The sequence below is a fragment of the Homalodisca vitripennis genome, chromosome 1 (genome assembly GCF_021130785.1).
Source record: "Homalodisca vitripennis isolate AUS2020 chromosome 1, UT_GWSS_2.1, whole genome shotgun sequence".
Classification (NCBI taxonomy): Eukaryota; Metazoa; Arthropoda; class Insecta; order Hemiptera; family Cicadellidae; genus Homalodisca; species Homalodisca vitripennis.
Genome location: NC_060207.1, coordinates 116,935,037 through 117,007,125, shown reverse-complemented (window position 1 = coordinate 117,007,125; position 72,089 = coordinate 116,935,037). Strand labels below are relative to the sequence as shown.

Below are 72,089 nucleotides of genomic sequence, written 5' to 3'. Positions count from 1 at the left end.
AATAGATCAGGCAAATCATATATATTGATTAAAAAAAGTGGGGAGTTTAGGATGAAGCGGAGCCAAGTAAAATACCCCACTCCACAACAGCTTCTTTCGACCATTTACCATTACTATAAACCAATTACTTGTGGTTATTGAGATACAATTTAAAGAAATTTAGATTAGGCCCAGAAAATCCATATTTTAATTTTGAAATAAGAATTTTACTATCAACACAATCACAGGTCCTGTTCAGGTCACAGAAGTAGACTGAACATAGCTTTTGTCCTCAAAAGTCGGAGTGAATTAGTCTAATCAGTTGACCTTATGTATTTAAAGTTGATTTATCCTTTCTTAACCCAAATTTTGAAGGATATAAAAGGTTATTAATTTCCCAGAAAGAGAGAATTTGCTTACAAACTAATGGTTCAATTAATTTACCTAGTACAGGAATTACAGAAATTGGGAGCTTTGAGATTGCTGTTTAGGGCCCCTTTTAAAAATTGGACGTACTCGTGAGATTGATCTCAGGGAACATACCATTATGAAGCAGATGATTAATCATTAATGATGTCACAGGTTCAGCCATATTACTAATAATACTTTTCAGTGAACTGTTAGACATACTGTATATGTCCAGACTATCAGAACCACTCATTCTCTTGACAGCATTTAGAACATTATTTGTAGTTACCATTGACCACTTCAATTGTACTAAACCATCATTAGAGCTTAAATCTATAGAATCATCAAAAGTAAAAGTAAAATTGGGATTAATAACCTTATTTTTTATTTCTTTTGATGATTCAAGAAAAAAAATGTATTAAACACATCAGGCTCAATGTTACAAATATCTGATGCTATTTACATGTTGTAAGAGACTTCTTGAGTCAACAGATGTATCCTTTTGAAACATATTAACAAGTACACCTCATGGTATGAACAAGGAAATGGTTAAGTAATTACAGAAGAAACACAAATTTTGATTTAAAAAATAGTATCAAGGTAATTTTTCCTCTAGTTACATTTTTATTTAAAGGGAAAAAGTTAAACTATCTTAAAACAGAAAGAAAATATTTTGCTGTTTTGGTATTTTTTGTAATATCAAACTTGACATTGAAATCGTCCCCTATTATAATATTGTAGATGTCCAAACAATAATAACAATTAAAAATATTCTAGTGCAAATAAACATAAGTCAAGAAATGTGTTGTTCAGCCACTACCCACCATTTGTTATTTTTATTAAAAATTAATCTTTATAAATAGTAAAGCTACAATTACCAAACTTTGCACATAAGTAGTAATACATAATCAAAAAATAGTGGTTGTGATTTTGTTTAATATTAACAAAATGTGCACCTGTTGAAAGCTTTTAACGCCAAATAACATAACAACCAGTATAGTTATAAAAATATACAAGATACCACATATTTAGTAATTTTTATAACAATTCAAACTATACCTTTTTCAGCGAAATCTGTCACCTCCTAAGTGAGCATGACTACATTAAATATATACTTGCACAACCCGGGATCAACAAATTGCTGACACCTCTCAACTGTGATATGTTTGTTGCTCACGGCTAGTGAAAGCGGAGAGCAAAGTTGTCCTTGCCTTTAAGGTGGTCATGCTCTATTATGCGTTCATGGTTTTCGTTGAAAAAAGTATCATTAGAATTGTTATAAAAATTGCAAAATAGTTAGCGCTTGACATTTTTTTTTATAGCTTGTGCAAAACAGCTGATACCTTTTTTGCTCCTTGCTTGTGCAAATATAACTGTAAAGTGATCGTGCTCTCTTATGTGTTGACGGATTTCGTTGTAACAAGTACCACTGAGTTGTTATAAAAATTACAAAATATTATCTTTTATATATTTTTTTAACTACCTATACTAGATTGTCTTTGTTAGTTGACCTTAAAAATGTTCAACAGACGCCATTTTGTTAATATAAAAGCAAATAATACCAATATTTAAAAAAATGTTTTCTTAATTACTTCTACCTACGTGAAAATTTTGGTATCTGTAGTTTTACTAGTTCTAGAGTTATTAATTTTTTTAATAGAAATTACAAAATGGTGGCTAGCAGCTAAACAACACATTTTTGACCTATGTTTATAGGACTTTTTTGTCTGGAACGATGAATATTATCAGTCATAGTAGTTTGTGACATGTTTTAGTGAATACTCTACGTATATATATATATTCTCTAATAAACTTCTTAATATGCTAATTTCCCATAGCAAAATAACAACATAAGTGTTTTTCAGCAAAATATACTCCAAAACCTTACTGTTTCTGCTACACTTTGTACAAGGACAACCACATTATCTATATGAGAAATTGGTGCACAATCAGGTCTTCCAGGAGAGTATTCACGCCTAACATAGATTCACTTTTGTGAAGAGGTGCTTCAGATTCAATTATTACAGCTCAAAAAGCAGGACCTGGGTACTGCTTTAGGATAATAAATTATAAATCTGTTCATGTTCAGTTTCTTGAAAACCAGTGTTTATAGACAAGTTGTTCACAATAAACAGTCATTTTTCTGTATCTGTACTATTATTTATACAGTGATGCGCAAATGGAAATTCTCCCCATGACCTCCTTTAAATTTATAACTGGAACGTGTCACGGGACAGTTAACTCCCACTTAAATTTAGGGAGTTGTGCTGGGGTGTAAGCTGATCATAACTTACACACCTAAACAAAATTTAGTGACATTTACGGTCCATGCAAGTATGGGAATTTGTTTCTTTAAATATAAAAACAGAAATTTGGAATATACCTGAAGGATTTGAACTAAACCTCTTCTGTAATCCCAGTAAGAGTTAAAAATCTTTTCTAGGGATGAACAGAACAAAAATTATTATAAGTTTTTTTAATTCAAATTAAGAAATTACTACCTTGGTTTTAGTGGGTTAAACACTTCAGTATTGCTTCAAAAGAGACTGGGCCATAGACCCACTGTTGATGACGTACACAAATTTCAATCAAGAACAGAAGATGTAGTAAAAAATCCCTGACATCTCCATAGGACAGGAAAGTTTTTAGGCTTAACCACATGTGTTGACTTTTACTAGACCACTCATATGATACACTAAGTAAAGATTTAACCTTAGATTTTTTGATTCAGAGAGTACCTATCATGTATTGGTATAATCCCCTATGAAGTATGGTCTATTTTGTGGGAAACAGATGGATGAGAATGGAGAGAACGAATAAATTATTTCTGAAGAATATTCTTCCTTTACAAAAAAGATATAAGAAGAATTGCCAGTCTCACCCAATGGAACGCTGTAGAGAGGTCCATAAAAATTTAAACTTCTAAATTACAGTTTTGTATGTTAATGGAGTGGCCACGCAAATTGGTAAACTTGTAAGTGCGTAAAAATGAGAACATACATTCAATCCTACAATACCAAAAGAGCAAGTGATTACCATATTCCACTATAACACAATACTCAATGCAGCAAAAATACTATCTTATGATGGACGAAAGATCTACAATTTACTACTAGAGCACCTGAAGAACCTCTGAAAACAACTGCACAACTAGCTCATGGTAAGACCAGTTTGTGAGTTTCACCTTCTAACATGAAAATGACATTCTAAAGCAAGAATTCTACTCTTATTTATTATAATTTGTTTCAACTTATTCATAATTAGATAGTAACAAAACTTAGATTAAAAGCTCAGTGCTTACATTTTCGGTATTATCAATAGCATGTTCTTGAAGGGCCAGCGTCGTCCGAACACTCTGCATTATTATCTGTAAAAGTAAAAAAAATTCTACAGATCTTCTGGGAGTATTGTACCAGCCATGGCTTAACCTGTTGATACTAGTCAAAGCCTAGACTTGTTAAATTACACCATTTTAGCTAGGCCAGAGTGTGTATTTAATTTAGGATTTAAATATTACTGACTATTAGCTTTGTAAATATTTACTTTAGGCTCCAGCTTCATTATTTGTTTTATGAAATGGAAAATGTTTAGAAAGTGAATCAAAGAAAAACAAAAGAAAACATTTAAGGTCTCTGTAGTCTTAAAGTCAATTACACGGAAAGCTCTACAAATTAAATAAACAGCCTCGAAAAAGGGTACTTGTAGTTGGGTAGGCTGACATTAACGTTATTTATGGTAATAGAGGCTTATATATGCCTAGTGAAGAAAGCCATATTTTTGTAATCAATCATCCACCTAGAGAACAGGCCCTTACTCTTTCATTTCTTATGGTACGAAATATGTATTGACTTGATTAAAACACCACTTAAAATTTTAGAAGATATCTTTCTAAAATTTTAAGTGGTGCAATAGAAGATATATACGGCAGTAAGCAGACGTTTCGGAAATCGGTTATTATTAGGGTATTTTTAATGTTTCGGTTTAAAACCGAATATCAATCGATGGCAGAATAATTGAGGTATCTAATAATGCTAATAGCTAATAATGATTGAGGTATAATATTACTCAATAAATCAAACTTTATTTTCTCTTTGTATCGTTAGAAGAAACGTCTTGTGCAAGCAACGGTTTTGACTGTGAATAGCTAACCGGACCAACTGTATTATTAGTTACATCTGCTGTTGTTATGTTTCTGTGTCTGTGTAATTTATTTATTTTTAGTTTACATTTTATTTTTGTTATTAGTAACATGGCTGATGAAGTTACACTTAATTTTACGAACAAATCTAACGATTTGAAAAAACTATTAGCACAATTGGAACCGGCATCCTTATGAGGCTTGCTCAAGGTTACATTTTCTGTGAATAAAAAAACTATAGCATCAATAATAAGCGAGTATTAACTTATTATTCTTTTAGTTTTCCTGAAAACAATGCATAATAAGACAAATATAGGCTGAATTTCAGTGTTATAAAGCAAAATTGTACAAAATGCTGAAAATACAATGTAATTAGATTTTGCGCTAATGTAAGTTCAAAAATTGCTAAAAAAATGTTTTTTAAGTAAAGTTACTAAAACTATATATTTTCGGGTAAGTAAGGATAAAATCGTGCTACTTTTGTATATTTTGGATTTTTTATAAATCTTTCATACATATATGATAAGATCGTGCAAAAGTTATAAAGCATATTAAAAATTTAAAATCTAGCACATTCAAACACAGAAATATTTTTTGAAAATAAGAAAATATTAATGAATATAATTTATTATTGTTATTTGGAATATTCTAAAAACAATGATATATAATAAGTTGTATATCTGAAGAATTTTGAGAAGTATATAACAGTTTAATGTAATTCTTACAAACGGCAAATTTAAAGGATTAAGTTAATGCCTCTAACCCCAGCACGTGTTGCACTCTGGGGGTTAGTCCATTTTCCACTATCCATTTTTTTAAATCTTGCAGATGTGTTCCTATGGCCAATAGTAAGTAATAGTAAATATAGGATATACATTTTATCCCCATACTCCTCCTCCTTGAAGGGGGGTACCATGACTCCTCTTTTATAAAAGTTGTCCAATTTCTTATTTTTGGGAAAACAAACCAAACATTTTGCAACCCCTCAACTTACTTTGGGAGGCTTAAAAAACCATATGGAAAGACGTCGTAAAGGGTGTGGTCGAACAAGTACTTGTACTAAATATTTTCTCAAGATTGATTTTTTTATATGTTGTGTTTGTTCTGACTTTTCTTGCAGTGAAACACTATTTGATTTTCAACTTTAATTCTAGTTTTCATCTCATCAATCCAAATTGGACAATTCAGACTTAAAGGAGCAAGTTCATTAAAACATTGTGTAATATTTAAAAATACTTTTTGAGACATTAACTGCATGTTCATCACCCTTGTTTTTGCCAGTGTCACTAATCTACTCAATACAAAATTAAATAAAAACAGCTGGAAATGAGGTCACTAGTGTAATTGGTAGGTAAATAAAATAAAATGGGAATGATTGTTTTGAATATCGGTACTTTGGGATTATACCGACCACACCCAGACATGAATCGTTATTTCACATTTCGTTTCTACTGATTACTAGATTAGCGTAGTAGAACAATATTTCGTCAATATAAAACAGGAATTGTCTTATCGCAAACACCTCCCCATCCTCAGACAGAGGTCAAAGTCGAGCGTCTAGTAGATAACGTGATTGCAGAGTCTCGCCGCCCGTTCAGCTGGTGCATCGCTTTGTTGTACTTCCGTGTTTTACCTCTACATTTCTCCAAACACAAAAATTCAACAAAAACAAACATTTACCAAACTAAACTTTTTATTAAAAAAACACTCAAAACTTGTTTTTATTCTTTGTCACATTCCGCCACCCAAAATGCGAGTGCCTCCGGCCATCAGCGCGGGCTTCGGCAGCACCTTCGGTGCTGCCCCGCGCTGATGTCGACGAAAGAAAAACATCCCTCGAGATAGTACCTATCAGTAAAATATCAAATTCTAGAGGGGCTAATCAGAAATATAAATTGAATTGTAATGGAAAGGCAATGATGTACCGTGCAAATCACGTGATGCCGCGCGGCCTGCCGTAATCAGGATTCTCGAGAAAGATAAGATAACAGCGACAACAATACCGATCACAATACCTGGAAATGCTTGTTAGTTTGTAATTTTGTAATTGAAGAGTTGTTTTTTTCGTTCTATCATGTTTGTTTCTATAAATTTCTATTTTTGTGTTCTTCATACTGGTGTGGTCGGTATAATCCCAAAGTACCTGAATATCTATACGTAAATTGTAATTGATAGTATCGATAATCATAATTCGATTGTGTTGGTGGCCTCTTATTATACTACACCCCACTTTTGACAAAAGGGGCGTGTTGAGGATATAATGGATATATGTTGGTTGCAATTGGATAATAGGAACACCCCTGTAAAAGTAAAAATAGTTGGATAATGGGAAATGGTATACAGGCTTTGGGAGGTCATCAATGCTGCCCTACGCTGATGGCAAAGAACAAGACACATCCCTTAAATTAATTAACAGTAAAATATAAAATTTCTAGAGTCAGATTAATATGGTTTAAAGTCTCCTGATAGAAGGATTATTTGTGATAGCCTATAACATAAATTTCAAATCCTTATGATATTAATATTTGTGTAGCCTACTATGAAGTGTACAAAAACACACATAACAGTGTTTGTAAAAATAAAAGTAGGCTACTAGACTATAGAAAATTGTTAATTTTGGATTTAGATCCATGGTCTTAAATAAGTAAATATTATTCAAAGAGTGTCATAATCAAACAAAATATAATTACCTCACTGGACTTAGACCCCCGTTGAATTTGTCTGGCAACAGAGGCAATATTATTAACATTTACTTGAACTCGATCAGCCAACCTAGATTTAGATTCCCCAAATAATGATCTTGCACTTGTGCTTGAAGCAGAAGCCATAATTTTAAAAGTAAGATAATATTAATAAATAAAGATGTTTAAGTCTAATTCACTATGTATTTTACTACAGATATAACCAAACCATGTTGTGGACTGTGGTGTAAACAAACAACATTCAATCATTCAATTCAATTTTTTGACAGAAAGTGCGATTGGTTAATTGGCATAACACAAGGCTGACCAAATAGAAGTTGGACTCAGGAGGCCACCATACTATTCCTGTAGAATGGAAAGTATATATGTCAAAAGTCGATTCAGAGATTTGGCTCTCAACGTCTTGGTACATACTTAAGTTTCTTATTTAAGAGAGGTGCAAAGTTGGTTTTACACAAAGACACAACATGTTTGGCATCAAACTCAAATTTTTCAATCAACATTTAGATTTAACACGAACTGATATGCTGACTAAAATATATTTGGTTAATTTGTTTGATAATTCTCGCGCTCATTTCCTAACAATAAAAATATCGTGTTGAAAGGTAAAGGAATTTTTATTTTAAACTTGTTAAATTAACGGTTGGCTTAACCAGTGCCGTTTTTAGTTATGTTGCGCTATGCGTAAACAAGCAAATGTACCCTCACTAATACTGGGTACACCGCTTCTACTGGTTTCCGTAAAAGTCAATACTGACGATGATCATATTTTGATTGTTCAATCTCCTTGGCATTATGATTAAAAGAATGTTTCCAATCATTAAAATCTTTGGAGAAATGTACGTTTGTTTTCAGGTTGACCCATATGGCAAGACATTTAGAAGACCATTCATGCATTCATGGACTGTAGATTTTGAATGCATGACTTGCCTAATGGCTGACTCCAATTTTGCATGCTCAAACGCCAAATGTAGATGACAGTCATCTGCGTACATATGTTCAGCACAAATTTGTGCACAGTCTGGAAAATCAGATGTGTATACGTTGAATAAAATTGGGCCAAGGCAACTAACTTTGAGGGACACCGCGCAGTTTAGGGAGCCACTGGGAAGCAGGGGTGCCCAGAAGGGGGGGGCATGGCGCAAATTGCGCCATCAAAATTTTGGGGGGGGGCATGATTTTTTTTTATGTTAACATTTTAAACCATGACGATAACCAGAGAAATGAGAATTATACTCAACAGTTAAGTTAAAAGTACTGATTAATCATTTAACCATATCATCAAGATTCAAGATCGAAATTGCCATAGCTAAATATTATTCCGCCGTTTAAACTAACTCCAGGATCTCCGTGTAAATCCTTAAGAGAAATATTTTATTTGTTTAGGGCGATTAGGTTGGCAGTGGCTCAACTGGCAACACTGTCTTGTCTGCCGTCTGCTGTCTGTCACAGTCACATCACAGCCGTTAGTGATGTACTGATGTGAATGTGAGTCGTGAGTTTTGAGTTTGAGTACCTATTGCAACAGAACAAAACTGTCTCGTTTGAAGAAGCTCGGATACGGACGTTAATGAAGGTTGAATGTGCGTGTATTTGTTATGCGTATGGTATGTCTTATGTTATGTTGTAGATTTGTGATTTGTTCATAACTAAAACTAAAGATGCCTAAGAGAGCAAAAACGTTGTACAAATTTAAATGCCTAGAAGTGATCTGCAACACGATCCATCGCAAAGACAAATGGTTGGATCACTGTAAGAAGAAACATAGTTACAAGTTTAAGAACAATTTAAAAATCAATTATAAAGTGGTTGAAATAAAAGTCGACAACGGCTCATGGCAAAAATACGTTCCAGACCCAAGCCCAAGCCAATCTACATCCCTGGATGACATCCCTCATACTTTGACGAGTAGGCCTACCCAAGACCAAGATGAAGATGTTTTTGAGCCAACATCAGAAAGTTTCCAAGATAAATCTACCAGCGAGATCGAGACTGATGCAATTACTCTACCACTACTAGAAGTCACAGACTCTGAACTAGAAACACAAAGGTAGGCCTAACTTTGTAATAACTAACTAATGTAAACCTAAGAGGCAAAAACGGTTTTTACTTAGTCAAAACTTTAATATGTCTAGGCCTAGGCGCAGGGCGCAGGCTGTTATATTGTTTTATAAAGGCAAACACGATTAACACGAATACTAAGCCTTTATGTATCCAACCTACCTAAAAACATAATATCTTGTAAAATGTATGGTATAGCCTAACTTACCCAAGCTTGTATTCTGAGGAGTCAAACCAAAGTCTGATTTGGTTCTGCCGTATTCACTGTTATAGGTATTTTGGTACTGTTCAGCACTCTGTGGAGTTAGGTTAGGTTATAACATAGGCCTAATAGTTATGTACCCAAATAGTTTGACCCAAATACTGAATACAAATATAACCGTGTACAACATTCTTGACGTTCTTCACTGTCTGAATATTGTTGTAGTTCGCCAAAGTCCCGTTAGAGTTCAGAAGCTTCTTGGTTGTTTATCTATCGACGGGTAGAGCATAGAATTGGCGTGCATAGAAGGGTTAATTTTCTTCAGGCATATGTTGGAAGTTATAGGCAATAGGCCTACCATTTTTTGAGAATTTTAAAACCTATTAGCTTAGGGCTTAATAACTTCTCACAGACTAAACAAATTTTGTATATATTTGTAGATCAAACCAAGAACTGGAAGAACAGGAACCTGACAATTTTGGAACAAGTGATGTAGATGAACCAGACTCGGATATTTCATCTAATGAAGATCACAGTGATCCAGCTTCATATGCTAACCTCAAGCTTCCTCCTGAAGACATAAATGTGGCTCTAAATCAAGACTTATCATCAATAGAATTTCCTTCAACGGGTGGAAGAAAATTTAATCCTCTGTGGAAAAATTGTATATTGCCCAATAACAGTGTGAAACCTAGGAAGTGGCTAGTGTACAGTAAAAAAAGGACGCTGTATTTTGTTTGCCTTGCACACTATTTGCACTTCCAACTGAACGGTCTGTATGGGGAACAACCGGCTACAGAGGGTGGACAGAGCATAGAGGAGAAAGAGATTTTTTACTCCACGAGACTTCCAAAAATCATATATCTGCAGAGGTTGCCAGAATTCAATGGATCTCACAAAAGAGAATAGATTCGAGCCTTGCTCAACAATGTAACAGAGCAGTTGACCAAAACCGAGAAGTCCTGTCAGTTGTCATTGATTGTTGTAGTTACTTGAGTGAGGAAATGATTGCCTTTCGCAAAAACGATGTTTTAGAAGGAAAGCTGTTAGGGTTATTTAGACTTATAGGAAAATATAGCCCAGATGCGAGAGTTTACCTTGAAAAAATTGATAGAGCAAGGGCTGAGAATGTAAGACTGGGATCTAATTTCTTGAGTTACAGGAATATTTTTGATCTTATCAATACAATGAGTGACGTGGTAGTTAATAAAATTGTAACAAGTGTGAATTTAACCAACATTTATTCGATTATACTAGACTCTACCCAGGATGTGAGTAAAAAAGAATGTACCACTATCATAGTTCGCTACATTGAGCACATGGATGATACACAACAAACTACAATATCAAACGTAAAACCAAAAGAGCGCTTGGTCAAGGTTTTTACAAGTGGGGATACATCCGGGGAAATGTTGTTTAGAGAGCTAAAGAAATGCTTAACAGCCCTAAACCTTGATCCCAAAGTTATAGTGGGCCAGAGTATGGACGGTGCAGGGAACATGAGAGGGCAGTTCAAAGGTCTCAAATCACTAGTCACAAAAGAAAACCCTAAAGCTTTTTATGTATGGTGCTGCTCTCACAGGTTCGCCCTTGTTGTAGAGCAGTCCCTTGATATATGCTGTCAAATGAGGAATTTGTTTTTATTCTTGGAAGATTTGTATGTTTTCATGTCAGGCCACAGGAGACACCACCTTTTGCTCGAAAATCTAGAAAAGGGGGAAAAAAGAAGCAAGAGACGCTTAAAAAGAGTACAGACTACTCGTTGGTCGAGTAAAACTGACGCCCTTCAAACCATTGTGAGTTGTTTTGAAACAATAAGAGATACATTGCAAGATTTGTCGACTGACAAGAATTCTGGCAACAACACCAAAGCCAAAGCAATAGGCCTCATAAAGCAAATGACAGATTTTGAAAATATAAGCACAATATACATAGCATCTTCTTTGTTCAAAATATTGTCTCCCATAACAATTTGTTTTCAGTCACCTACCATTGATTACAGTATAGTCCCAAAAGTTATTAAAGAAACACAGGAAAAACTGGCGTTCATGCGCCAAGATTCGGCGTGGGAAAAGATTGAAAGTGGCATTACTTCCTTTCCTGAAGAACACAACATTTCTTTACCCACCAGACAACGAATCAGAAAAAGGAAAAGATTCATGGACGAGTTGGCAATTGAGGAATGCATAGAAGACCCTATTAAGAAAGTAAAGGTTGATATTTATTTCAACGTTCTAGACTCTCTCTACAACCAGCTAAATGACAGATTTCAAGAAAGTTCTCTGGCTATGGTGTCGCAGATGGGATATTTTTCTCATGATGGAATTTTGAAGATGGTAGATGATAAGAAAAAAGGCCTAAAATGTAATCCATCTTCAATTGAGAATCTTTGTGAATACTACAATCTAGACAAGGAATTAATTGTAGATGAACTAGACATCTTCATTGATGTTTACAAAGCTACTCACTTGGACATAGATATTTCTGATGTCATGTCTGAGAAGAAGAAATCAGAGAGAACCAGTACTGCTAACCCCGAGGATAGTTTAAGTTCTGACCATGATGAAGATGAAGAACAGGAGGACGTTACAGTGACTGACAAGTTCAAGAAAAAGAAAAATGTTGACGACTGGGTGAAAAGAGGATTTATTAGACCATACAGGTGCCTATTGAATCTATCAGGATTCCCTCATCTCAGTATACTTTATAGGATACTGTTGTCTCTGCCAGTCACAAGTTGTTCTGCTGAGAGAACTATGAGTCGGTTGAAGATAGTTAAGAATCGTCTAAGAAGCACCATGGGGGATAGTTGGCTTTCAAGCTTGCTCATTCTTTCTTGCGAGAAAGAAATTCTAAAACAGATCTCAAATGAAGAAATCATCAACAGGTTTGCACTTTCAAGTGTGCAAAGAAAAAAACTTCTTTTGTCAAAAATTTAAGAAAAGTATCAAATGAAGCCAATTTCAACCTTTCAAATTTACACCCTATTTACCACACAGTAATCAAGTAACTATTGTAATGTTTTATTACTTTTTTCTTTTTTGTAAAAGTTGTTATTGTTATTGGTATTAGTAGATATAATTTACAAAATGTACTTGTTCAGATGATATCTTTATTCCAAAAATCAAACCATTTAAGGGGACTTGAACGCTCCATATAAACCCATGTTAAATTAGGTACTTTTGTGTCCCATTATCTTAGAAAGTAATAAAGATACCAACCTGATATTTTTATCACTTACTATGTGGTCCTATACAAAGCTACTGATCTATTTTTATGAACTTATAACTCTGTTTGGCCTAGTTATGATTTTTTTTATCTAGCGAGTTCAAAATAACCCTAAAATATAGACTATTTTCCAGTAAAATGAGGCCTAATAAGTCAATACTTGTTATAATTGTTTCTTTGTAGATCAGTAGCATCATAGATAAGTACTAAACATCCTGTAAAAATTTCAGCTTGTTATCTTTAGTACTTTCAGAGAAAACGGGTCATTTGTGTGAAAAATCAAAATTTTCGGGAAAACGCAAAAAACAAAAAAAAAAGATAAAAAGTATGTTTTTCACAATACTTGAGCTCTAAAACCCTCCAGGAACATAATGTTCATCATTCTCCTCTTCCTCTCCAAGAGCTCTCCTTCTTTTCTTCACTCGACTTTCCTTGGTCATCACTACTACCTAATTTCTTCTCAGAAGAACTGGGTGGCACTACAACTTTTGGAGTAGTAGGCCGAGGCCTAACTGTTGAGTTTTCATCTGGTGAAACTGAAGGTAACCTTTTATAAAACCTATTACCTTTATTGGTACGTTTTTTAAATATTCCTTTAGGTCTAGTCATTATATATTATCAAAGATCACTTTGAAATAAAAGTCTATAAACACTGAGTCAACTTCCAATAATAACAAAATATTGTCAGAACAACAAAGTTGCTAGGTTACAAACAATTTACAATAACAAAACAAGCAGACATCTGTCAAAACTGCTAAGGTCATAGAGAAACAAAACCTAAGAGTAAGTAAATAATAAATCAGTAAAATCAGCACTATAAGAAAGCTCAACACTGGATACAGCCGTCAATGGCGTTGCAGAAGCAACTTCAAAAATTTATTTGAAGCATTTAGAAATTTTTTGTGAGTGATAATAATATTAATATCATTGTATTCCGAAAATGTCAAACTACAATAAAAAAAATAAAAAAATAAATGTTAAAAATAATTTTTTTTTGTCCAAGTCCCCTTAATGATACATTTTGTTAGATTTTTGTTATTTACTCTTGTAATGTAAAAGTAAATACAACCTACAACACAACATCAGTAACAACCTGTTCCAATTTATAATAATTTAGAATACCTAAACTTGCCAACATTATATATTAATTTACAGCTATGTTTATTCCATTCACTTGTGAAAACTCTGGTTATTGTTAAACATGATGCCTCCACCATAATAGAAACAAAATTAAATTAATACATTTATTAAACTTTTTAATACATGCCGTTTTATGAAATAAAATTTACAACACTATTTGGATTATAATATGTTGTACTATTTGGATTGTATTGTATGATCAGCTGTAAATTGTATCTCATTGTTTTCATGACAGCAACATACTAGACTAGTGACTATAATTGCTATTGGAACTACAGTATAATTACTTATAAATAAAAGTGTTTAAAATGACATATACATTGAAGATTGAAGTGCTATTATTTCATTGCCTTAACCTTTGATTACCTTAACCTTCAGTTCTTCAATTCTTTTTCAATTTTTTGGTTTTTTGGCTGGAATCTAACTTTTTATAAACGTTCCAAAATTGTATGAATGTTTAGCAAAGTTGCTATGCAATATTCTTTTGCAATAAAGAATTATCAATGATATTATTATTCAACTTTTTATAAGTAACCTTAACATTTAAAAGGCAAAGCCTCCCTTACTGACCTTTTAATATCCTATTAAAATATTTGTCATGTAGCTATTCCTGATGTAATCTAGTACTTTAATAAACATATAAATATTAAAAACTATAATAATTGTTTACTACTTTTTAGTCCTCCCGTACAAAGAACGGGTGAACTGCTAGTGTCAAAAATTATATCAAAATTCAAAAAGATACTTTATTTCTATTCTAAAAAAGATAATAAACAGTGGTATATATTTTTTACAATAATGAAAACAGAAAGAATTCCTCACAAGACCAAAGGTAAATGATGTCCTTTGGAAGATTAGAATGTAAGATGTGAATTTTATTGTCATACACTGACTAATGTTAAAAACTAAAGGGTTGGGTATTGGGGTACTTGGGGGGGGGGCATTACACTTGGATTGGGGGGGGGCATGCGCCATTGCCCTTGGGGGGGCTGGGCACCCCTGCTGGGAAGTATCATTTCCAAGCTTGGTGATATAGTTTCTATAGCCTACGTAAAATCTGATCCACATTATTGCGTCCTTGCCAAGACCACAATAGTTCATTTTCGCTAGCAGCATAATATAATGATTTATTGAATCTAATGCTTGGGGATATTCGAGCATCACCAGAATACTATACTTGCCTTGCTATTTTCTTTTGCTTCAATTATATCATTAAATAAATTTATGAGTGCTGTACCTAGGTACTATGATTTCTTTCTAAATCCTGATTGTAGTTTTGGAAATATTTTTCTTACTTCGATGTCTCCCACGATTTGTTTGATTGCAATGTTTTCACTATCTTGGACGTGGCAGGCAAGATTGATATACTTAGACTAAGCAGATGGCGAACAATACTATTTTCCCATTCCTTAGGGAAGACTTCGCTTATTAAATTTGTATTTATTAAATATTTAATTGTCCCTAAAGTGTCTGGACTCGCTGTCTGTATCATTTGAATAGATATTTCGTCTGTATATACTACCTTTCATTTTATTTCACGAATAGTGGACTTTATCTCATGTTCTCTAACGGTAGCAAATTTAAAGTTCTCAATATTTTCATTCTTTTTATTTGATCTGAAATTCAGTGTATCAAAATTAATATTATCTCCAGACCACATTTCAGTAAAGTATTTGTTAATATTTAAATTCTGCGGAAGGTTTTCATTCTATCTTTATCCAAGTAAATCACATATCCTCAAACAGATCCGTAAATCTTTAGATGATACTGTAGAGGATAATTTGTTTGAAAAATACTCTGTTTTTGTTTTTCAGATCAAATTATTTAATCTATTGTGTAGTGCTCTATATTTCCCCCCAATACTTTTTGTTCTCGAATTCCAATATATAGTAGTTCTACGTTAATTTTTCTCTTTTGTAAGTCGTAATATTCCTACGTTTTTCCAGGTGGCATTTTTGTTGTTATTTTTTTAAAGGCAATTAGGACAAACTCTTTATAGACACTTTTTATTTTCGCGGATGTAAAGTTTTCTATGGCGTCCACATTATTCAGCTAATATACCTCATCCCAGCTTGTCTCTGAAATCCTAATAACTGCTCAATTTACATAACATTTAGAGAAATCTCTGTAGCTTATGAATTTTGGTTGTATTTGATTTTTTTGCACAAAATGTCTCAGTAAAAAAGTCCAACTTCACACATATTTTGTAGTCTAATATGCTTGCAACATCAATGACGCCGTTCCTCTTAACCTCAACCGACTTGTCCACTATGATAAGGTCTAACAAAGTGGTCGGGAATGCTGTCATTCTAGTAGGCTCATTTATGACTAGGACAGAATTTGATTCCTTTAATAGTCGACGTAGACATAATAAAGTTATCTGAGCGTGTACCAGGAGCCAATTCTCCGTTACCCCAAAAACGTCGAATCAGAAATAGGCCACCAATGAACTCATCTCATCGAACTCAGTATTCAACGACCTCTTGTTCAAATGGCCGCCTCTGAAAACACGCTCATCGGTTCTCCCCTTGCAGCTAGTTTCCAGAAAGTTGAGATGTGCCCGTGCTCACACGTCGAGCACAGCAGTCAGCTTCGCCTTCTGTTTCAGGATTATGGCTGAGAAGCGGGGCGTATAGGGATGATTCCTTCTCACCATGGTCACAACGAGACAAATTTGACACTACATTCGGAGACCACAGAACATCAGAAACAGTGTTCACAACCAGTGAACTCAAGCGAGTAATAATTTATTGTTTCACGTTTTTGTTATTATTTTTTGTTCTTAGAGTACTGTACTTTTCCTGTTCTTTATAATTATTTGATTGCACTCATTTGAACCTTTTTTCTATCAAGTAGTTTTAATTAAATTAAACCTACAAGTTTACTATTTTAAACTTTTATTGTCTTTACCTACTATATTACATGTATTAAACTCACAATATTGTGTTTAGTCTGTGTAATGGGAAATCGTTGAAATAAATAAATACATCTTCTGTTGAAGTGAAACCCGTCACGATGTGAGGTCCTTCCTGCTAACATGACCGTGTGCTTCAATATATGTCACATCGAAATGTATACTCACGATTTCAAATTGTGAATTGAGGTCATGTAATGATATTAAGCTAATATCAAGCCGAAATAATATTCTGCTAAGCAACATTTTAGAATTTGAAAAACACTTATTAGCAGTGTAAAACAGGTATTCCATACTATGAAGGGCTTCCCGCTTTCCATACTCTCTATTGTATCCTGGTCCTCCTCTGAACCTCTTTCTTAAGTTATTACAACCTATATGGATGTATATAACGGATGGTTTAACATCAGAGTAATTTAATAACATATTCTTAATGTCTAATATCTTCCCACGCTTTGGAGACGATTTCCACATTCTTGCCTACCTCCTGAAAATGCTATCTCAGGGATAGTGAATTGACTTATATTAATCAACGGATTGCGCTGGAAGGAGATCACAGTAGGAGCTGCGTAGGGCTTGATCCTAGAACCGGACATGTGGCACATCACCTTCGACGGGATCCTCCAAATGGAGATGCCTAAAGGGACCTTTCTCATGGAATACGTGGACGATATTGCCGCGCTAATCACTGCGAATACCTTCGACGAGGCAAAATGGGTGCTCGACTGTCATGCTGTATGTGCTGGCCTGGATAGGTGAGCACGGCCTGAATCTGACGACGGAGAAGACCGAGATCGTATTTCTAACGAGACGGAAGAAAATTTCTTGATGTGTGTATAAGAGTCTTCATTTACATTTTTATAACAGCGTAATATTTTTTTTGTTTTTCATATAGCCAACTAATATACTCTGTTCTTCGGTCTCCATCCCTTCATCCTGCCAGTTCCACCCTAGCCACTATAGAGTAATGATCAGGTACGTTTATATTTATTACACTGGTAAATATTCTTTTCAATGGCCTTTATAAAAATAATATACATGATCAATGCACGATTTGGACAAACTTCCTAATCTAATTTGTTTTCTCGTGTGGTCCAATATAGGCCTGCCTTATCGAAACCAAAGGCTGCTAAGACGGTCTCATATTATAAAGTATAAGTAATTAACTAATTAATTATATTAAAGGCCTAGTCTATTAACTACAGCAGTATAGGTAAATACGAGTATTAAAAACAAATATTAACAGCAATAAAAAGAAAATCATATATACGTGCTACCTGAACAAATATCATTTTCGTTACTAATCAAAAAGTGGTAAATGGACAAAACAATACATGAAACCGCTCTAATAGTAGGTAAGAAAAACGTTATCACAGTAAATTATCGCAGGTTCAAGAGTTCTAACACTATTAGGCTGGCTACATCTATCAGATTTAAGTTTACTTTTTCTTATTGAGATTGTTCCAAGTTTTAATCTCTAACACATCATGTTATTGTCATGTTGCTCTTTTTACCAGTAGCCTTCAGCCACTAAGCCAAACAAATCTATAGCCATAAGGCTAAGCTCTAAGTTTAGCCTATTTAAGCAATTGTCTGTACTGGGGACATAGGGTTTCGTTAAAATACGCGTTACTATCTTTGTCAGCCATAGGTCTCGAGAAAGAGGATGACTGTTGGAGGTTTCCATCTCTCCTCTGCCTGAAGATGGTGCGACTGATGACTGTCTACAGGCTTGTAGTTCACACCGATGTACATATTTTAGTTTTGGAGTATGTAGCGAATGTTTCCTCCTTCGCATCACCGGCCACTTTCAACCCGTGAATTTCTAGGTCACATTGCTGTCAATTTGTATCTAGGTCGGCCAAATCATTAGAGAGGGTACAAATGGTTTTATACAGGGTGTAAATTAAGTCCTGATACGCCTGGATATATAACAAATGGATTGAGATATCAATATACAGCCTTACGACTTCAGTATGACATGTCACAAGATAGGGGTTGCAATTTGAAAATTTAAATTTATTCTCAAATTTGTATTACCCTAAAAACATGCAAAAAAGTAATTTAGAACTATGATGAAGGTTGTAAATTGATATCTCAATTTGTTTGGAATACATCCAGGTGTATCAGGACTTAATTTACACCCTTAGATGTAAGGAGTTTTTAGCCCACAACTTTTGCTAGGATCGCCGTAGAGATAAATATAAGAAAAATCAAGATCAGAGAAAGATTTAAAACGACACTGGTCAAATAAAAAAAAAAAAAAAAAACAATATAGTTATAAAACATATACAAAATTTCAAATATTTTGCTATTTTCAGAAAAATTCTAACGGTAGGCTACTTGTTTCAACGAAATCCATCAACGCACAAGCAAGTATATTCACTTTTGGTTTGCTTGCACAAGTCATGGGCAACAAAGATTTTGTTAGTTGAAAGTCATCAGTAGTTTTGTATCAATTTAAAAACTTTCAAAATGATAATTATTTTATAATATTTATAAAAATTTAGCGGTACTTTTTTAAAACGAAATCCGTCAACGCATAAGCGAGCACGACAACTTTAAAAGTACGCTTGTATAAGTCGGAATCAACAAATATATGATGCCTCTCAATTGTGACTTGCTGTTTGGAATGATGAGTTCTATCGGCTACAAAGGTTTGTGACACACTTAGTAGGCTAATAATTATTGATTTTGTATTCGAGTAATAGATTGTCATTTCATTTGGTGTTGTTTCCGGCTTTGATAATCCAGTCTGGATCCAGTGTTAGCAAAGAATGGACGATTGTCCACCTACACAGCAAGCAGAGACTAAGCAGAAGCCTCGTTGATGTAAAAGGGGGCTGTGAAGATCATATTTAAAGTCTTTTATACGGGAGGTAGTAGAAAAGCAGTCTACCCAGATCAACCGCCAGAGAATAATCCTTGTTAGACAATCGTTGGTAATATTTAGTTATTAATTTACGTAATGGGCAGTGATACAATTTATTTTTATTATTCTAAATTAAATCTCGATATGTAAAAGTTTTAAAGACACATCAATAAAGGATGGTTTTATGTGGAACGTAAATATAAATGATGTCTTTATTTCTTTCTTTTGAGAAATATACAGTAGGATAGTTTGTTTAATATTGTATCTACGACCGCGTTTTAAAATGTCGTCTCTCCAGTGATGTAATGATCTCGTTAGTTAGTCATGATTACTTGACGGTTATATAAACTTGTCAATGTAAATTGTCAGAGCCTGCAAGTAATCTTAGAGCGAGAGGGTTTTAAAGTGTTTACAGCCTGACGTGTGATAATGGTAATCTGAGTTATCACCATGACAAGGCAATAATCAGCACAACGCACAAGGTAAGTGATTAGGCTACTTTGCGTGCACAAGTTCTAGTCAACTTGTGTTCAATAGGAGGTCTATGAGAACCCACCATACCGTATAAGAAAATAATAAAATCCTTTAGCAAGATTATATTTATAAAACTATTACTATTAGGTCTATGTGCAGTTCTATTATATTTTACTGTTAAAACGTAGGATTAAAATATGAATATTGATTTAAGAGCGGTACATTTTTATTAAGTGCCGGTTGTACTGGTGGTCAGCTTGATTTTAATCTCATAAAACAATGTTAAACCTCAAACCTCTTTACGCCCTTATTTGTAACCACAGAACATTATGAAATGTCTCATTTTAACGATATTATTAATGCTTACTTCAAAGTTTTTGAGTTCTTTTGTAATTTTATTAGTAAATCTGGAAAAAATATCAAACATGTTTACTTCGACGCTTAAATTTTCATAAAGTATAAAATTTAAACGAAAATAATGTGTTTGGATTAACATTTATCATATCTTTAAACCGAGACGTCTCCATGAACCGAGAACCAAAAATCAGGGCATAATAGTGGTTGAGATTCAACATTGTTCTTATGGAGAAAACATAAAGCCATTTTAATACAGCTGGATCACAGTTACTTCCACCTTTTATTATGTAATAGTCTATGAAAGATATTGCACCCAATGCTAACATTTTTGATGCCAATCGAAAAGTTAGAGTTGTGAGCCATCTAGAAAATGGGGCAAAATATGGTACCCGAAATATAATCAATTAAACTAGAAGTGCAAAACCTGAGATAAGAATTACTAATAATTTCACTTAACCTATGATACTCTTAATCATAGATACTGAAAATTTGTACCTGAGGCATTATATGTGACTAATTTAATTTAAAAATATCATAGGACCCTATCATATTACATCACAAGTGGTTTCACTAAGAAAGCCATGAACATCGACTTTAGAGGTCCTCTACATTAATATAATATTGTTCAAGTGTTAGTGAAATCGTGTGATCTGTTCAAACAAGTACAAGGAATGTTGCATAGAAATTGCAGGGGAAGTCGCAGGTATGTGAGAAAATTTACTATAGGATTATAATGGGTTATATAGCTTTAATGAACAAAGTTTCTGCCACTTGTTACTCACGGATGTTAGATTTAAAGTCAAAGCTCCTACTCAACCGAGATATATCTGTTTAACAGTGCGGCGGTGGAGCGTGGGCTCTTGCATCGAATCGATTCTTGGATTTCTAACCAGGTATTTTCTATTGCTCGTTTTGTTAATATATCTTGCATTTTTAGAAAGTTTTATCACAGCTGGAACCCGATATGTATGTGTCCCCATCAGTCATACAGATCATACAAATGAATACATGAGACAACTAGTTCATATTATAAAATACAGCATAAGATCGCTGCTTTATGTACGACACTAAGAAGATGATCATAATATTATGTTTAATCAAATCCTACAAAGAAACTATTGAAGTTTATGTTCTTTTTGAAAACACAAATATTTTTAATACATAATTATTAGAAAACACGAGGTTGATCTAAACCATGACATATGAGTTGATAGGTTTGTGCCTCTGTACTGTATACGCTACTGTTTCGTTCATTATTTGAACAAAAATATTAACGAACCGAATATAGGTACAGTTAGGTACAGTATTCAATCTAAAAAATGTTGTAAAATCTCTATAAACTACTAGGCTTATTACTATATCTCAGCTGTTTACTTATTACACACCTTTACCTTCTTGTAAATGTAGACGGCATTATTTAACTTTTTACGTATGAAAAATAGATAAAGCACAATATTACAGCACATAAATGACTGATGGTACACTGGCTGTTTGAACAGGACATCAGAAGTTATGCTGTGATGCAATAGCAACTATAAAAATGTAACGGAACACACTTTTGTTATTGATTTTAAAATTATTTGTGTTTGTCGATATTCCTATGAAATTAACAAAACTTTTTAGTTCCGTATACAACCTTCAGACAATGACTATCTCAAACACTGAATTTTGCTCTAAATATGATTAGACTCTGTTAACTGTACGTAAAATTCAATTGGGAGGTTTTTTACTTTTGTTTTTAAAACCTAGTGCAGTATCACCTAACCTCTTTTTTATCGTGCAAAATTATAAATTTTAAATGAGCGTAACAAGAAAATATAAAACTACAAGGAGTTACAAATGTATAACCCCAAGTTTCATGTCCGGAGGAGATGGACTACTGTAACTATAAAGCCTACGAAATACGTCATCAGACCGGACACTAATGCTGCAAGGGAATCTCGTCTGATCTTTTAAATTTTAAGATTAATCTGCAGATAAACAGAACTAGTACATTTAATCATCTGGTTTATAAGGTAACAGATTTCCATTAAAATTAATTAATGATTGTTTCGTACACTTAAATGTAACTTTTAATTGTATATACAAATAGAATAACAAATCAGAAACATATCTGGCTAAACTAATACACTTATTTTAACAAAACAACTTCAAATACTAGTAACCTATTTAAACGAATGAAGATATAAAGTAACAAACTAATTAATTACGGAGCTGTCTGCATTGTTCTAGATAATGGAACACTCCCACCGACTCCAGCTGTTCCAGATACCTGGGCACGTGATAACTACAAAATTCTTCATCGTAATACTTTCTGTAAATATTTTGAACTTCTTGGTCTTCGTTTTCCTTGCAAAAGAACGGTTCTACGCTAGTAACAGAGTTCTCACTGTTAAATGGACGGTACATTGCCATTAAGTAAATAGCTAGAGGACTTAACCTTCTCTCCTCATTCCTAATGAGTTCATAAGATATGGACTTATTGCAGTTTAACTCTCTTAATGTCTTGTTAAAGATTTCCACGTAAACGTGATACAGCTCATCAAGTCTGTGACTTCTCACCTCGTGAGTCGCACTAGTCCATATAAAGTAGACCAAGTCACTTACTGGAGAACCGTATCGGACCAACTGGAAGTCCAACAGTCTGATGTCACAAACATTACCTCCTTCATCATACTTGAACATCATGTTGGTGGTCCAAGGATCTCCTTGATTAATCGTGTTCAACACTGCACTAGGTTTTAACGCTTCAACTAACATATCCCAAAGAAACGGGATAGTTTCTTTTATTAGCTGGCTGTATTTCTTAAATATATCCGTCTTTTCAGCACATTCACTCAAACACTTCTGGCCATTTCTTATACAGTTCTTAATCATGACTGAAATCTCCAAATCATATGCAAAAAGCTTTTCCTTCCCAATGTATTCTAAAAGTGAAGGGTTATTTTGATGGACGACGAACGACACTGCGTGCAGAATAGCTGCAGATTTAAAATATAATAGACAATGATCAAAATCCAACATTTTAGCTTTTTTAGCCATTTTGAACCCTTGTTCCTGCAAATCTTCAAGAATCACAATGGTAACCTTTGGAGAGAAGAGACTCTTTGGTGCTAGTTGAGTACTAGCTAGTTTCCTGATTTCAGGAATGAACTTACTGTAGAATTGTATTTCAGTAAAATGAAATGTATTAACAGCGTCTATAGTTTGGCTTTCGTTTGGGTCTGCTTTGATAATTATCGATATAAAATGAAGTTTACTATCTTCAGGGTGATTTTTAAAGTAGATCCTAACTCGTAAAGGACAGCAGTTGAAGTTCTCACCAGGCGGCACGGCACGTGACGTATTGTAACTTTGAACAATGATTTGTTGGTTTCGCAACTCATTCCTGAGGCATTCGGCCAAAAACTCACTATTGAGGAAGATCGGCGATGGTATTTCTTTCATGATACCTGCAAAACATAGCCAATATTACTTCTTTAATTTAATTATGCTCCAACGTAAAAAGATCTCCTATAAAGTATACTCTAACACACACACACACACACACACACACACACACACACACACACACACACACACACACACACACACACACACACACACACACACACACACACACACACACACACACACACACACACACACACACACACACACACACACACACACACACACACACACACACACACACACACACACACACACACACACACACACACACACACACACACACACACACACACACACACACACAAATTTCCTTCCGAAATGGAAAATGATCGTTTTTGTTGAACATTAGTAGGTGTCGAGAAATGTAATTTTACATTTATTGCAGTTTTTAAATTAGAATAATTTCGAGATGTGATCAGAAATAGCAGATTTAACATTTTGTAAAAATGAAAACTGCTATTGTGTTGAAATATTTTAATTGTAAAATGAGATTTTATAGCAAAATTGTTTATTGAAAATTATATTTCAATTTCTGTTTGAAAGTACGTCAGAGTTTGTACGATAGTTATACCGTGATTAAGTTGATGTTCGTATATTATTGTACGGGCTACTCTAAGAAACCCAGAGGTTGACTGAAATATCAAAACACTTGACATTAATCTACCTTACGCGAAGTTTCACTAAACAGTTATGTTTTTAACATGAGCTAGGACATGATTGAAAGCGACATTTGATTCCTTTAATAAAATTAAATATTCGTATTTGCATGATTACTCTAACATTATTTACACTTGATTACTCGCGGAAAATCTATTGAGATCAACTTACTGCTGAAAACAGCAACAATATTTTTGAATTAATTCCTTCATATGTTTGCGGCTACCAAGCATCATGGACTAGAATATAAACAATCTTGCAAGGACTCTCGCAAGAAGTTGCTGTAATCGACCTGACAGTTCTCGGATCCTATTCACTTTTTCTACATTAAGCATACTTGTGAGGTATAAATGAATGTTTCCTTTCGAAGCGTTGTACATACGATATTTTTAAATCTTAATAATAAAAAATGTGAAAAATTATGTTTTAAATTACTTAAACTTTTTAAAACAGGTTTAGATTTGATGTTAAATATACGAGATAAAAGTGGCCGACAAACCTATATAAGGCAAATGTATATACGATTTCAGTATCTGGTTCAGTTGGATCATTTTAGAGATAACGATAGTTATCGTGCTCAATCGTTTTGTTGAGTTGTTTTGTAGCTATAAAAGGAAGTACTTGAAATTCACTTGAATAGTTTATCTGCTACTGATGGGCGTATTTAACGGCTTTGATACATTTTAACACGTTCTCTAACTTGGCTTCCAGATACAACTTGGGTTAAGACTGGTAAGGAGACGGCTGATCTATTAACATCTTAGTAATTTTATTAAAACCACACAATGATTTACTACAATTACGAATAGTGAAACACTATAGCTGTACTTGTATCCTTGTCACTTCCTCCAAAACCGATTACTCTCGCATGTCATTTAAAACTTGATCCTGAAAAATAGCCGGGCCAGGATTTAACTATAGTCGAGATTATATGTGAACTATAATAAAGTTATATCATTTCCTCTTCATTGGAAAGTCTCTGAAATTGTACATTTTTATTTTTGTTCTTTTACATTTGCCGCCCCCACATCTTAACGCACGTTTAGTTACTTTTCTAAGACATACTGTCCTGTAAGTACGATGCCTCTTTTAATAAACAAAACAAGGCGGAAATAAAAAATGAACTTTCACAGAGGTCACAGCTGAATAAGTTTCTTATCTATGTGACCCACTGGTATTCCTGCGTGTTAACACATCTAACAGGGACACCTTAAAGAAAACTAGGACTTAATACTTAGACATTATGCTGACACAAATGTTGTTTACCCCAGTAGTTGCAGAAATTACAATTGTGAAATATAGAATTTTAGACTTTTCTTTTTGGAAAATCTTACATTTTTTGAAGGGATAGATTGCCATTTGTAGTTCTCTAGACAACTTCAAACTTTTTTAAAAACTGAGTCATGGTATCAGTGGTAGATAATATGTAACTGTTTCAGGTGAGAGATTGACAAAAAATAATGTTATTACTAAAACGAAATACACAGTCTATACAGTCATAATAATATTGTTTGTTGTAGTGCTGTATAAAAACGTCAAATTGAAACAAGAAAATATTATTTCGATAATAACACACAAAAATAGTTTAGTAAACAAAAATATCATAATACAAATCATCTTCCTCTCAACTCGTTAGTTGAGTGGACGCTTAAGTGCTTGATACCATTCAAACAATCACTTGCAGCACTCGTGCCATACGTACACAAGGCCTCAAGCGAAATAACCTACGGCAGATTTCTGTCTTCTAATAGCGTCGTTAGCTGACAAGAATTCTATGACCGCCGATATCGATTTAGTCATTGGTCGTTGGCCGAGGTAAGAAGTTTTTTGTGAAAATTAAAGAGTCTCCATATCAGGGGCGGATCCAGTCCTAAATTTTGGAGGGGGCCATTCGAGTGTTAGTGTACCATTAAAAGCTGCATTCCATAACAACAAAAGGTACAGTATTTAGAAAAAAATGTTACGCATACTCAAAGAAGAGTTGATAAAGTTAAGTTAATTATATTTCATAAAGTACGAGAATGAACGATAACTAACGAACTTACTCAGGGCATTTATTTTATTTACATACCAAGTTTGTTCTGAGCCAGTTAGCAATTTTGGTTAAATGTTGTCTTTATCTTAAAGCTATCATATTATTCTACAGTTTGTTCAAAATGTTTAGGACAGTGAAGGGATCTTTGAAACTATAAGGGATGCAGTGAATAAATCAATTATTAGTTGCGTAGGTCACTTCATGCGCTCAAGAAACCGTTTTTGGTGAAAATTGTCAAGCTGTCACAGCTTTCTTATTAGTACCTATAATGAAAAGTTGTTTATATGAAATTTTTCTCGTTCTTAAATATTGTAATTTAAAATGTTGCAAGACCAGCAAGCAGGTAGTGTATGGTTCAAGTCAATTTGTTCAATGCAATGATCTATTGCTTATTTATAAAGAGAAAGTAGGTTTTTTACTGATTTAAAAGTACCATATTATATGTCATACTTTCCTGGTGGGTTTCGTCAAATAATTCATAAAACCCGTGTTTTGTGTGATTGTTTGAATGCAATTTGTAACATACTATTCGGATGGTTGGTAAAACTGTCTAATATAATGGTTGGTAAACAGCTGATTAAAACACATAGTGTTTTAATCAGCTGTTTAACAAAACACATAATTATATGACAAGATCAGTGTAAAAATTAGACTATTACAGACATTTTTGTGACCGATTAGCACAATAGTATGTTAGTTTCCTATTGTATCATATTTTATAATCACTCTATTTATATGAGCAGAAGATTTAGTTGGTGATCTGAGAATTTTTCAGTTTTGTTCTAATAAATTATTAGCTTTTATAATTACAACATTAACGTTTTGAAATGTAGAAAATGTACATAACTTTAGTCTTTAGTAAGAACTAGTAGTTATCAAATGAAATATAAAGCATATATTTCTGAAAATACCAACGAATTCTGTTTCGACATTGTAGTAGCCACACGTTTCTTTGAAATCCTAGCAGTATGAAACGGTGATTAAAATAGGAAATGTAACTAAAAAGGATGTAATATTTAATTTGTTTAAGTATACTTGAATGTATAGTCATTTTGATTTATATTATTATACGTTTTAATTCTAGGACGTGTTTTAAATGTAGGATTGCCTAAATGTAAATATACTTCCGTGTTACATCTAATATGTGCGTGTTTAATATTGAAAACATGTTGATTGTTATGTTTATTATCACTGTACAAACAGCTTAACACCATAAACTTACTTTATAACTTGATTCGATATCTCTGATAGTTCATACACTGAAATACTTGAAGTCCGATTGTAATACCACTTCGTAATCACTGCCACATCATTTTAACTTGGGATAAGATCGTAATGATAGAAGTTTTGACCTTACCCAGACAATATTACGGGCACGTTACGACTGGTAAATTGATGAAACGAAATGTTTGATAATAAAGAAAGTTCAGTCGCAGACTGATAACAATAATCAGTACCAAGATCACGGCACACAAAAAGTTTACTACTACGGGGTCCATGAGTAAGAAGACATCTGGTATTGTAATACTGTGTAAGCGAGAGAAGGGACCAAGAACATGTCTACCTATAAGAAAATTCCCTGGTATCTATGAACCTTATTTACAGGCCGCATACTTCTGCGAATTGTCTTTAATTACAGCACACACCTCTATTTTTGTATTATCTTGTAATAACTGGTAACAAGAGTTGAAACAATAATACTTAGGAACTTGTCTGGACTGGTGCAACATTTTATAATTACATTACATTTAAAATAGTTACTTTTTTGTTTTCAAACGTTTCAGTAGTCTAAAAAGGTTTTACGGAACTGAAATAAAACTTGAAAGTTATTTAAAGAAATTATGGATTCCACAGTATTGGATATGTGAACAACGGTCCATTATTTTGTACATCAAAAGATATATAATTTATATGGAATAAACGATATATCATAAAAAGTATATACCACCAAATAACACTTAGAAATCTCACAAACATACAAACAATTGTCATTAAACATACAGATACGTTTGTGAGATTGCATATTATAACAAAGTTTTCCTGTTCTAAATTATTTTCGAAATTGTAAGACTCTACAAGAGTCTTTACAAAATCGATTTTTAAATGTACTTAACAAAGGCATAAGAAACAGTTATTAGACATCTTTTAACTGCCATACATGAGATCCATCCTTATGTTCATCAGCAATCTCAGTAAGCTCAGCACAGTTAAAACCCCTTTACTCTTAGCTTGTTATAAAGATGCCATTGCAGGTTAAGCTAAAATGTTCAAGCCTTGTCCGAAACCAACCAGCCCAAAAAAGTAGCTTTATCGCATATGCTCATAAGTCAATGGACAATGGCATATCATTAACCTTTACGTAAATTCGGTTTACTAACATGTTTATTTATATTTGGTTACTCACAAGACCAATGGAATCAGCGTCATTTTTTAACAAAGAGAAATTCAAACTCGAAATGGACCTATGTGTACCAATTCCTATACCGATGACATAAAGATGATAGTAGATGAAGAGTTTCACTCACGGTGTTAACCCTCTATGTAATCTAGTTCGACAGTTATCGTTCAGAGTGATAAAATTCGGATTTCGTCATCAGCAACTGGCGAGAGAAACTTCGCTAAACGTTAAAGAAAATTTGTCTCTTACATGATATTTAACATGAGACAGTTTCATCTGCTACTGTGTCACGGAGAGCACTGGGCCAGATCTAAGCACAGATGACATAGGCGGTCGCTTAGGGGTCAGTACCACAATTACAATTACAAAATAACGGAACCGGTCATGTTTTATTATCGTAGATACTTGTTAGAAGACCATGATTGTGATTGTACAGGGCTAGTGTATGGTGACATTGGGAGCAGAGCAGCGGGTTAACGTGCGTTTGAAATATCCCTCACCGGTGCGAGGAGCGGGTAGCGGGCGCCGCACCTACGTGAGTGCGAGCAAGGGTTTATGTTGGTACTAGCGCTCGTTTTAGAAAAAAAAAAACAGTTTAGCAGCATGGACCTTGCGATGGATATTCATTGAATTTGGTAGCTGCAGCCCGTTGTTGTAATTTTATTGCCGTAAGTTTTTTTCGATTTTTTCGAAGATATTATTGTAATATTTCACTGCCTCAACCAACAAGTCATGACATGATTAAAACGGCTTCATTGTGGAGAAGCTTCGACGGTAAAGTTGTTCATAAATATTAACATTGACTTGTACTTTTCTTGTTCACTTACCACCGAAATTCCACCAAAATGTTTCGTATTTTTCGCTGCAGACTCTTTTAGACAGTATCTGTTAGGGCCAATTAGGTATATATTAATTAACTTAATATTTAGACTAGGTATGACGTTCAGCCTACAGTCTGAACAGGTTAACAGATTTTAAACCCGGTTTTGAATTGCTATCAGATCCACTCTCACAAAATTCACCTATACAGTATACCCTATAGATTATTTTAACTTTGAGACGATATTATTGGACTATAATATGAATTATCTAAACGAAATTAGGGTTTTTGTAGAACATGGATTTCTCTTTAACATTAACACATTCATTTAAGCCTTTTAACAGATATATGCTATTAGTTACTTGTTATATTTTCAGGAGATATTTTATTAATAAGTAAACAGTTGTGTTTAAAATAATAAAATGAAACTTGTTATAACAGGTTGTCCTCCTCCCTTAGACCTCGCTCCACAATTGTAAACTGTACGGGGGTAATATTGTAAATACGGAGGGGTAAATGAGTTTTTTTTTTAATTTTTAAGACACTATGTTGATCGTGTATTACACGGACATCCGGACTTTACCAGATGACAACAATATGGCAAACAATAGACGCTGTGATTAATAGTAATTTAAACATAACATACATACACACATCTGTCCTTAGTCATTTTAGAATGTTTTTTTCAATCTCTTTTGACAATTTCTCACAAGATATTCTTATCTGATTGAAATTCAAATTTTCGAGGATATGTGCCACTCTTTGTACTCTTTGCCCTGTCTCACAATGTTGTATTTTTGTCGGGTGAGAGTCTTTTACTAATACCTCCTATTTATTAAATTGAATTTTTGAGGTGAAATCTAAAGGTTTTTAGAGAGAAATAAGTTCTTAAAAGAATTTACAATTAACACTACAACTAAACTACAGTTACCTTCATCAGCAGCTGTAAAAGAAGCTATGCGGTACTTCAATCCCACGCTTGGCCTCAGCTATATCTGCAAGGTCTTCTCGATTAGATATCACGTTTCGCTCTAGTTTATTGCAGTACCTGGATAATTGCAAGATTGGATGTAATCCTCGGTAAATACTATTGAGGAATCGCAAAAGCCTTACTGCACAAACTATAGCAGTTTATATAAGAGGGATTCTTATTATTACCGATATTAATTAAGTTTTATCTTATCCAGGAACATTATATATGACGTCATGAGTACGCAAACCATGTGTTCCTTACAGTCTTCGATGGACATGCAAACCCTTGGTTGGACATGTACTATCATAGAACACATTATTGTAGACATATAGAAATTGAAGTTTCATTACAGAATTATTGTTTATAGATGACATCTTTCTCAAGATATCTACCACAGTTAGGCTACATTTGTTACTATGTCGTATGTTAAAGTGTCATATGGTTGATGTTAGTTCAATAAAAATTGTTTATTTATTCTATGATTTATAGTATAGGAGCTAGCAACGTTTTCGAGAGAGAATTTCAGGTCAGCTGAAATTTTGATATGCTGTCTTTCTTGCTCTTTCGGTTGGAGTCCGGGCTATCTGGCTGGCGGTAGTGGTTGCGTTTATTAATGCGCATCTTACCTGCACAGGTAAAAATCCTGGAGCGCTTCGGCAAATGGACAACATGGCGTCAGTCTAAAGTCACATGTTTGTTTTGTGTTTGTGTTATTTGTGATGTTTATTTATTAATTTTGATACAATCGCCAGTGGTAAAATGAAATGTGTTTCTGTAAAGGACATAAAGATAAAATCATTCTTTTCGTGGTTGATAAACTGAAGAAGTGCCAGGAAGTTTTGAATATACGTTTAAAATATAAATTAAAGTACCGTGACATTGAACTGCCTACTGAAATAAATGAGACAGGTGATTGGAGAGAGACAGTTTGAAGTGCTTTTTTTTAATTACACAAAACAAACATGTGACTTTAGACTGACCATGTTGTATCCATTTGCCGAAGCGCTCCAGGATTTTTACCTGTGCAGGTAAGATGCGCATTAATAAACGCAACCACTACCGCAAGATAGCCCGGACTCCAACCGAAATGAGCAAGAAAAACAGCATATCAAAATTTCAGCTGACCTGTGAAATTCTTTTTTTAGAAACGTTGCTAGCCTCCCGTACTATTACTTGCATCCATTATGGTTACCATACGGTCAATGTAAAAATATTCACTTAGTCCGCTATTAGTGCGATTGTTGCTGCGACCGGTTGAAGGTGGTTAGGCGTGTATTAAATCAAATTATGGCTATTAACCGCAGAGGTGCAGTGCAACAGCTACGTTAATAGTTTGTGTCTAAGCGGTGTCGTGGACAATGCAGTGTATATGTCGCCTGAGACATACCTACTGAACAGAGTTATACTATTGAACAGATAAAAATAATGATAGAAAAGCTATTTTCAACAAGCCACAATTGTAACTTTAACCCACTGCCATTTTGTATAAATTGAACCGTTAATTTAGGTCGTTTTTGAGAAACTAAATGGTGGCCCCAGTTAAAATGGGTACTGGAATTAATAATACTGTATGTAGGAAAGTAACTTGTAAAATGATGACTTTGACATCCGGAAGAGAGTAAAGATGTAAATTTTCAGCCCAAAAGTCATCAAATATTATGTGACAGAGCTTGTCGTAAGCTATCTACTAACATCGAGTGTTTCCGACACCTACTCACTCTTCTTCTACTCTTCTTAATTAAAAGGACAAGAAGCAAGAGCTATGCACTACTCAATGCTATCTTTCTGACTGAGATGATTCCGAACTAATGCTGTAAACTAGTTGGTTAGGTTAGTTAGTCCACTAGTTATTACTCGGTGGTAACATTAGTCATCCCCGGCTAATAGTGGGAGGCCTAACGCTCAGCCATAATCGAACTAGATACGAGTATAGCTTTATATAAATTAAGGTTCTAGTCATAAATCAGTTTGTTCCTGAGATATCGCGCGGAAAGACAGACAGAATTGACGTTTGTCCAGCCTCTTCAGGTGATAACTTCGATAAACGCTAAGCCAATAAAAATGTTTCAACAATACTCCTTTTGTGCTTACTTTTGAGAATGCGGTAATTACCTACCGAATTTGATTCTTTGTTATTGACTGACTTTCAAAAGGAGTAGGTTACCGGTATACAATTAAACCTGTCTCTATATTCCTTTATAAGTATGTCCACCGAATTTTCCAAAATTACTGGACCGATTTTTGATGTTTTACTTATAGACACATATGAAGGTCAGACAAAGCACTTTGCGGGGATGCAGTTTTCTTACAATTACCACGATTAACTGTGACTCGTACAAAATACTTCTCTGCGAATTAGGACCTGATTTCAAATATCACAATTCAAATCACTCTGCTAATATTCTTAGGTAAAAATAATTTGTACCAATGAAGTAGTATTCTTGAACACCCTTTATAAATAATAAAAGATTAGAGTTAGGACTGCGGTTATGCCTCGAGCAACTCGAATAATACGTCGGCCCAGGTGAAGGTCAGCGGACAAAACCGGTGGCCAAACCGTCAAGCCACAACTGAATTGGATGCTGGCAAGGGTTTGTCTAAAGTAAACAATCATACCATCCACTATTGTTCGAAGTATTGTAAGATCTGAAACTGTTATAACATTCAATATGTATGGCATCACTATCGTCATTTAAACAGCATTTAGTTAGTATAACACATTTAAATGATGTTGATACACTTTCAAGAATTACTAAGAACTAATCAAAGCTCCTCCTGTAGCTTCTAATGTTTGAAGTATACAAGAAAAAACACTAACAGTAATTTTTTGAAGGGACCGTACAAGTTCTGGATATCCTCACAAGGAGTACAAATAAATATGGGAAAATCGACTAATCCGTTAACAAGAGTCATGTCTAATTGCATGTAACATTGTACTGTACCTTACAAACAACATGAGCACACAAAGATTCAAAATTTGGAGTGTTTCACTGAATTTATTTTTAAATTGTAAGATGTGTGAATCTAGAATAATTATTAAAAATTTATTTATAGGTAAACATTGAAAAATGGAAACTATGAATTATAGTTAATAATAATGTATTATTTCCAGGGATTAAATGTAAATGGTAAACACAAATTTGGACGCGAACAAAATAAGACTAATTGGTATATACTTTACTACAAACTTACGTAAAATGTGAGTTAATTTTATATTGCTTACCCAGTTAATTCGTTAATTAATTACACGGTAATTAAAATCATTAAAAAATAATAAAATATTAAACGTAACGAAAAACCAAAGTTAATTAAGTACTGAGTGTAAATTGAAAAATTGATGAAATTAACGGGGAGAACCGAAAACGAATACTATCATAATAAACTCAATAATACATATTTAGTTAAAAGTGATAGCTCAAAACTCTTCGAAGCGGAAAAGATCAATTTTTATTACTGAATTAATTTTTTAAATATAAAGTCCCATGTATAAACATAACATTATTTAAATACTTTAATAAAAAAATATGTTCAATTTTCATTAATTAATTTATGACAATTTTGTAAACTTATTTTTATATTTTTTTGAATATGTTGTATCAGACAAAATATAGAGATATTTGTTTATAGTAAGTTAATCTAATTTAGTTTCAAAGATATAAACACACACACAAAACACACACACACACACACACACACACACACACACACACACACACACATACACACAACTTTCTATCTCTCTCTCATGTGATTCATACACACACACTGACCCATATTTTCAGTGTTTAACATAAGTACGTTTTTATTCTTAATTCATCATTGATTGATTTAAATTATAGATGATCTTACAGCGGAGAATTTCAATTCTTCTTTATAAAAATAAATAAAAATATTCTATTTAATGTGTGTTCTATATAGAGACAAAAATATGTGGACAGAAACATACGAACGGGTGATAGCTTTACGATTACATTTGTATAAAGAACTTAATAAACTAATTATAAAATGACGGCAAATCGTGATATTTTATGGAAAATGAATATCATTTGTATGTATCATTTTATTTTATTGCAATATTTTATGTTCACGAAAAAATATATAATGTCTCAAAAAATATCTTGAAATTTCTACAAAGATTTGAAATTGTAGTCACGCAAACCATGAACTTGGAAAACGTTCAAGATCTGCTTAGCTGTGCAGGAAGGCAACTGTCTATCTAACATAACGGTTAGTTTTAATGAAATGTTTCATTAAATAAATAATGCCAGTGCACTGAAGTTCAATTTAATTTCATTATTTTATTTCGTTGAAATGTTTAAAGTTTACAAATACATTAATTTACACAACAGTTAATACAGTTTTTGATAAAGAAAACTACGCTACGTATAGTTAAATAAATTAAATTAAATAAACATGTTATGTAAAATATTGCTGCATTCGGATCCAGTTTCGTATAATTTGATTTATATGTTTATTTATTTCCAACGAATCAACCATTGCACCACTTCAATAAATAAATAAACAATTAAATACAATGTCGACGAGAAAACGTGTCGTGGTATATCTCATATAGCAATCAGCAACATAATCATTTAGCAATAATAACTATAATTAACAATACAATAACAATAATGATAGTGTACAATACAATATATCTAAATTCAACATTCTCTCACCAGAATCGAGTGAGGCCCTCTAATAGCACCATGAAAGAATATGAAACTGGACACCAAGCTCACATCGACAAATTATATGATTGTGGCTCTATGAAGATACTACCAAAGAATTTGGTACCTGGGTTCCAAGCACAACTGTTAAAATTGTGGCCCTATAAAGCCATCACTAAAGAATCACAGAGGCTTAGTTCAAATATATGAGATTTTAACATGTCACTTAGTAACACTGATGAAAGCCTAATGAAATGAGCACATGCAACTTTGTTATATTTAGGATTAGGATAATCTCCTAAAAGGACACCCTTTTTCACAGAGCAATCCAAGCTCACTGCTCTTTTGTATTCTCGTTTATGTGATTCGTTAAAAAGAAAATATTTTACAATACTATGCATATTATTGATTTCAGATTCCTACTCGCTATTTTCCTGAGTTTTCCTTTTATGGCCGAACCCTGTAATATCAGTTTATATCTCACCAGTCATCCCTTACTGCCTTATCAAGGGTTGGCAGAATCGATTGTTTCGACTGGCCTTCTAAAAATGCATTTCGAGTCTGGTATATTATTTGGTACGCCCAATTGTTTCCTCTATCTTAAGCCTCTGAAGATGTACCATGTTGGTATCTGACAGCCCTTGGCATGTCAATCCTGTCCTGTAATTGAGTGTCCTTTAGCCGCTGTAAAGTGTCGTGCAAAATAACGGTGAGGCCGATTTGGTGTATCTAAGGTACACACAATCAAATTTAAAAAAAAATACAAAAATAATACACAGTACAAAAATAATATTCCCAGGCTACTAATTGATTTAAATTCATCGTGATCACTAGATATAATAGATGATATTTTTATTATTGTTATTTGAATAATACAGTACTATTGACCAAGCGGCATACTATTTTAATATGTAAAATCTTGATTTAAAATTACCTTTAAGCTAAAACATCTAATTCTTTTTTTAACAACCCCAGTACTTTATTGTGGAATGGATTGACATATACCATTAAAGACATAATATAAACACGTTTTACACTCCTTGATGTTTTAAACATAATTATGTATTTAAATGGACATTTAAATACCAATGGGGCTGAGTGAGACCTTTAATAATTTTGAAACGTGAAGAGGTCTGTATGTTATTCTAGTGTTTAAAGAAGAAAATAAATTTTAACTGTACCGGTTTACTAAAATTTGCGTGATAGAAGAACAAACAGTCATATACCTTTTCTATTCATGCATATTCAAACATTGGAAGATAATATTGGAGGACAATTAATTATTTGGTGAATATACATAAGGATACATTGACGTTGATAACGCAATTGTCAGGAGTAACTTATTGTTAAAATTTGAATTGAAAACGTTGCGGACCAAGTTGAAACCAAATTCAAATTCATATCGATATTTGGCATGTGATGACAGTTTGACAGGCGAGTAGGACGGGAGTGACGTGGCACGGCAGATAGACAAGTGGACGCAGGTCATTATCTGCTGAGTGATGTATGTAGCCTTGGCCACGACCAAGGTCAACACGACCGCTGCCGATGGTCATTTACACTTATTCGAGTATATCAATGTTTGGACTACAGTAGCATTGAAGAGTTAATTGATCGATAACTAGGATTGGTCTGATATTTGTGCTCGAGGTAACTATGTATGTTTATGCTTTCTATAATATAGTGTATAATAGATTAAATGATTTTATTTGAGAAAGTAAACTCGGTTTAAAATAAAGGAATTTCTTTTAGCGTTATATTGAAGACTCCACGTATCAGTCAGTTTGACCTATGCAGAGTCGGTAATAAATCTATGAAATAAGCAAAGGTAGAATTATTTATAATTTTAAGAGCTCTGATAACAAAGCAAGACATTATATAAAGAGTACAATTTGAACAATTTAGAATAAAACAATGGCTACTTAAAGTATTTGAAAATTGGCTAAGCAAAATAGATTTTTTAAATTAATGAGGTTCATATAAAATTGATCCCAAAAATGAACTTAGATGACTAGCTCAAAATGAAAGTGCCACAAATGGAAATTTTTTAATCAACACGTTTTTCTTAAGAACTCTTCTCCAAAAAAATCTTGTTTACGCCATTTTTATTGCCGTTACAGACATACTTTTTAGCAAGCAACATCTTAGCTGCATGGGCCATCGCTAAAAATCCCTTGGTTCAGTTGTATTTTATTAAATTGATATAATGTGATTCTCATATCCGTTTTCAAACATATAGAACTATATCTAAACGTGTAACGAGCTACACTTGTATTCGTTAAACGCACATTACGCACGTGTGCATACATTATCAAGGAAATAATTTTAAACACCATTTATAAGGTATGAAAATCGGACTCAAAGATTAGCAAAGATCAGAGTTTTGTTTTTACGAAGAACGTGTATTTAATAAATAGATATCGCGCTTTCTGCGAAGTTAATTTACTTCAAACTGACAAAACGTTTAAGTCGTCAAGAAACTAATTTGATTATGTGACTTTTCAAGAGGTAGGATAATAGGGGGAATACAGTAATTATATTACCGCTGTCAACGTATACATTATGATACATTTCTAGCTACAGATTTGTTAACGTATTTACTTCGGCACGAGTCATATGTGACTTTTCAAGAGGTAGGATAATAGGGGGAATACAGTAATGTATATTACCGCTGTCAGCGATATACATTATAACATTTCTAGCTACAGAATACGTTGTTAACGTCTTTACTTCGGCACGAGTCATATGTGACTTTTCAAGAGGTAGGATAATAGGGGGAATACAGTAATGTATATTACCGCTGTCAACGATATACATTATGATACATTTCTAGCTACAGAATACGTTGTTAACGTATTTACTTCGGCACGAGTCATATGTGACTTTTCAAGAGGTAGGATAATAGGGGGAATACAGTAATGTATATTACCGCTGTCAGCGATATACATTATGATACATTTCTAGCTACAGAATACGTTGTTAACGTATTTACTTCGGCACGAGTCATATGTGACTTTTCAAGAGGTAGGATAATAGGGGGAATACAGTAATGTATATTACCGCTGTCAACGATATACATTATGATACATTTCTAGCTACAGAATACGTTGTTAACGTATTTACTTCGGCACGAGTCATATGTGACTTTTCAAGAGGTAGGATAATAGGGGGAATACAGTAATGTGTATATTACCGCTGTCAACGATATACATTATGATACATTTCTAGCTACAGAATACGTTGTTAACGTATTTACTTCGGCACGAGTCATATGTGACTTTTCAAGAGGTAGGATAATAGGGGGAATACAGTAATGTGTATTACCGCTGTCAACGATATACATTATGATACATTTCTAGCTACAGAATACGTTGTTAACGTATTTACTTCGGCACGAGTCATATGTGACTTTTCAAGAGGTAGGATAATAGGGGGAATACAGTAATGTGTATTACCGCTGTCAACGATATACATTATGATACATTTCTAGCTACAGAATACGTTGTTAACGTATTTTACTTCGGCACGAGTCATATGTGACTTTTCAAGAGGTAGGATAATAGGGGGAATACAGTAATGTGTATTACCGCTGTCAACGATATACATTATGATACATTTCTAGCTACAGAATACGTTGTTAACGTATTTACTTCGGCACGAGTCATATGTGACTTTTCAAGAGGTAGGATAATAGGGGGAATACAGTAATGTATATTACCGCTGTCAGCGATATACATTATAATACATTTCTAGCTACAGAATACGTTGTTAACGTCTTTACTTCGGCACGAGTCATATGTGACTTTTCAAGAGGTAGGATAATAGGGGGAATACAGTAATGTGTATTACCGCTGTCAACGATATACTTTATGATACATTTCTAGCTACAGAATACGTTGTTAACGTATTTACTTCGGCACGAGTCATGTGCGACTTTTCAAGAGGTAGGATAGTAGGCATAGTAAAGAGAGTTAAAGAGACTGGATAGTATTATTGTTAAATAAATAATAAATATTTAAAAACGTCTTTAGTTATTTAGCGTTCAACGCAGTCAACGTGTTAGATATTATAGCCGATATACGTTATATTATGTTATGTGTCAATCACTTAAGAACTGGAAACATAATTAAACGCATCTAAAAATGTATTCAGTACAAAATGATACATTATTTATATACAAATATGCAAAACAACAATTCATCAATGCTATTATTTACCTTTTTACGGCTAGAATGGTCTTGAAAAGATAAGGCAATCTGTATCAATAAAACTTATTATTAGGTGTAGCATTATATTGCGATCATCAATGCACGTGGCTAGATAAGTATTTAGTAGACATCTAGACTCTCCCGAGAGATAACTGCTGACAACGAATGAGACCTCAACGTAAATCATTTTACTGCTAAGCCTAAGGTAACTATTGTTTTATTGTAGTTTATATAGTAATTTTACATTCTAAAACAGGAGAGAAAGGCTTAGTCTATATCTCTATATATCTATATAACTCCCAGGAGCATCATTACTGTCGTCATTAAAATGGTCAAGGATGATGATTTTGGATTTAACAATAGATGAATACTTATAAAGTTAAATGTTATCGCAGCACAACTGATTTACTTGTTATGCTTCTTGAGTTGGCGAACCAGAATTTGCTTACCTCTTCTGCTCAGGAAACCCATAATTATGACCACTGTTCACAATTCACCAGATTTCTTTATTTTGAAAGATAAGTGTGTTGTATACCCTTTAAAAAAATGGAAAGCCACAATTATGACATTATTAAATTTCTTTCTGTTTGTCTGTCTGTACGCACGATATCTGTAAAACGAATTGACTTTGTGACCACTTGTATACACTTGAAATTGTTCATGAATTTTCTTTTAAATATGAGGAACACTGAGTCATGCACAATGATGATGGTACATAGCACTACAAGGGATTTGGCTGAGCGATAGGGAATATTTTTACATTGGTCTTATGGGTAACCATAATGGCAAAGAGAAAATATTAGAATAAATAAACTTGTAAAAATACTATATACACCTGTAAGAGATTCAAACTTGTGTCATATTAACACATGTAGCCTAACTATCCCAATACGTACTTAATTTTATAGTGGATTGGTGTGTAGAATTTTGGTTTTAAAAACTATTTATAAAACCAATTTCAATGAACAAAAGTGTGAATGTGTTTTCTGAAAAGACCTGTGTTAGTATGCAAAAAACTACGGTGATTGGAGCGGTAGTCGCTGAGCTTAAGATTTACCCTGAAAAGATATGCCGAGAAAGATTTCGTATGTATACTTTATATTTTGCATGAACTTTTATTTCTAAAAGAATGAGTTCTAGGATGCGCAATTTCCATGTCAACCTCTAACGATTGTCTGTCTTTCTATCTGTCCCTAGGATATTCAAAACTCATATTTCTGCTTAGAATGTTAACAGTGATCCAGTAGTGTAATAACGTTATAGTCAATAACTAATAAATTGGCAATAATTTGATGTTAGAAAACGTAACGGATTAGGAAGTACAGAATAACCTTAAAGAAGTTATGAAAAGTATGACCATAACACGCCGGATAGGAAATTCAATTCCTAACTGTTAACAGAGAGCATTATTAGCATTTGAGGTAGATTGGGAATAGTATGGTAGAAATTATGGGATTGGTGAGGTCAGAGAACTATTACGAGAAGATCGCCAGATGTCCACATTCAGCCGAGCTGTTCAAGGGACTGTCTTATCGGACATCAGCTTACAACTTATATCCCCCAAGCTCCATCCAATTAATACTATGAATAGGATACAAAATATATATTTTTTTAAATACTAAAAATAACAGTTATTTCTGAATTCATATGATGGTTGAGTGGAAGGGGGGGAGGTAAACAACCCTAACTCCGCCTAAAAAATACAGACATATTTAATTTCATTAAATATAACAAATCGTAAAATATGGAAAAATCTGTTACTTCCTACACAAAAAAGGCCCCATACCATGTATTTCATAAATAAAATTATAAACAATCTGTTGTAAGAATGAATATAATTTTAAATAGCTTAACATATAAAAGCACCATTCAAGGTATAAAGTAATATTAACAATTTTAAGATTAATGTTAGAGATTCTTTTAAACTAAATTAATACAAATTCGCTCTTATGTATTAAATAATACGAATAAAATAAAAACATCTGATCTAGGTGTATATAGTAGATACAAGATACAACTATTATTGTACACCCTATAATTCGAATGCATACAGGAGTATTTGATTAATGCCCTTGATAATTAATGCAGTAATATGTGAAGTTAACAACAATTTTTCACAAGCATGAAGAAATAAATGTAATAAGTTTTAACTCATGAAAATATAATTCAAGAAAATAATATTCGACATTTGTGAAATAACTATAGTACATTATAATGAAATACGCCTATAAAACGCTATCTGTACACAACAAAGGGTAGCTACATACCGTGTCTACTCTCTAACAGCTCTCACTCTCGCCTCCCCCACGATGACCGTGATCCACAACACCCAAGTCTCGAAGCTCCTCACTCTCCTGACCCTTTCATCCACTGTACGAAACGCCAGCTGACGGTTCTAGACCATGGCCTTGGCTTGGTTGATCTAACCTTTCGTATAGTTGGTTAAGTATTCGTAAATATTAACAGATGACGGACTGTACGCTGAACTGATGTGAACTGCATCAAGGTCCCTTTTTGCCTCAGCAGCCTGAAGCCACTCGTCGCGAACTGTTCGACGCACAAAGCGTACGACTGTGTTTGGTGGACGGGCTGGCGACCTTGTGGAGATCCCAGGCGGTGCTCTGGAGAAACGTCCTCGCGTCGCCATGGATTATTAAATGCAGCTGCAATGGCTTTTAAAACTTCAAATACATTTTCATTTGGTGTCACCGGAACGCCGGCTATTTAAAAATTTCTGCAGTCCACTGTAGGCCACTGCTGCAAATCCTGCATCTGTTCCTTTATGGTGGTGAATTCCTGCGATAGTAAATTACACTTAATTCATAGCCGAGCAGATTCATAGTTTTCAGCTTTAAGGGGTTCGATGGATGGCTTGAAGGATCCACTTAAACTTGGTAATGTTTTTTTCTATTTTAAATGGTTTAGAGTTCAAACTTGTATAAAAAAGTTCAAATTGGCCGAGTTACAAAAATCGCTTTTGAGATACGTTATTGCTCGGAGAGTACTAGAATTAAACCCAACATATCCAGAGTCACTACTAGTTACCGATGTACACCCCTTATACTTTTCTCAGTGGAAGTTTGAGTTTTATTGAGATATCCAAAACTGTACATTTCGCATGGAACATACTTGCACATTCAACACATTTAACTGAGTCATCATCTGGCGTTGCATTATTACACTTCGCACAAATACCTGACAGTGCCTCAAAAATGAAATGTGATAAAAAGAGTAGCTTACACGCACCCTTCTTGAACCCACACAATAAGAAACAAAAAGGTCTATTCCAGCGGCAATAAAAGATATACTGTAATATTAAGCGCTTCTTCTGAGTGTTTAAAACAATGGCGACAGCTTTCAATCAGCGCAAGATAAACAAAACGAGATTAATCTAGTGCTATGAACAGATAAACCATAATTTGAAGCATACAATACAATACCGGGACAGGTCGCAAGCAGGATCGTACACGCTCGGTCAGCACTGGTAAGAGTCGCGCTCCTGCCTGATCAGCGCGTCGCGGCGGCTAGATAAGTACTGACATAAAAAGCAACATAAACCATGATGTACTTTAACTACATACCATAGCTGCCAGTTGTAGCGAGCCATCCTTGCTTTGACGTCCCAAGTCTACTAAGTATCTCTACCCAACGTGCAATAATAAAAAAAAAAAACAAAAACAGTTATGTCAATTAGTTTATTGTCCTGAAGTGATGCGTAATGATATGTTACATATGTTAAAATACCGTGTTGTATTACATTTCAATCCACAGCTCAGTTTATTTATCAATTTTACATTTTAGCGATCTCATGTTGTGGGTTTAATTATAGTTCTAAAACTATGCCTGTTATATTTTGTATACAGAATATTAGTACCACAATCTCTTTTATGATTTATTAAATTTGAAAATTATAGAATATACATTTTTATCATTATTTTAGTCTTTCAACAACTTATCTAACATAACATATCAATAAAATATCATGAATTGTTGTAGAAATTTTTAGACATTTCAGAAGTAGATATGAAAAAACGGCTTCACTCTCTGACTTCCGAACCTTTTTTCCTATCTGGAACCACTTTGTTTGTTCTGAACACTGTCATGATGCGCTCACTTAGTATCCCGACGCTGGGCGACTACATTAAGGCGCAAGTTCAGAACCTCTTTAACTCGGCTGATTCCTCGGAGTGGAACCACATCAGGACCTGGTCTTCCCGTGAGGGCTCTGGTCCACTGCACAACCTGAGACGCGCCAGGGGCATTGCTGGACGACTCTACCTAGGAGCTTCACTTATCTAGACTTGCCGTCCATCCTCAAGCTTCGCCGACCACGTACATCTTCGTTGTACGAGTACATCTACTTGTTATCGAATTGACTTCTCCAACTACACTTCGGGACTATACCATTCTCCCACTAAAGTGTATGCTGAAATGCATTGCTGCTTTACTCTCCAGCAGTTATTGGGAGATTTGTTTCATAAGTTGCTCTGAGGAGAACCATCCCGCCCTCCCCGTTCAGTTCAGTTGAGGCATGAAGCCTATGGAAAATTTATAAATGGGTGCACGATCTTTCAATTGAAGTTCTAAACAAATAAGTTTTGTAAACATTACCATTGCTGTGTTCTGAAATTTTAAATTATGCCAGTCTATTTTTAGAGCAATATTGTCAAATGCTGGAAAACAATAGCAAAACTCTAGAAAACCCCTGAAATTAACCATAAACATTCAGCCTCTTTAATGTTCCGTGAACTGACTGGCGGTCACGTGCTTGGAGAACGAAAGGCAACATTAACAAATTCATCCGAGAGTTTCAGGACAGTTGTTCACATGCACAGTATGGAATGAATCTCAAAGATTTTAACTTATATTGTGCTTAAGGCCATAGTTGATGGACCACATGAAGTTTGGCATTATCTCAAATGGTACCACACATTAGGGTTTATGAAAACAAACAGCAGAAAAATTATCGGCAAAACAGTAAACAGACAAGTGACAGAAAAGGTCAGGAAAGTCCGCTGTATACAAAATTGGGTATTATGGTGGTCTAGCAACTGCTACTAGGGGTCTTTTGGGTTTGAAAAAGGGCCAGAGATGTTTGCCCCTAATCTGACCATTCAAGGTCAGTGCTTCAATTCACAAGAAGTTACACTATTATGAATTCATGTTACTGTATTTTGTTAGTATAATACCTACAGTATTGGTCAGAATTAAATCTACGACTCGTCCCAAAATGTGATTTGTAATAAATAACCTGCGTTAAAAACAAGAATGTTTAAATCACGAGTGATATACTAATTTGGATGTTTTGGTATAATATTCGAGGGTAAAATAAGAACCTGTGGTGGTTGAAACTGAAAGCATTGGTTTCTTTAATACATAGATTATACTTATTTTCCAGGAAATTGGGCACTCTTCTCTTTTAAAGATTCTCTAACAAGATAGGTTTGCACCCAATAGTATAGAATAAAGGATTTTATCGTACTTATAGACAATTCTGAAGTGTAACTGATTTATTGTTATTCTTAACTGACTGTTACGTCGGCTTTTAAAGATTCTCTAACAAGATAGGTTTGCACCCAATAGTATAGAATAAAGGATTTTATCGTACTTATAGACAATTCTGAAGTGTAACTGATTTATTGTTATTCTTAACTGACTGTTACGTCGGCTTTTAAAGATTCTCTAACAAGATAGGTTTGCACCCAATAGTATAGAATAAAGGATTTTATCGTACTTATAGACAATTCTGAAGTGTAACTGATTTATTGTTATTCTTAACTGACTGTTACGTCGGCTTTTAAAGATTCTCTAACAAGATAGGTTTGCACCCAATAGTATAGAATAAAGGATTTTATCGTACTTATAGACAATTCTGAAGTGTAACTGATTTATTGTTATTCTTAACTGACTGTTACGTCGGCTTTTAAAGATTCTCTAACAAGATAGGTTTGCACCCAATAGTATAGAATAAAGGATTTTATCGTACTTATAGACAATTCTGAAGTGTAACTGATTTATTGTTATTCTTAACTGACTGTTACGTCGGCTTTTAAAGATTCTCTAACAAGATAGGTTTGCACCCAATAGTATAGAATAAAGGATTTTATCGTACTTATAGACAATTCTGAAGTGTAACTGATTTATTGTTATTCTTAACTGACTGTTACGTCGGCTTTTAAAGATTCTCTAACAAGATAGGTTTGCACCCAATAGTATAGAATAAAGGATTTTATCGTACTTATAGACAATTCTGAAGTGTAACTGATTTATTGTTATTCTTAACTGACTGTTACGTCGGCTTTTAAAGATTCTCTAACAAGATAGGTTTGCACCCAATAGTATAGAATAAAGGATTTTATCGTACTTATAGACAATTCTGAAGTGTAACTGATTTATTGTTATTCTTAACTGACTGTTACGTCGGCTTTTAAAGATTCTCTAACAAGATAGGTTTGCACCCAATAGTATAGAATAAAGGATTTTATCGTACTTATAGACAATTCTGAAGTGTAACTGATTTATTGTTATTCTTAACTGACTGTTACGCCGGCTTTTGAAGTCTTGAAGTACTAAATGTTTCATCGGTGTTAACATTTATTTATGGAAATATCAAAGTAATAATGTAACATACATATTACACTCCCGTATGGATAAAATTTGTCATAATTACTTCTGAGTTGATTTTTTATTTAACTTATTCTTTTAAATTGTCACAAGATTAAATTTCTTCATAAAATTAAAATAAAGAAAATACAAATGGTTTTTAAAATTGATTTGAAAACAATATAAACAAAATTATAGATTTTTTTGTTTACTCACTAAGCCTATACCCTATTATTTTATTTTGAGACATAATTGCTATGGACTCGAAATTTTGTATAAACTTATTTTCAAGATAGACAAAATCGAGTTCGGTGAAGGTACTTATTGAATATTAATAAAGCCTAAAACTTAGGTAGATATCATGGAAACAAATTAAAGGGAAAATGGGGGATTTATGGACTGTTTTATGTACTTAGTCCGATGATGACGAGTTCAATGATGGTGCATATGAAACACCATTGAAGTATTTTTGAAGCCTTAGCACTCGGGAGGATGGTACAAATTCTCCTACCTGGAGGCTCGACAAATTTCTTTTCTGTATTGTCTGTATGCCTTTCTGTCTGCAGAGTATCAGGAAATTGAAGACAGTTATAGACTTGAAAAATTTGCGTGAAACTTATATTATTTTACATTGATGTAAAGTACTATGGATAATGATTTTGAATGTTATTTTCCAGGTAACATGGAGGTGGGGTCAGCTCCAAGTTTTCTCACGTGTGAGTTTCTGACGGAATGTCTGAGGAATGAGAAAGGAAACCAAGATATTATTATAGATAATTACAAGACGTCACCAGCAGTTCCCCCTGGAGAGAACTTCAATAGCAGTCCTTTCCGAGTTGAAGTTTACTTCAAAAATCATGCTGAAGATATTGATGTACATTTTATATCAATAATAATAAAATCAGAACTACCCGAAGGTCATATGAAAGATGTGTCAAATACATTTATTGCAAGTGAGACACTATTTTATACTAAATTCATTCCTGAAGCCAATAAATTAACCAACACTCAATTAACTCCAAAAAGTCTATTCTCTCCAAACTCTGCCATTGTGGTGCTTGAAGATCTGAAGGGAAAAGGGTTCAAAATGGCCAACAAGTCTAAAATGTTGGATTTTGATCATTGCCGATTATACTTTACAACAGCAGCTACTCTGCATGCAGTATCATTTGCTGTCCATAAAAGTAATCCGTCATTTATTGAGAGTATTGGAAACGAAAAGGTTTTTTCGAATGATTTAGCAAGCGTTTCACTTCTAGTTCATAATTTAATAAGGAACGGATTTAATATTTTGAGTGAATGCACTGATAAGATAAATGACTTTAAGATGTACAGCAAACTGATAAAAGACGCTTCCCCACATATTTGGGACCTCTTAGTAGAAATACACAAACCAAATCCGGTGTTGAACACCCTTACTCAAGGGGATCCTTGGCCATGTAACATGATGTTCAAGTATGACAGGGTGGGCAAAGTCTGTGACATCCGACTTCTGGATTTTCAACTGGTGCGCTATAGCTCTCCAGTAAATGACTTGATCTGGTTCATCTGGACTAGTGCGACTCACCAAGTGAGAAGACACAGACTTAATGAGTTGTATCACGTGTACGTGGAAACCTTCAACAACAAATTGAAAGAATTAAACTGCAATGAACGTTTGACCTACGAATATGTCAAGAGTGAGGAGAGAAGATTAAGCCCACTAGCTATGTACCTGATGGCAATATTTCCACCACTCAACAGTGAGAACTCTATTTCCAATTTGGAACCGTTCTTCACCAAGGAAAACGAAGACGAAGAAGCTCAAAATATTTACAAGAAGTATTATGATAAATATTTTTGCATTCATCACTTGCCCAAGTACCTGGAACAGTTAGAGATAGTGGGAGTGTTTGACTATTTACAGCAATGCAATTTCTCTTGTAAGTAACTGGTGTTCTTTTATTGTTACTGTAAACAATAATGCGTTATATCGTGTAGTGATTAAACTGCTCAATGACATTGATACAAGGAAATCACTGCTTTTGGTTTGGTAATTTCGAGTTGCAGTGCAAGGCAATTGTCTCTTCTCGGTTGGAAATTGTTGGTAGACACTTGATAACTGTGACAGGAGTTATGATCTGATCTGAATGTTATCTCCTAAGAGAAGACTCCAGAATTTTTTTAAAATGGCTGTCCTAAACTCTGCAACTTATGTAATAAACGTTTGTGAGCAACAACTGTTATGGTGGTATTATAGTATTTTATGTAATATTTTTTGTTAGTATTTTAAAATTGTGTTGATTTGGTTTGTTGTTAAATATTTTAAAACTCGAGTTTGAAATTATTTGTTAATAAATTATTTCATAATATTTGTTTCAAAGTTTTGTTCATTTATTGTTATGAGGATATTTGTTAAGATGGGTCTTGGAATTCTTTGTGTCAGAATGATTGGTCTGGATGCAATGACTGGTCACAAACAAGCGGATTTTCCAATAGGTCCACTAGGCCTGGGTCTATAGGCCACATATATAAAGGGGCCGAAAATTGCAAAGTTAGAATTTTCGAGTAGTTTAAACTGTATTATCAACTTTGACGATGTTATTAGAGAGTTTTGAAGAAAATGAGCAAATTGAATGTGTTAATTTGTAATGATATATGAAGGGTGTACAATTAAGTCCTGATACACCGTCATAGATTTCAAACGAATTAAGCTATCAATGTACAATCTTGGAAGGAATAAATCCCCTCCATTTTTCAAAGAGGGATAGAAGGGGGTAACTTTAATTTTTCATATTGCAATTTAAAGGTATATTTAATAGAAACAAAATTATATGAATAACACATCTTCAACGTTTGTAGCAAAAGTTATGGACAAATAACTCTTTTTGCCAATAGCGCAGTGTGGCGGGTATAACAGTTATCGCAAGATAACCAGATCAAGCAACGTCGAGCCTGGCTGCTGCTTGGATGGGTGACCGCTGAGCGATCCTGTCTGCAAGCAGCCCGCCTGTCCTTCCGTTCGTGGTCACCTTTAAGTTGTTGGTCCCCACGTTAAGTGTTAGAGAGCTTCTTAGCCCTAACTTCGCCTGGTAAAAATAAAACATCTTTACATTATTTCACATCTTAGGGTGTAACTTAAGTCCTTATATGCCTTGATTTGATCGAAACAGTTTGAGATTTCGATGTACAACCTTCACCATACGTGGAATTTTTGAAGAGTAAAACCTTTCCCCCCCCTTTTCAAAGAAGCATTTTAAATGTTCAAATTGAAATCCCTATATTGTGACGTGTCCTTTTAAAAGTTAATTAAAAAGAAACATTAATACACTAAGGAGACATCTCTACCACATTTCTAGCAACAGTTATGGGTAAAATAACGCAAAACATTTATAACCTGTAGTAACAATACCCATTTCTTGCGCATATCAACACGTGATATATTTCAGTGATTTAGAGGTGCCCAGATTTTCCCTTTACAAAGTATCTAATTTTTTTGGTATGCATAGTTTTTATGAGAGGTGTCTTTTTCTAGGTGGTATTACGATTTAAAGGGTTATTTGCCTATAACTTTTACTATAAACGTCGTAGAGAAATTTTGTGTGTGTCTTTCTTCTCTATTAAGTAGACATTTAAAATGACACGCCACAAGATAGGAGTTAAAATTAGAAATTACCCTATTCAACTACTCTTTCAAAAGGGGTGGTGTATACATTTTTTATCCTCTAAAAAATGTGAAACATATTTTAATAAGCATGGTGAAAATTGTACATTGATATCTTAATCAGTTTGAAATATATCTAGACGTATCATGACTTAATTTACACCTCGTACATAATTTTACCACAGACCAATAATTTTGTCATAATTTGGTATAAAACAATATGCATTTTATTTTAAAATGGCTTTAATTTAACAAAAATATCAATCATACTAAATGTGAAATTTTCTCACAGCACTCAAAAGTTTTTATGGAGGGAGGCTAATTTTTGAGCTTAGGAAAGAAAGCTGAAACCGCCACTGGTCACAAAACGGTCACAAATACCCTTTATTTGAGTATAAAGATGTCTCAGCCTTTTAAAATACTTTTAAGGTAATGCAATCAGATTTCGGAAACCGCAATAATATTTTTGTCTCACCTCTTTGAAGACACATTTTTCTTTGAAGACATAAACTATAGAAAGACATCTAGTCATATGACGTATTTTAATTATTCAATAATGAATAATTAAATGATTTTATTACTTCCAACAAAGCAACAAAAAATACGAAGAATAACAACATCTTGGAATGAACTGGCTATTTTTACAATTAGTGTGGCAAGTACAAAAATATCAGAGTAAAATAAATTTTTACTGTCAGAGTCCAGTTTGTAATCATGTTTTCAGCCGAGCCGCTCTTTTTGGCATCTCTGTCTTATCACTAGGCTTATCAGTACACTACTATACATTACACACTAGATAACAACTGGCTTACAAATTAGAAACGTTAAGTTGCCCAAGTAAAACTAAAACGTAAAAAATATATATTTGTAAAAATTATGAAATTAATGTTAAAAACAGGAACCTACACACCTTAGTCATTTAAATTCAATTTACTTTAAATTATTGTTAATTTTGAAGTTAAATTTAATTATAAAACCAATTATACTCTTCAAACGATATTACAGTTATCATGAGTGTAGAACATAATAGTTTTATATTGTTTGCAGACTGTATGTCATATGGCAATTGATTGAACAATTTGGGACCAACATAGGAAAACGAATGTTAAATGTAGACTTATTTATTTAAGGAGTGTGGCAAATTAAATTTTATATACTTCTAGTCTCATATATTAGATCAGTACTTCCCAAGTTGCTACTTCTAAGCTAAAATGACCTAAGTATTTTAAAGATAAATCAATTCTGCAAATGCAATATTTTAAGTTGACAAAAAAGGGGAAAACAACTTTCTCTCTTCCGCTTGTATAAAATAATTCTCATAAATGGTTCTGAACTACTCTTAATATATCTATTAAGTATATATATATATATATATATATATATATATATATATATATACGCTTAATATAAGCGATTCAATGTTTATTGAAATAAATTAAATTCGGCTATTGCCATTTATACAAATTTAATGAATGTAAATAGAAGTCATTTGACAGGTATTTGGTCTTCCGATCATATGTTAGTTTGGTTATTTAAACACATATGTGAAAGAAACGGCCAAATACAAAATAATTGAATCGTAAAAAGTGAGGGCTCTGTGGTGTAATGGTAGCACATTCACCCGGCAAGTGAGAGATCCGGGTTCGAGTCCCGGCGGAGCAAGTACTTTTTGCGATTCAATGTTTATTGAAATAAATTAAATTCGGCTATTGCCATTTATACAAATTTAATGAATATACATACATATATATAATATACTGTTATTCTCTCTCTCTCTCTCTCTCTCTCTCTCTCTCTCTCTATATATATATATATATATAGCGAATAACACCGTATTCTATTCCAGCACTTGCACACATTTTGCAGTGAATACAAACAAAGAGAGAAAGTTTACATTGTGGTTTACATTTTTTCAAATCCACATTTTTTGCTGTTTGCAGTACGTGCACAAACATTTTAATAACCATCCCTTGAGATAATACCAAAGATTAACTAGAGCTGCACAGGTAATCTTGGAACAAAGAATGGAACAAAGAAACTAGTAAACACCAGTTCTGTTACGTAGGTCCAAAACTGTATAATGGAGTTATAGAACATTTTGGCAATGAAATAGTACCTATATGAAGGAAACCTAAATTCAAAATGAAAATAATCCAATATATAACTGACTGGCAGACGTAATTAATCACAATCTGTTGTACTGTAAGTTTTCTCTGTTAACTGTGTCATCTGTTGTTATCATTTCATAGTTTTTATCTATTTTATATCGCTGTAGTATATTTCTTGTTATTATATAGTATATCTGTTGTTGTAACTTTATAGTTTATGTCTTGTTATATCGTTATATTATATTTCCTTGTTATTTATTATATAGTCCAACTGATGTTATTACTTTAGTTTATATCCTTGTTATCACATTATAGAATATATACTTATTATTTATTATATAGTATACAGATTTTGTTTTATATAGCTTATTTTAAGAGAGTATGGAGTATATTCCTAGTGCATGGTCTGGAACAGGATGTTGTCTCTGTTACAAAATATAAAATATATAACTTATAAATAATTGCATAATGTTATCACTTTATTATAGTCTATGTCTTGTATTGTTGTATTATGTTTTATTCCTTTGTTATTTATTATAACTGTATAAACCATTATGTAACTTTATAAGCAATTTCTTCTATAGCTCGTTGTTGCTGTATGTTTAAGGTTGTGTCTTAAAATCTGTATGATTGTGTGTTTAAAAATAATTGTTATATAAGATGATATCTGTAATTTTGTTGTGTTAGATGAAATTTGGCATATTTGTTAAAAAGTAAAATTTATAGTTGCTAAACTAAATACAGTAAAAATAGGTATTTCACTTCATAAACAGGAACAAGAATAAGACATTGTGACTGCCACGAAACTTAAATAAGTATATGATATTTGTTAATTTGTACTATTCTAACACTCGCGAGCCTTTTTTGTGCTTGGGTATAGCAAAATTGTAAGCTTTGTAAAATTCGTCGAATAAAAGATTTGCGCGCGCGCGCGCACACACACACACACACACACACACACACACACACACACACACACACACACACACACACGAGAGCACGCAGAGAGAGAGAGAGAGAGAGAGAGAGAGAGAGAGAGAGAGAGAGAGAGAGAGAGAGAGAGAGAGAGAGAGAGAGAGAGAGAGAGAGAGAGAGAGAGAGAGAGAGAGACACACACACACACCTCGCGTATTTTCTTACAATGTCTTGGATAAGTTCGTTGCCCAACTTGGTATGCCGGTTCCTTTCAATGTTGTTCAATTCATCTTTAAAAAATTCACAACTCCGTTATTTATAAACCTAGAGGAGAAAAGTGTTCTAGAATGCTTATAAGATTGGTTATAAGATATTTTTAATATTACTGGTTATTACCAGTTCGACACCTATCGCAATGCTAAAACAAGTTTAAACTGTGTAGAAAGTAGATTTTTGAAATATATTGACTGCGGTCGTTGCCAAACTTAGTACGCCATTTCGTTTCAATATGTCGATTGTTATTTATAAACCTAGTAGAATGAACTGTTCCGGAAAGTTTATAACTTGTAATACAATTTTAATTGTCAACATTTGTTTATATTTTGAGTACAAACATACAGTTTTCGAAATATTGAGTACATGTATTAAAATGGATTATTAATATTTTTGTTGCCACCAAAACTACCTATTTCTCCGATGAAGCTGAAGGGACGATTTAAATATATTTAAAATATTTATATAAAATGTTTATAATGGGTAGTTATAAATATACAAATATCATATACTTATTTAAGCTTCGTGGCAGTCACAATGTCTTATTCTTATTCCTGTTTATTAATTTAAATACCTATTTTTACTGTATGTAGTTTAGCATTCAAAATATCAACGATATGCATCCAAGCGTCAACTTGTGACTAAACATAAACGAAATGACAATTGAGAATAAATTGTGAGAAGTGTTATGTATTGTAAACGACAAACTAAGCTCCTCATGAAGCCTTACCAAGACAGACTGTTTACATACACGTTATGTACGTCCTGGAAAACATTTTAAAACTTCAAAGTTTAAACCAACTCCGAGTTAATATTTGGTTTTAAAAACAATAACACATTTCAAAATTAAAAATTACCACTTGGATAACTACCACTGTCACACCTATGAAAAGAAGTAAAGGTGGCTATTTTTCTCAAAAATAATATCATTGGGAAAAAATGATTCAAATAATTCAAAGCTTTTGGGTAATTCAGTGTAAACCAGCAGGCTTCCGAAGGTTAACTAGTTCCAGAGGTGTGGGGGTGGTGTAGGGCAACGTACACTCTAGAGTTGCTTCAATATCTGGACGTTTCAAGACCAGGACTTATGAAGTACAATTACTCCGGAAATCTACCGGAATCTATTGGATGGTGAGCCAAAAGATATTGTTTGAATGAAGATGTCTGTGTTGCGTAAATATATTAGTAATATCTCTATGAACTTAATGTTTCTTAAAGAGTAACAAAAAAAGAAAATTGAAATTGTATAATGTTTGTCAGTCTATTAAACCATCACAGAGGGTGTAGTGATGAGAAGTTTCAGATAAAGGGACAGATCGTCTGGAGGGCGGAAACATATTACTTGACACTGTTATTCGGTTATCTTGAGATAACCGCTGTGACCACGAACGATAGTATGACATTGACTTCTCATTCAAGTTGTTTTGAATTTATAGCTGTTTTTGAGTTTTAACTTTTAAAATGATTGTAGGAGGCCAAGATAATATAAACTTTATCAGCTGGAATTTAAAAACTATGACTTGTTTGTTTATCCCGCAGACTAGACCACTTTTTAACGAGAGTGTGGTATGTAATAATAGTTCAGTCAGTCAATCGTTTGTTGCACTCTCAGCAATCTGAAACGATATGGGTAAGCTATTTTGATGTATTTGCGTCTTAGTCACAGCCGGAGAGTATCTAGTTAAATTATATGAATGAAAGTAAATGTATTTTTAATACTCGAAATTCGAAGCTGTAACCTTATAATCTACTTAATTTAATACAACTTTTCATCAGAATAATTATATAGTAAAATATTTATTTTACATAGTTGTTTGTTGACTGAGGACCAGTTATTTTATATTTTGCTTCAGACTCTTAAAACATACAAGAGCCAAAATGATCAAACCCCCTTTTTAATACTACAAACATTTTGAAACAATCACATAAAATGTTACTGTTAATGTGCTCTGTTGTAATGCGCGTACTTGTAAAATTGAACTTAAGCTGTATGATGATTGAAGAAAATAGTAAGTCGTATCAAATATAGTAGTTTCGATATAGATTGTGGAATAATACGTTTTCGTTGTAGACGTCGAGTACTATTTATTTGTTTCAGACCAGTGTAGGATATTCTAAAATTCGTACCCAAATTATAATATAGTTATTGTTTTTAAATTTGGCACTCAACGTACCCTATGTAGTCGTTAATATTTGTCAGGAGTACACTTGCTGTATTTCGTCACTGTACAATGAAATTTAGACAGTGTATTTGGATTGAAATGTAGATAATTTAAAATAAAATATAAAAATTGTACTGTCATTGAGCAATCAGATTTATTTCAAAATCTGAGGTTTAAGGGTCTTAGCTGTTCTAATTGCCAAAAAGGATTATCCCTCAAACAAAACCATTTCAGTGATTTAAGTGAAAGCCTTGACATACTCTCTAAATTTTGAAACCTGTTAGAGACCAATAATCGTATATCCTAGAGATCTTAACTTTACGAAGTTAAGGAGTTGCGCTGAACCGAACTCTTTCAGGTAGAAAATATAACAAAGGGATAGGTTAGCCGTATAACTTTCCATAAGCTCAAAACTTTAAAAATTAATAGTTTCATAACCTTTTAGGGCCTACAACTGCAAAGGAAAAGGTTCAAAGCACAATATTTAACATTTCATTCAGACCGAGAGGCCATTTGTTTGTCCCAATACAAGTCGCTTTCTTCCTGGTAAATATTAAGCTATATATCATATTACAGGGACCACTCAAGAACATTTTAAGGTCTTATAAAATACAACTGAATGTCTTTGCTTTGGCCACAAGAAGGAAAACGAGATTTAAAAGAGTCTTTATAAAATATAAATATGTCAGTTCAATCTAATCTAAATAAACACTTCTTGTGTTTTAATTTTATTTCGTAAGCTATAAGAAATGTGCTAGTTTTTATTCAAACAAAACATAAAAACATTTTAAATAATATTATTTAGTTGTTTTAACAGATCATCATAACCTTTTATATGTTTGCTACTCCGATACAGAAAATAAGGTATCGCAGTACCAAGTCAGATGCAAGTGTAAAATAACTGCCAACAATTTTCTTATAAAAACAGTTGAGTAGTTTTTCATAAAGCTTATATTTGGGGGATAATAATAGTTTCAAGAGAACAGTAGCTGCTAGAGGATGAAACTATATAGTCAATAACTTTTGTAGATGGAGGAAAATCGCAGTTGCCGCATATAGGCAAAAATCTATCTACACTCCGAAAGATTTAAAAGGTAGAATAGGGGTTAAACTTCCAGGCATTAGAACATTGTATAGAACATAAAATGTAGAGGCTGGATGCTTGTAGAGAACGACAGTGCCTCGTGGGTGGTGAACCCTTGCGGTAAACAATATTTATAAATCTAGAGAAAAAAAGTGTTCTCAAATGCTTAAAATGCTTAGTAAATACTTTGTAATCAGCATTTATTTTGTTTCTCGAATGGTTTTTGGGAATAATAATAAATGCAAATCCCATAAGAATGTTTCGGTCACCAAGGACTGGCGATAGGAATGCTAAAACGTAGGTACAAAAATAAATCTTTTAAATATCTGGACTAAGCTTTTTGGGCAGCTGGGTGCGCTGTTTAGTTTCATTAAAGCGGCGGTGAAATCTTACAAACTAAAAAATTCCTTTATTTATAATCCTATAGAAAAAATAAAGTGTTCTGCAATGCTCATTAGACTTAAAAGTTTTTTTGATACACACAGTTTTTTACTTAACATTTGTATACAAATTCAACATATTGAAGTTGTCCTAATGGTAGGACTTACCGAAAATTTCTACATAACTTTGCTGAACATTTCCAAAATATCCCACGTTCAAGGTTTGCTATACAATTCGGGTTTCAGAAACGGCAACAGTCCCAAAAATGAACCCAAACAAAAATTGGTCTTATAAATATTTTGGCTAAGCTTCGTAATCAGCTAGGTAGAGCCATTTGGTTTCAATTATGATGGCCGTTATAAGTTTCAAAGTTATTTTATGGACATATAAAAATTGATCTGAAATACTTTTAACATTTTCACAAAAATTGTTCTGTTGTATGTTGAACGGTTTACTAAGTACATGCAAATCCCATGAGAATAAGTTAAAAATATTTCAGTAGCATCACAAAATCTACACACTTTTTTTGGCAGGTTGTGTAGTACTCGTATATCTTGTGTGCTTTAATTCCACAGCATTTGTCGATTTTGGTTTACGTTTCATTAGCAATTGTTAAATAAGAGTTATAATATATAAATAGTTTAGTTATCTCAATTAAATGTTGTTCTTCAATATTTGGATAAAATATTAACGCGTAATGGTTTTTTACACAAATGTTTAATTTTACTTTTTTATGATAATACTCCATGCATTATATTACACAGTGTTTTCTGAACAAAAACATTTAAGGTTAGGTATGACCTTCATCAATCTTTGTCTCTTCGAAAGACATACTTCAACATTTTAAAATATTTCTTTAAATATTTTCAAAGTATCTTTGCTCTATAGAATAGTTTTGAAAAATGAATACTAGGGAACATATTTTATGTCTGCACTGTATTATTCATATACAAGAACATACTGTTAAAGCGTATACATTGTTCCAGATTCCATGGAGGCTGGATCAGCTCCAGACTTTCTCAACAGTGAGTTTTTGACCGAGTGTCTGCGGAACGAATGGAGAAATCAAAATATCATCATTGAAAGTTACAAGTCGTCACGAGCAGCCCCTCCTGGATATACCTTTATAAGCTGCCCTTTACGGGTTCAGATTAACTTCAAATACCATCCAGAAGACAGTACTATCCATTTTATTTCACTGATTGTCAAATCAGAACCACTCGAAGGACAGATAAAAGATGTAGCGGACCCTATCCATCTGAGTGAACCCGTATTCTACAGTAAGTTCGTTCCAGAAATTAACAATCTAATTAGTACTCAGCTAGTTCCCAAAAGTTTCTTTTCGCCAAGGCTTTTCACAGTGGTACTTGAAGATCTGAGAGAACAAGGATTTAAAAATGTAAGCAAGGCCAAAATGTTAGATTTAGATCATAGCCGGTTGTATTTTAAAACTGCGGCTACACTACACGCATTGTCTTTTGTCGTAAATAAAAATAATCCTTCACTTTTGGAGACGATTGGCAAAGAGAAGATATATACAAATGGTTTGGATATTTCAAATATTATAAAGAGCCACATAAGAAACGGACTGAAGTGTTTGAGCGAATGTACTGAGCAAATAGAGAGATTTAAGAAGTACATCAAACTGCTGAAAGATGCAATTACAAATCTTTGGGACCTATTAGTCGAAGCTCTAAAACCTAGTGCAGTGTTGAACACGATTAATCAAGGAGACTCTTGGACCATCAACATGATGTTCAAATACGATGAAGGAGGTAATGTTTGTGACATGAGATTGTTGGACTTCCAACTGTTACGGTACGGCTCTCCAGTAAATGACTTGGTCTTTTTCATCTGGTCTAGTGCGACTCACGAGGTGAGAAGTCACGGGCTTGAAGAGTTGTATAATTTGTATGTAGAAACATTCAACAACAAGCTTAGAGATTTGAACTGCAAGGAAACCATATCTTACGAATACGTGAGGAGTGAGGAGAGAAGGTTAAGTCCTCTAGCTCTCTATCTGGTGGCAGGCATGCCACCCTTTAACTGTGAGAACTCTGTTTCTAATATGGAACCATTCTTACATAAAGAAAATGAAGATGAAGAAGCTCTAAATATTTACAGGAAATACTACGATGAGCAATTTTGCAGTTATCACGTGCCCAGATATCTGGAACAGATGGAGTCTGTGGGAGTGTTCGATTATTTAGAACAGTGCATTCAGCTCCGTAATTAGTCTACCAGTTTGTGTGCCTGTACTAAATGTTAACGTAAGATGATAATGTTTTCATATTATAATAAGCAAGGGTAAGCAAGTACATGCATATTGTGTGAAGTAAGACGTGTGCAATTCTTCATTTAAAGTCCACATAGTGAGTTGACAAACTGTACTCAGTACATAAGCTAATCGTAAATAATTTTAATAATGGAAAAACAAAGATTTCTGAACAGTTTATATATGTTCCTAAACAAGGGATTTTTGAAGAGTTGAACTGACATCCGATGACGGTTGTTTTATTATATTATTTATCTTCTTGTTCTGTTTATATTTATATACATTTTGTAACTTTAAAAGGTTATTAAAATACAAGAAATGTATGATTTGCATTTTAACATAGTTTCATTTTGTATTTTAGAAGAAAAAGGTTAACACAACTTTACTCTTAAAGAAACGAAAAGAGTAATAACAATAATAGTATGGAGACTATAATTACTGTTACTGTTTTATCATTACAGTTTAGAGCTATCATACTGTTATAAAATAATATTTAAATATAATAGATAACTATCTAAAGATCTGAATATTTTAGACCTCACCCTAGACTCCAGATGGATACACCTTGCTTTTTATAGGCCTATTTATTGACGCCAGATGATGACTTCTTAGAAGTTTAAACTATAGTAGCGTTTACTACTGTTTGAACTGTTTGACGAATGTACGTTTATACGTTTATATATACATTTTATTTCTTATTTGCGATTAAATCAACGTTTCCATATTGTTTTACTAATTCTTAGTTCTTTGTTTTAAAGCGGAAATGTTCAAAATATGAACGATCGAGTTCAATATATTGAAATAAGGATTCCTACATTTTTACAACAGTTTAATCTAGATAGCGATTTTATACGTGAGAGATTTCATATATATATATATATATATATATATATATATATATATATATATATATATATATATATATATATCAAACTTTTAAAAAGCTTGGAATTTTTAGAAACCACTTCTATCTAGAAACCATATATTCCTATTTATATTTTGCGTATAATATCAAAACAGCTAGTCGCGTTGCGCTTCTTTCTCCTTGACTCAAAAGAATACAATACAAATATTCAAAAACGGTAGGCTGTTAAATTATATTAGTATTATATTTTAAAATAAAAGTCTTCAACACTTACCATCTGAAAACTGTATACACCCTAAACTTAAAATTATACATCTAGAATGTAGTATCACAGTTATGAAATACACATATTCTTCCCTTAAACTATAAGAAAATATTTTATTAACCTTCACTATTAAAAGTACCTCCGTAGATATGCAGAAAAATTACTAGGATCAAGGCTAGGAATGTTGGAATAGTAAACGAGACAAGGCTAATCAAGAATTAATAGCAATTGTATTATATGGTACAATTTACTTGAATACATGGATTTGATAAACTAGTAATTTTATAAGTATTGGGCATGGGGGAATTCGAGTGAGTACCCTCGAAAAATTGTTGAAGACCTAAGACTATTTAACCCAATTATTTATTTTGTGATTGGTAATTAGTTTACGAACAAAAAGTTTTTGATCATATGTCTGCCTTTCTAATTGAACTCTGAACTGTTTATCATCAGTAATTGTCATAGTTAAGTTTGTAGGTTAACACTAATGATAACAGTGCATTCACGTTGGACTTATCATTAGTTCACATGCAACCTAGTTATGAATATTGAATGCACTCTCAACTAATAAACATTCTTTAGTAACAACAGAATTCCCTCTGCCTTACTATGTTACTGTAGTTTTATGGCCATGCTACTATTACAGTATGTACCACAACTACTAGGATTTGTGTACCAGCAGAGATTGGAAAAACCGTAAATTATTTTGTTATTCTAGTTGTAGCTTACGCAAACATATAAAAACACTAGGAAGGTCTAAGATACCCCATTTGTTCCTTGTCAAACCTGCGACAAAACTTAACAATGATGGTCGATACATGGTGTCAAATGGTGTCAATCATTGTCGGTATCCTAGGGCAGGGCTGCCCAACCTACGGCCCGCGGGCCGAATCCGGCCCGCGAGTCAGTTTTATGTGGCCCGCCTTGTTGCCAAAACAACCAAATTTGTTTACAAGCATTTGAAATATTAAATAAATACAAATTTTGAGAACCAAGCAGTCCAGCCGATTTCACGTAGAACGAGCCGTATTCATTTGGTGGAGTATGAGTGTTGAAAGAAGTAAAGTAGTTGCAGACAGATTTCACTGACTACGGTGGTGGCTGCCGGCTGGCGAATAGAGCGCCCGTAAAGCACGGCACAGCGCGCGGTGCGGCGACGTAACCCCTACCCAACTCAAGGTCACCACTCGCCACGTAATTTGTATGTCCTAGTATCCTAGTAGGATTAATTAAAATCAATGTATTCAATTTATTGGTGACTTTTTATTGTTCCCTCGGAATTAGAGCAAACATCCAAAAGTCTGGGTTTATATTTATTTCTACTAAAAGAACCTAAAAACATAATATATTATAAACCTTTAAATAACAACTAATAAATAATAATAGATTACAATAATCAGTAAACAAGGGCCAAATAACCTTAAAACTCATATTTTGCACAAGATTTCTGGAACAAACCCCGGGAAATATGTTTTGTTTGGGGTTCCAAATCCCCTGGGATGTTGGCCCGCCTGGCCATAAAGGCTTTACAATGTGGCCCTTGGGTAAAAAAGGTTGGGCACCCCTGTCCTAGGGCATACAAGCTCAATCACAGTTTTGGTAATCTCGAAGCGGTTACTTGGGGAATACTCAATAATATATGGGGATATCGTACTTTATTGTATTTATATTCCAGTAGACCGGGAAAAGGATTTTAATTGTCGAGTATAGCATTTTTACTAGCCAATTTTAAATTTATCAAGTTGTGAAACGGCCAATAGTTTGAAAACATATAATAATTGTTTGTTAAGTGTAAGTTCAGTGAATAATTTCAGTATCCTCATAAAGTACATAATCTTAAACCTCATCTAGGAAATAAGGTTAACATAAAACTAATAATTTCACTTCAACTAAGTTGCTACGTTAAAATTTTTTGGGTTATTTTCATTTGAGAATCACAAACTGTATGACTCGCACAATCCCTTTTTTCCTTTGATATGGTTATGAAATCTGACACGATATGGAAATACTTTCTCTATATACGTATGATACAAACTAAATATTTGAGATATTTGACAGCTATATCGTTGTTTGGTAATTAAGTCAGTGTTATTAGGGATATACACTAAAGAAACAAATATCAGTTAATCAATCAACTATAAAAATATATGTTAGTTTGTTAATATTATTTCTAAGGAGGATATTTGATACTTATGCGTGTTAAAACTGTTTAGAACAAATTAAAAATGAAATAAAAATTAATACATGGGTATAATATCCATGTCCACAATAAGGACAGTATGTCATGCCACGTGTCACCTAACAGGCTTCGCTCAAGTCTATAGCCCAATTCAATCTATGTCCGGCGGACAGACAGACAGACAGGTAATCAGAAAAAAATAAATGTTTACACTACTAAGCAGGCACAAGAAAAAGGACGCTAGCCTACTGAGTAGTCTAGTAGACTTCAATGATGCTTATTTGGATTGTATGGATAGACATGCACCTTCATGGAACTAATTCTGTTCTATGTAGAAATGAGGTTTCGTGTAAAATTCAAAGTTTAAAGACAAATTACTTATTGAAATGACCAGCGGAAAATAGACGTACCGGCAGCTATACAGGACAGGAAAGAATTTTACTAGAACCCTTATTGGTAGGTAAAAAAATAAACAAAACTTCCAAGTTTTTATAACAATTAATTTAGGGGACATAACCCTAAGTTTGCTAACGCTCAGTTTACTATGGAGGGATATACATCATCACCGAACTCTATTGAGTTATATATATACAAGCAATGTAGGCGTTCAACACACCACGCCGCACAAAAGGCTTCGCTGAGGTTGCAGTCAAAATTTGAAGTCTATTGTCTATTATATTCTTGATGTGTCGGATAGGCAGACAATTATCCCCTTGGCTAAAGATAAAATGCGTCAGCCTAATGAGCGATAGGCCTTAATGAGCTCAGCCAAATTATATCATTAGACATGCACCATCGTGGAACTCATTGTGGTCTATGAAAAATGAAATTGAAACTAAAATGTAAAGCCTAGAAAGTGAAGAATGATTTATGCACAACTAGCGTATATAGCGTATGAATACGTAGATGTGATACAGAGATAAAATATTTCGAGTTTTCTGGAAGTACACTGGCCCTAGTGTGTGTACTGGCATGCCACGTCCCTTAGGAACTCTTTGGTAATACACAAAAGCTAGGTTTGCTGTAGTATCTCTCATGGAGTGCAGTGGCTCTCAGGGATGTACACTCATTGGGTCACCCCCAAGAGGGTACATTAGATCTACTAAAGCTGCTGTACGGGGGTGAACTGGAAATAGAGCTAAAGTCAGGGGTACGGAAATACGGTTGGTATGACCCAACTGTATCTCCCAGAGACTAAAACTCCCAGAGATCCCCCACAAGGGGTCCACAGAGACAGGTTGCAGTCAGACGCCGGGAACTCCTAACTACTGTATGATCATAGTTCGAGAGCTTGAAGCACTTAGTAAGTGTAATTTGTATTCTAAAAGGAACATTTAGATGACTATATTTAATTATTTTTATAATATTAAGAAACTAGGTGGTGTAATATCCTTAAGTTTCAATATAAAAGATTTTGTGCATTGAAATGGAAATCTACCATTGTGGGTGGTGAACATCAAGGTCTTGTCTTTCCATCAGGCCTAGAAGCTAGATAATTGTATCAATATGATGTATTGGTACTTAACGATATCGTATTGACAAGTGGTAGGCACTGGAAATTAGAATATTTGCTTAGGGCTGGATAGTCCTTGTATATGTTAACATTACTCTATGGTATAAAATCTCCCTAAATAAATTTGACTTATATTGTTACTGGTTTATTTATTGTTGTTTAATGGTTGCTATCTCTGAGATAAGCGCTGTCTCTATGGCATTATCTGCAAATGATTTTCCAACTTTATCAAATAAAGTGTCGCTATCAACAAACTACACAGAAAGTTTACTTTGATACTGTGACCAGTAATCCAATAGATCTCGATTTTTAAAATTTTAAATGCATGCTTAAACGGTAAGATTGTGATTTGTATCCGAATATATCACTGTTATGATTTTGTTGACTTACTAAGATTAATTCCGTGACGCGGTAACTAGGGAAATTTCACGTGTACTTGGGCGTAGGATATTTAATATCTTTAAAAAAATTGTACAATTTACTCACAGTCCTAGCCAGAGTTCAAAAATTCAAACAACGTCTTGGAGCTTCTCGGGGTATTTGGGAGCTCTCTTAGTTAAAGTCATTTAAAAACGTTGAAATTTAAAGGAGTAGTTTCATGATTTTATGCAAAATCTTCGTTCGTCCTATCACAGATTTATTTACAGATTACCTCTGTAGCATCTTATTAAATTTCATAGGAATAAAAGTTATTTCATTATTTGCTATTCAAATTTCTACATAATTTATTATGTAGCAACTCCCAGACTTTATTAATTATCTATCCGCAGATAAAAATATATTTAAATTGGTCAGTTGTGCTTTTTATAATACAACACCTTTTTTGTATTGTGGCTTAATGATTATCACTGAGTCTTATACAGTTGAGTTATTAATTTGCCTACCAATTAATTGATACTTTACTTTCTACGAGTATAATTTAAAATCACAAAGCAATACAGTAATTTTTTCAATATATAATACAGTAATGTGTAAGTAAATGTAACGTCAATAAATGATGGGGTGCGTGCATTAATATGGCATTCATTTAAAGTACGTCAAATATATTTTGTATTTGAATATTGTAATTGTTATTATTCCATTTAATGGCGTGCTATTAAAATATTTCTTCAGACTTCAATTTTTACAAGTAGCGCTAACTGAATCCACTGGCACTTGTACTACGTCTATAAAATGTAACAAGATTTAAATCCTTTTTTGGAACAAACTGTCATTGAATTTTTAATTATATTTACTGTAAACAATATAATGCTCACATTTTTATCAAGATATTTTAAGCAACATCAAATTGAAAGTCATGTCATCAATATTCTTCATAAAATCTTTTTGAAGTAAAAAATAAAATTTTGACAAGGAGAGAATCATCTTTAAAACATCTTTCTGATTTGGTGAGTGATATAACTCTCACTTAAATTTAATCAATGGTATTTGTTGAGACGTATCCTGTTTTAACCTGTACGATAACCTACCACCCAGCGTAGAGGGTTTTTTTCACTTCCCGAGCCTAAATGTATCTTATATTTCCTCTCTCTATTCTTCCTTTAGCTGAGAATACTTCTAATTGCATTTAGTCCTAAATTGACCTTCGCGCTTTCTTCCGGAGTGATGGTTAATATTGGGAAGTAGGAACCGCTTCCTATCATGATCCCATAGCAGGCTCTATATCACAATTACGCCACTCTGGACAGTGGGAGGCAAGCTTTGTTCCTGCCTCAATTCAAAGGGGGTAGGCAGAGATTCTCCTAGACGGGCGAATTCATTTAGTGTTAATGGTCCAAAACATGAGGGAAATTCATTAACTAGAGTTAGTAAGAGTAATTGAATCTCAATTATTCATTACGTATATCAATGTAGGTGGTTGAAACTGCACAAATTTCTAAGTAATTCTAAGAAAATTCTTAGTTATATAAATTAGCACGGTTCATATAGTATTCTGTGTAATAAAATATTATTTGTTTATCAATATGTAAAATAAAATTTATCCAAACGAATTGTAGATATGTTTTATTTATTTGAACAAAATATACGAATATTGTATTTTTTGCAGGCTAGTACCTTTCATTATATTAGTGTCATAACAAGTATCCTTGTGCACAGTACGCCAGAATGCAGACTAAGAAATAGTGTCCCTGTGATGTTTTGTGACATCTATTGAAGTTTTATTTTCAGGTATCTCGACACAATACCTGTGCATATGCGTTGGTTTGTATGGTGGCGGTACTTTAATTATTGGCAATATAAATCTAGTGGATTCCAATTTACATATACGAAATAGGCACGCTTTTACTTTCCGGTTGTTCTTTACCCACCAATTACGCACTTGAGTGCGGTTTTCTCAACACGCGGCATTTACCGTTCGTTTTCTTTATCAGGATAAAAATACAAGGTAAGAGCACGTAAAACAACGTAGTGTGTAACAAGTTTCACTGAGGTTGCATACAACATTTCAATCCTTACGTAATTTCATTCTCGAGATATCCTCCGGATAAACACAGAGACAGAAACAAATTCTGCCAGATACTTGAGTGACATTCGGCGGCAAACTCCTATGGAGGGACATGCACCATCGTCGAATATCTTACGAATAATTAGGATATACCAATGCTCAGCTCAGCCAAATCTTATAAAGGGACACGCAACATTATCAAACTTAACGTTGCCTATGTAGTAATGGAGGTATGTGTAAAATAAGTTCATAGTATTCATTCACGAGATATCCTGTGGAAAACAGAAAAACGTACAGATAGGCGAACAGAATCCCACCTGAGTGAGAGAAATTTCGTGTTTGTAAATCAATCAATCTGGAGACACTCCCCTAAGTTAGTGTTTAGCAAGTGCAAGATATCTTTAAAAACTGAAAATGATTGAACTTAATACCGCATTAGATATTTTTCTAGATGAAAAGCATACAAATTACAGAATTAAATATATTACTTATTTACAAAGCAACATAAAAGAAAATATTTATCAACTAGTCTTCTTATTTTTTAAAAAGGGGAGTCGGATTACCCTATCTTTCCCATGTTAAATAGTACAACTTTATGTACCATTTTCTAAGAAACCGTTACAGATAAAAACTTAAACCTTTTTTTATTTTATTATGCATATATTGTTGTACATTTAAGGCACAGCATTTTAAGGTATCATATATTTAAGTAATTTTTTTAAATTTTTATATTTTAGCATAAAAAATTTAAAAAAGTTACTGTTTAAACGTATGTAACTTGGAACTGAAAATAATAAATGTAATTTCCTGTGCCTTAAATCTGTATTTATATATGGCAATCAAAATAAAAAAAAGTAGGGCAATATCTTTTTTGGTTTAGGAGATAAAGGTACATTTGTGTAAAAAAACACCGTTTTCCCGGACAACGCATTTAATGTCAAAACGCAGGTTATCATATGACAATAACTCACCCTAGTGCATTCCAGCTCCATATGCAGGGTTGTCAGGGTCTTCCTGCTGTTCATAATGGTCCTCTAGTTTCCTTTTAGCTGAGGTCAATTCCCGACGACACTTTTTCTCTATGTCTTCTATTGCTTTATCGGCTTTCCAAATCCTAGTATTGTCCAATCGCGTCATCACTTTCACACAGTTTCTCCCTGGTCTAATGTTTAGCTTACTCAAAATTCTACACTTAGCAATGTTTCCATCGTTATAACAAGCTACAGCATCATAAGCTCCAAATTCTAAAGTGGTTTTCATTATAAATGTAGTTTTGGGGAGCCTTGACCAGATAATGCTGTTCAGTGATTCGCACGGGTTTTGAGTGCCCCCATGTAAACATTTAGATAGGAGACTTGTTTGGCATAAGTCTCTGAAAATTGGTTTTATGGATTCCATAACAATTGGATTTACATGTTCATTGTGATTGTATACTTCTTTAGCCTGAACAGACTTTTGGTATTTACACCAAGTGTCTGGTGTTTTTGGGCAAAGCGCGTGAGCTGGACTTTCATTGCTAGAACTGATGTGAAAGTACTCAGACCATATAGCTTGTCTCATTGCTTCAAGGCTATGTACATTTCTGCGAATTGATAATCCACAATATGTCTGCATATCATTTATTACTGAAAAGGTCAAGCGTCCCTTACCCCCGATTGGTTTTCCATCTGAAAGGAGTGTTTTCCCCATTCGCTTCTTGTGAGCTCTTAGACGTGTCCCAATCCGCTTCTGGACATGGCCAACACACTCTTTCTTTTCAATATGGAAGTCTGGTCCATATGGCATAGCTGCTGCAACAGTAGGATATGAGGCACTGTCACCGTCACCTAAAAAGTACTTGTACCTGATACCGTATGTAGCCTCAGACTTACGGAAAATATCCAAAACACCGTCCACCTCCATTCTCCCACTTACGCCTTCATAATTTGCAACACACCCTGCTTCATGTTGTTTCTGTAACCATCCCTTGCATCTACAATATTTTGTCAATACCCTAATATCTATAACCTTGCCACTGACTTCACTTATAGCACTTACAACTCCGTTTAGTGAGGAGTGACCCCGTTTCTGCCACGTGCCGTCAAATATTGCAGTAATGTCTCGTTCACCTTCATTTGCTTCAACACATTCTTGTACTGCCTGTTGCATAGATTCTAAGCATACCTCTTTTGCAGCATTACATAGCAATTTAGAATAATATTTGAACGCTGGAGGACTGGGAAGGGTACTTTGGGATTATACCGACCACACCCAGACATGAATCGTTATTTCACATTTCGTTTCTACTGATTACTAGATTAGCGTAGAACAATATTTCGTCAATATAAAACAGGAATTGTCTTATCGCAAACCCCTCCCCATCCTCAGACAGAGGTCAAAGTCGAGCGTCTAGTAGATAACGTGATTGCAGTCTCGCCGCCCGTTCAGCTGGTGCATCGCTTTGTTGTACTTCCGTGTTTTACCTCTACATTTCTCCAAACACAAAAATTCAACAAAAACAATCATTTACCAAACTAAACTCTTTATTAAAAAAACACTAAAAACTTGTTTTTATTCTTGATCACATTCCGCCACCCAAAATGCGAGTGCCTCCGGCCATCAGCGCGGGCCTTGGCAGCACCTTCGGTGCTGCCCCGCGCTGATGTCGATGAAAGAAAAACATCCCTCGAGATAGTACCTATCAGTAAAATATCAAATTCTAGAGGGGCTAATCAGAAATATAAATTGAATTGTAATGGAAAGGCAATTATGTACCGTGCAAATCACGTGATGCCGCGCGGCCTGCCGTAATCAGGATTCTCGAGAAAGATAAGATAACAGCGACAACAATACCGATCACAATACCTGGAAATGCTTGTAAGTTTGTAATTTTGTAATTGAAGAGTTGTTTTTTCGTTCTATCATGTTTGTTTCTATAAATTTCTATTTTTGTGTTCTTCATACTAGTGTGGTCGGTATAATCCCAAAGTACCCTGGGAAGATTCATAATGCCGCACATCATAACTGCAACTTGTTCGCCTTTGCCGATAGACCTAAGAGCATAAGCTAACCTAACGTTGATTTCAGTTTTTCCTTTATCCAACTTTTAACTGTTATATTCAGAAACATTGTATTTACAAGAGTTACACTGTATGTGAATATTGACACTTAGGCCTTGTCGATTTGTTGTGTTGATCGAAAGGGACCCTTTACACTTCTTGCAAACAGCTATTTTCGATAACATAATTTCTAGGTTACCTAGATTCACAATGTCATTGGCACAAGAATCAAAGCTACAGCTTCCCTCATGGATGTCATACTCGCTAATATTACCACTTAATTTCTTTCTTGATGTGCTGTCCTTCTTGGCTGCAGTCTCAACCTGAAGTTGTGAAGGGCCTGGTTGTGGACTAGGGCTACGGCCTAGTGAACTTGATGTACTGCAGCCAACATTTTGCACTACGTTTGTTTTCCCCCCCCAGGATTACTTTTTCCAAGAAATACATGTTTTTTTTCTTGAACACTTTTGTAGATCTTGGCATTTTTATAACTGAAATAGCCTAATCACTACAACACATTCATAACCAAACTCACGACAGCTGAAAACAGCAAGTAAACAATGTTTGTTATGACAACAACAAACAAAAGTAAACATATGTTTCAGTCTGGTTTGTTGTCCAGTCAACAAGTGTACCAACTAAGCAAACCAAAATTCAATCACAGTTTAAAAAAAGCTGTATATATAATAATGTATAATGTTGTACCATAAGTTTGTTTAAACAGCTGGTGACTGCCGACCGACCCCACTAAAAGTTGAGTGCGCGCATTTATAAAAATGCCAATAAAAACTGTTCTAGATGTCAGAACTTAATAACTTTGGTGTCAAATGAAACTTAAAAGTCCAAATAATAAGAAACACGCAAAATCTAAAAAAAAATTTTTTGCCCAAAAAGTCATCCGACTCCCCTTATTAATTTAAACATCTCCCAATTTATTTGTTATTTAAAATGAAATATTATAATTAATTACAGCAGTTTTTTAAAATTTTCAGTGATTTGATTTCAATATGGATTTAATTGTATCGATAAATTTAATGTTTTCTAGAAATAATACATTATGAATAAGGTTAATCATTAAAATGTGAATTATTAGTTTAAATCGAAAATTGTATTTTTTTGCTACTGTTTTCAGTATTATTAGGCTACAGTTTATACAAATTACTTAATGGTTTTCGAACTAATTTTAAATTTAATACTAGTTTAATACTTTTTTAAACCAATAAAATCTTCTTTAAAAATACTAATTTATTTATTTTTTTTGGATTGTTTCTGAATTTATAATTTTTATTAAATATATTTCTGTGTTGCTATATCTGTTTTTATATACATATACACACATATATATATATATATATATATATATATATATATATATATATATATATATATATAATAAAAATTATAAAATAACGTTTCACGTACTCTTTATTGTTACTCAAATTAATAATAGTAGTGTACGGCGTTGTTATTCGACATATTTAATTGGATGAGCGTCAGCGAAGCCTATCCCTCGGAGAGTGCCAGCAAAAATCACGTCTGTCTCTCTGTCTGTCTATCTGCTCGCACGATATCTCGAGAACGAACTGACCCATAGACTTGAAATTTTATATGCAGCATCACTCGTAATCATCCAGTTAGATGACGGTGCTTGGCTGACTGTTGGCGAACATATTTACATTGTTATTATAGATGACTAAGATGGAAACGAAAAAAATTACAGAATAAAGAAATGTGTAAAGCAAACTGAGTAGAATCATTATGTAGTAGAATCAGACTGTAAGAATAGAAAAGAATTATTTAATAAATTATATCAGTATTCGGTAACATAAATTGATGACCGTTGTTTACAGGCCGCTGCGCCGCGTTCCACGGCCAAGTTAACAGTATCACACGTGTTTCGTCAGTTATCTCTCAAAAGATTATTTTGAGGAGGAACTTTGAATGTTTTACAAGTCAACAAGCCAGAGGTAAATAAATGCCGAGAAAATAAATAAGAATGTTTTAATTTTTGTCTATTGTACCATTGATAGTACTGTGAAACGTAGTCAATTGTTTGTTTCTGAGGTAATACGAGGTATGTTTTCTTGGGCAATTAAGGGTTTTAATGTTTGAATTTGATTTACTAGAAGCAACATTTGTACTATATTACAATGAATAAGAGTAAAGCATTTCCGTTTTAGTATAAACTTGATGCGTAGGTTAGCATACACCTGTAGTAAGGGTTGACATCACTGGATATTCACATTGTCCCATTCTCTTTGTTACAAGAGCACATTTTAATCCTTCCTCCAAATTTACTGTTTAATAGAATTTAGTAAAATTATTAAAAAAAGGGGTTTAAAATGTTTCAAGGAAAAATATCAGGAACATTTTATAAAAATCTTAAACATACTTCGTGTATAATCAATATTTAATCCGTTCTTGTTTAAAATTTATGAAATATTATACAGTACTGTACACAGTCAACCCACGTAGCTTAGTAGCGGAATCAACACGTTCCTGTTCTGTCGTTGTAGACATTATTAATTAATTATTCTTGTCTTCCTGGCGTGTTATGGCTGTGTTTCGTATTAAATCTATTTTTAAATTCGGAAAATAATTTATTTGTTACCAACCTATAATGGTGTTTGGATTACCAGTTGAATTGAAGATA

At 33.6% G+C, this 72,089-nt stretch overlaps 6 protein-coding genes across 11 annotated transcripts in view; 4 read left to right on the top strand and 2 right to left on the bottom strand.

The window, feature by feature from the left end:
• LOC124370109 overlaps positions 1-7,523 on the bottom strand; it is a 9,549-nt gene extending 2,026 nt beyond the window's left edge. The window contains exons 1-2 of one of the 2 annotated variants that reach the window (XM_046828402.1): positions 7,216-7,509; positions 3,689-3,754 (exon numbers count right to left, since the gene is read on the bottom strand). In XM_046828402.1, coding sequence (XP_046684358.1) covers positions 3,689-3,754; positions 7,216-7,353 — 204 coding nt within the window. In that variant the 5' untranslated portion in view covers positions 7,354-7,509. Of the gene's footprint in view, positions 1-3,688; positions 3,755-7,215 lie in introns of both variants that reach the window. The other variant, XM_046828408.1, reaches the window with a different exon arrangement.
• A 384-nt stretch (positions 7,524-7,907) lies between these two features.
• LOC124352718 lies at positions 7,908-10,399 on the top strand. Its single transcript, XM_046802351.1, has 3 exons — positions 7,908-7,911; positions 9,034-9,277; positions 9,931-10,399. The coding sequence occupies exons 1-3, from the start codon at positions 7,908-7,910 to the stop codon at positions 10,397-10,399; spliced, it is 717 nt and encodes a 238-aa protein (XP_046658307.1).
• Positions 10,400-11,538: 1,139 nt separating this feature from the next.
• On the top strand, positions 11,539-12,429 carry LOC124352706. Its single transcript, XM_046802326.1, has one exon. The coding sequence runs from the start codon at positions 11,539-11,541 to the stop codon at positions 12,427-12,429; it is 891 nt and encodes a 296-aa protein (XP_046658282.1).
• A 10,095-nt stretch (positions 12,430-22,524) lies between these two features.
• LOC124370088 lies at positions 22,525-42,259 on the bottom strand. Of its 3 annotated transcripts, XM_046828391.1 has the most exons (3): positions 41,954-42,259; positions 30,770-30,886; positions 22,525-23,927 (listed from the first exon to the last, which is right to left on the bottom strand). In XM_046828391.1, the coding sequence occupies exon 3, from the start codon at positions 23,920-23,922 to the stop codon at positions 22,678-22,680; it is 1,245 nt and encodes a 414-aa protein (XP_046684347.1). In that variant the 5' UTR covers positions 23,923-23,927; positions 30,770-30,886; positions 41,954-42,259; the 3' UTR covers positions 22,525-22,677. The 3 variants fall into 3 exon arrangements, with proteins under 3 accessions (XP_046684347.1, XP_046684352.1, XP_046684344.1); XM_046828396.1 differs by lacking the exon at positions 30,770-30,886; XM_046828388.1 differs by lacking the exons at positions 30,770-30,886; positions 41,954-42,259 and adding an exon at positions 27,843-27,998.
• LOC124370058 lies at positions 25,220-48,646 on the top strand. 3 transcript variants are annotated; one of them, XM_046828387.1, is made up of 2 exons: positions 25,220-25,317; positions 46,967-48,646. In XM_046828387.1, exon 2 carries the CDS (start codon positions 46,972-46,974, stop codon positions 48,217-48,219), a length of 1,248 nt encoding a protein of 415 aa, XP_046684343.1. In that variant the 5' UTR covers positions 25,220-25,317; positions 46,967-46,971; the 3' UTR covers positions 48,220-48,646. The 3 variants fall into 3 exon arrangements, with proteins under 3 accessions (XP_046684343.1, XP_046684336.1, XP_046684342.1); XM_046828380.1 differs by lacking the exon at positions 25,220-25,317 and adding an exon at positions 36,977-37,128; XM_046828386.1 differs by lacking the exon at positions 25,220-25,317 and adding an exon at positions 39,799-39,891.
• A 6,096-nt stretch (positions 48,647-54,742) lies between these two features.
• LOC124370047 lies at positions 54,743-59,651 on the top strand. Its single transcript, XM_046828370.1, has 2 exons — positions 54,743-54,858; positions 57,842-59,651. Exons 1-2 carry the CDS (start codon positions 54,855-54,857, stop codon positions 59,089-59,091), a joined length of 1,254 nt encoding a protein of 417 aa, XP_046684326.1. The 5' UTR covers positions 54,743-54,854; the 3' UTR covers positions 59,092-59,651.
• The last annotated feature ends 12,438 nt before the right edge of the window (positions 59,652-72,089 follow it).

Coding starts and splice junctions, on each gene's coding strand:
- LOC124352706 (XM_046802326.1), top strand. CDS start 11,539: ATGCGCCAAGATTCGGCGTGGGAAAAGATTGAAAGTGGCATTACTTCC.
- LOC124352718 (XM_046802351.1), top strand. Junction 9,278..9,930: donor TCTGAACTAGAAACACAAAG/GTAGGCCTAACT, acceptor ATATATTTGTAG/ATCAAACCAAGAACTGGAAG.
- LOC124370058 (XM_046828387.1), top strand. CDS start 46,972: ATGGAGGTGGGGTCAGCTCCAAGTTTTCTCACGTGTGAGTTTCTGACG.
- LOC124370088 (XM_046828391.1), bottom strand. CDS start 23,922: ATGAAAGAAATACCATCGCCGATCTTCCTCAATAGTGAGTTTTTGGCC.